We start from the raw sequence: 71,882 nt of genomic DNA, 5'->3' as shown, positions 1-71,882 counted from the left end.
TTTTCTCTATCCACTCTTCAGGTGAGGGACATCTAGGTTGCTTCCAAGTTCTGGCAATTACAAATAAAGTTGCTATGAACATAGTGGAACAGACATCTTTGTTGTATGAATGGGCATCTTTTGGATATATGCCTAAGAGTGGAGTTGCTGGGTCTTGTGGTAGGTTTATTCCCATTTTTCTGAGGAATCTCCATACTGATTTCCAAAGTGGCTGAACCAGTTGGCACTCCCACCAGCAATGGAGGAGTGTCCCCCTTTCACCACATCCTCTCCAGCATAAATTGTCATTGGTGTTTTTGATTTTAGCCATTCTGACAGGAGTGAGATGGTATCTCAGAGTTGTTTTGATTTGCATTTCCCGGATGGCTAAGGATGTTGAGCACTTTCTCAAGTGCCTCTCAGCCATTTTAGACTCCTCTATTGAAAACTCTCTATTTAGTTCTGCAGCCCACTTTTTAATAGGGTCCTTTGGTGTTTTGGAGACTTGCTTCTTGAGTTCTTTGTAAATTTTGGAGATCAACCCTCTGTCAGATGTGGGATTAGTGAATATTTTTTCCCATTCTGTGGGCTGCCTTTTGGTCTTGCTGACTGTGTCCTTTGCTTTACAGAAGCTTCTCAGTTTCATTAGGTCCCATTTATTAATTGTTGATCTCACTGTCTGTGCTACTGGTGTTATATTCAGGAAGCTGTCTCCTGTACCAATTCGTTCAAGGGTACCACCCACTTTCTCTTCTAAGAGGTTCAGTGTGGCTGGATTTATGTTGAGGTCTTTGATCCATTTGGACTTAAGTTTTGTGCATGGCGATAAACATGGATCGATCTGCATTCTTCTACATGCCAGTCTCCAATTATGCCAGCACCATTTGTTGAAGATGCTTTCTTTATTCCATTGTATATTTTTAGCTTCTTTGTCAAAGATCAGATGTTCGTACGTGTGTGGGTTAATACCCGGGTTTTCAATTCGATTCCATTGGTCTACCTGTCTATTTTTGTGCCAATACCAAGCTGTTTTCAGGACTATAGCTCTATAATAGAGCTTGAGATCAGGGATGGTGATGCCTCCGGACATTGCCTTGTTGAACAGGGTTGTTTTGGCTATCCTGGGTCTTTTGTTTTTCCATACAAAATTGATTATTGTTCTTTCAAGGTCTGTGAAGAATTGTGCTAGGATTTTAATGGGGATTGCATTGAATCTGTAGATTGCTTTTGGCAGGATTGCCATTTTTACTACATTGATCCTACCTATCCAAGAGCCCATTTTCTGAGGGCTTCTTTAATTTCTTTCTTTAAAGATTCAAAGTTCTTACGATACAGGTCTTTCACTTGTTCGGTTAGCGTTACCCCAAGGTATTTTATGTTGTTTGTGGCAATTGTAAAGGGTGATGTTTCTCTGATTTCTCTTTCAGCCCTTTTATCATCTGTATATAGTAGGGCTACTGATTTTCTTGAGTTGATCTTGTAGCCTGCCACTTTGCTGAAGGTGTTAATCAGCTGTAAGAGTTCCCTGGTAGAGTTCTTTGGGTCATTGATGTAAACTATCATATCGTCTGCAAACAGTGAAAGTTTGACCTCTTCCTTCCCAATTTGTATCCCCTTGATCCCCCTTTGTTGTCGTATGGCAATAGCTAGAACTTCAAGTACCATGTTGAAAAGGTATGGAGAGAGTGGACAGCCTTGTTTTGTTCCTGATTTTAGAGGAATTGCGTTGAGTTTCTGTCCATTTAGTTTGATGTTGGCTGTTGGTTTACTGTATATAGCTTTTATTATGTTTAAGTATGTCCCTGTTATCCCAGATCTCTCCAAGACCTTTATCATGAAGGGGTGTTGGATTTTGTCAAAGGCTTTTTCAGCATCTAGTGAGATGATCATGTGATTTTTATTTTTCAGCTTGTTTATATGGTGGATTACGTTGATGGATTTTCGTATGTTGAACCATCCCTGCATCCCTGGGATGAAACCTACTTGATCGTGGTGAATGATTGTTTTGATGTGTTCTTGGATCCGATTTGCCAGTATTTTATTGAGTATTTTTGCATCAATGTTCATGAGGGATATTGGTCTGAAGTTCTCTTTCTTAGTTGTATCTTTGTGTGGCTTGGGGATCAAGGTTATTGAAGCCTCATAGAAAGAGTTTGGCAAAGACCCTTCTGCTTCTATTGTGTGGAACACTTTGAGAAGAATTGGTATAAGCTGTTCTTTGAATTTCTGGTAGAATTCTGCAGTGAGGCCATCTGGACCTGGGCTTTTTTTGGTTGGGAGACTTTTGATGACAGCTTCTCTTTCCATAGGGGTTATAGGTCTATTTAAATTGCTTATCTGTTCTTGATTTAATTTTGGCAATTGATAGCTGTCCAGGAAGTCATCCATTTCCTTTAAATTTTCGAATTTTGTGGAGTACAGGTTTTCAAAGTATGACCTAATGATTCTCTGGATTTCCTCAGAGTCTGTTGTTATGTCCCCCTTTTCATTTCTAATTTTGTTAATTTGCATGTTCACTCTCTGCTGTTTGGTAAGTTTGGACAAAGGTTTGTCTATCTTGTTGATTTTCTCAAAGAACCAACTCTTCGTTGCATTGATTCTTTGTATTGTTTTCCTGGTTTCTACTTTATTGATTTCAGCCCTCAATTTGATTATTTCCTGGCGTCTACTCGTCCTGGGGGAGTGTGCTTCTTTGTGTTCTAGAGCTTTCAGCTGTGATGTTAATTCTCTGGTATAACTGTTCTCCTGTTTCTTCATGTGAGCACTTAGCGCTATGAACTTCCCCCATAGCACTGCTTTCAAAGTGTCCCATAGGTTTGGGTATGTTGTGTCTTCATTCTCATTGAATTCGAGGAAGTCTTTAATTTCTTTTTTTATTTCCTCTTTGACCCATGGATGGTGCAGTTGAGCATTATTCAATTTCCATGAGTTTGTATGTTTTCTGCAATTTGTGTTGTTGTTGAATTCTAATTTTAAAGCATGGTGGTCTGATAAGATGCATGGAGTTATTCCAATTTTTTGTAGCTGCTGAGGTTTGATATGTTGCCAAGTATGTGGTCGATTTTTGAGAAGGTTCCATGTGGTGGTGAGAAGAAGGTATATTCTTTTTTATGTGGATGAAATGTTCTATAGATGTCTGTTAATCCCAGTTGGGTCATTACTTCTATTAGACCTTTTGCTTCTTTGTTGAGTTTCTGTTTGGTATTCCTGTCTAGTGGTGAGAGTGGTGTGTTGAAATCTCCCACTATAACTGTGTGGGGCTTTAGATGAGATTTAAGTTCTAATAATGTTTCTTTAACGAATGTGGATGCCTTTGTATTTGGGGCATAGATGTTCAGGATAGACACTTCATCTTGGTGGGTTTCACCTGTGATGAGTATGTAATGACCTCCTTCATCTCTTTTGATTGATTTTATTTTAAAGTCTAGTTTGTTAGATATTAGGATTGCTACCCCGGCTTGTTTCTTGGGTCCATTCGATTGAAAAAATTTTTCCCAACCTTTAATTCTCAGGTAATGTCTGTCTTTAAGGGTGAGGTGTGTTTCCTGTATGCAGCAAAAGGAAGGGTTCTGTCTTCGAATCCAATCTGCTAGTCTGTGTCTTTTTATGGGTGAGTTAAGGCCATTAACATTGAGGGATATTAATGACCAATGATTGCTCATCCTTCTTCGATTTGCGATGGTTGTTGTTGGTGGAATTATGTGTGGAATTTCACACCTTTGTTCTTTTGGCTGTTGGTAGAGAGGGATTCTCTAATGCTTATGTTTTTCTGGTTGTAGTTAGCTTCCTTGGGTTGGAGTTTTCCTTCCAAAATTTTCTGTAGGGCTGGGTTAGTGGACACATATTGCTTGAATCTAGTTTTGTCATGGAATATCTTGTTTTCTCCGTCTATAGTGATTGAGAGCTTTGCCGGGTATAGTAGTCTGGGCTGGCATCCATGGTCTCTTAGTGCAGGTAGAATATCTATCCAGGACCTTCTGGCTTTCAGAGTTTCCATGGAGAAATCAGGTGTAATTCTGATAGGTCTGCCTTTATATGTTACTTGACCTTTTTCCTTAGCTGCTCTTAATATTCTTTCTTTATTCTGTATGTTTGGGGTCTTGATTATTATGTGGCAAGGGGATTTTTTTTGTGGTCCACTCTATTTGGTGTTCTGTAGGCTTCTTGTACCTTCATTGGCATGTCTTTCTTAAGGTTGGGGAAGTTTTCTTCTATGATTTCGTTGAATATGCCTTCTGCCCCTTTGAGGTGGATTTCTTCTCCTTCTTCTATACCTATTAATCTTAGGTTTGGTCTTTTCATGGTGTCCCATATTTCCTGGATGTTTTGTATTAAGGATTTGTTGGATTTAAGGTTTTCTTTGGTTGATAAATCCATTTCTCCTAGCGTATCTTCAACACTTGAGATTCTCTCGTCCATCTCTTCTATTCTGTTGGTAATGCTTGTATTGGTAGTGCCTGACTGTTTGTCCAGCTTTTCTATTTTCTGCCTTTCTTCAGATTGTATTTTTTAATGACTCTATTTCAGTTTTCAACCCTTGCAGTGTTTGCATTGCTTCTTGCAATTTTCTGTTTATCTGTTCGTCCGTTTGTTGCCTTTCATGAATTTTTTGGTTTGTTCTTTCTTCCATTTCTTGCATTTTTTGGTTTGTTTTTTGTTCCATTTCTCGCATTTTGTGCTTTGTTTCTTCTTCCATTTCCTGCCTTTTTTGGTTTGTTTCTTCTTCCATTTTTTTCATTTTTTGCTTTGTTTTTTCTACCATTTCTTGCATTTTTTGCTTTGTTTCTTCTTCCATTTCCTGCCTTTTTTGGTATGATTCTTCTTCCAATTCTTGCATTTTTTGCTTTGTTTTTTCTTCCATTTCTTGCATTTTTTGCTTCATTTCTTCTTCCATTTCCTGCCTTTTTTGGTTTGTTTTTTCTTCCAATTCTTGCATTTTTTGGTTTGTTTTTTCTTCCATTTCTTGCATTTTTTGGTTTGTTTTTTCTTCCATTTCTTTGAGGGATATTCCAATATCCTCTTTTAGGGCCTCTATCATTTTCATGAAAGTGCTTTTAAGGTCGTTCTCTTCTGCTTCGTCCGCATTGGAATGTTGGGGTCTTGCTGGTGTGGAGTCTCTAGAATCTGGCGGTGTCATATTTGTTTTTCGGTTGCTGACTGTGTATTTGTATTGCCTCTTTCCCATCTCTTCTTCTAGTGGGTGCAGAAAGAGCCCCTTACTGGTCTAGGGACCAGAATTCCCTTTTGGTGGGTGCTAGCAAGTCCAATAATCTGGTGGTTCTTCTATTCCTTGTCCGAATGCTGGTCCTGGTCTCCCTGGGTCCTCTGGTTTCCTGGTCTCGTTGGTGGGAGAGAAGACTTGGGGTCTGGGTGCTTGGCTCCCGCCGGGATTGGGAGCTCTGTGCAGGTCCCAGGCGATCTGCAGGCACTGGAGCACAGGCCGGGAAGCCAGCCTGTTTACCTGATGCTGCCCGAGGAACAGCTGCTTCCCTGGACTCCCAGCCTCCTCTCCTTTCCTGGTCTCGTTGGTGGGAGCAAAGATCTGGAGTCTGGGGTGCTTGGCTCCCGCCGGGATTGGGAGCTCTGTGCAGGTCCCAGGCGATCTGCAGGCACTGGAGCACAGGCCGGGAAGCCGGCCTGTTTACCTGATGCTGCCCGAGGAACAGCTGCTTCCGAGATTCATGCTCTTATGTTACATAGATTCCAGAGAAGTGCAACAGAATCAAAATCAGGGGACATCTCTTCTTGACTTTAATCCATGACGTGCAAAGCACCTTTAATATAGGTATCAATCACATCAATCAAATGATATCCAAGGATGATAGAAATATTATGTGTTAAAATAGTCCAATCAGTTCCATTAGAAAACTTAGAAGCAAGCACTCACAAATAATAATTGTGCATGGAGAAATCTCTCACCTTCTTTGGAAATATAGTAATACCCGATAGTTTAAAAAATATTTAGTTTCATTATGCAAAATGGTTTTATAGTGTTCATTTATATAACACAAGCATTTTAGAAGTGTTCAAGTTCATTGTGATATTTGTCTGTCCGTGCCTTTTCTGTTGTGTGAAATCTCTGGGGTAAATGGACTATTTTTATTAATTTATTTTTTACATTCCAATACTAGTTTGCTTCCCTTCTCTCCTCCCTCTCCCACACTTCCCCCATCTCCCATCTGCTCCTCAGAGAGGGTGAGGCCTCCCCTAGGAAGTCTACTAACTCTGTCCTGTTGGGGAAGTCTTTTGTCAATAAAGCACTGTTGAGCCAATAGGAACCTAGATAGGTGGGACTAGGAGTCCAGGAGGATTCTGGGAAGGAGAAACACAGGAGTTCGAGATGTAACCGCCATGGGGTAGGAAGCCCGGAACTATTCTCCGGTAAGAGAAATACTTAGATTAACAATTATGGGGTAATTACTTAAGTCAGAGCTAGCCAGTAAGAAACAAGCAAGGCCAACAGCTTCATAATTCATATAGCCTCCTGTGTATTTATTTGGGACTGATGCGGCTCTAGAACCAGGCTGGCGAGAAGACTCCTCTCAAGGAAAAAGCCTCCCTTAACACTGTCCCAACATCTCACTGAGGCAGGACCAGGCACCTCTCCACCCCCCCCCACTCCTGTCTCTAGAGTGAGGAAGGTATCTCTCCACATAGAATGGGCTCTACCAGGTCAGTTTGTGCATTAGAGTTAGGTCTTGGACCCACTGCCAGTGGTCTCATATATTGTACCAATCACCCCATTGTCACCTATATTAAGGGAGTCTACTTTGGTCTTATGCAGGTTCCCCATTTGTCAAACCTGGGTCCATGATCTCTCACTAGTTTGGGTCAGCTGATTCTGTGGGTTTCCCCATGATAGTCTTGACTCCTTTATTCATATTATCACTCCTCCCTCATTTCAATTGTATTCCAGGAGCTTGACCCAATGGTTAGTTGTGGATTTTAGATGAACTTTTGTACTGAAAATTTTCTTACCCTTGAAAGTATTGTATTACCTTTGAAATACAGCTATATATTCAGTTAAAACAGATTCCTCCTTGCATCCCGTAAGTTTTTGAAAAAAACAATCTAAACACTGTATTGCCCAGTTTTAGTGCATTTGTAAGCCCTCAGAGTCGCATGTTGTTGATGTTTTAATACTACTGAAGTGGCGTTACCTGCCAGGGGAAGAATACCATGTCTTTTCCTTTTCCACGAGTTTGCAATTGTGCTTGACTGAGAGACATCTCATGCAGACTGTGGGCCACAACATACACAGCACTGTACACATTGTAACTCTCCTCACTCATGGCCATGTCAAATATCTTCCCTGGCAAGAACTCCAAGGAGGCATTAGGCAGACAGTTATCCACAATTTTACAATCTTTCCTCAAAAAGCGAGCAATTGAAGAATGAGTGCCACAATACATGAAGATATATGTCTTCTGGGTATTTGGAAGGATTGGCTGTCTGCATAAAATCTGTGGAATTAAAAATCTCCTCCTTATGGTGTGAAAAAATAAGGGTTCCATGCAATGCATCTAACAGGAAATAGTGATCGAAGCTGGAATAGTTCCAGTGTGAGTTCAAGACCCAGACTTTCCACATAAGTAATTTCACCTTTATATTTACTATTAGGCTCAATAGTGAATCGGCATCCCCATAAATGATAATCACATTTGCTGATGATTCCAGGATCTGCACCTGATTTTTCCAAGATGTGGTGAGAAATGAACCCCGACTGACTAGGATCATTTCCACAAATGCTATGCAGACTCCACTTTCCTCCAGCTCGCTTCTCAAATCTGACAGGATATGGGCCCCCTTGTGGTCATCTATGATGAAGAGTCCCACCCAGGTCCAATGGAAATGAGCCATCAAAGATACAATGCCAATTGTCAAAGATGTGTCCTTGGGGGCCACCTGGTACAGGGAAGAGAACCGTCTTCGTTTGCTCAGGATACTGTCAAAAGGCCCACCTGTAAGCTGTAGGGAAAAACAATCAGAAGCAAAAACATTGTCATATAATTCAACTCAGTTCTCCAGCAATGGTTTGAAGCCTTGAGGATGGTCCCACTTTGAAGGTCAGACCTGTCTCCCTATGGGTTTATCAGGAGAGTACACTGATGAATTTCTACTGCCTTAGCAGATGCACCTGAATCTGCTGATATTTATATTACTGCCTGCAACCCCCCCCCAGGCCCACAGTTAGCACCTCAACAGCCACCCAGGTTGCAGCCTGGAGAACGTCAGTTCCCAAGGTCCGGCTCTGCTGTGGCTGCTTTATATAGGTTTAGTTCTGCTTACCAACAAAGACTCGGAAGTCAGATGTTTGGATGAAAACCTGGTAGATCAGAGAGGCCAAGAAACAAGCAGCTGACCTTCCCTTTTTATCCCCAGACATGCCTGGGGATAAAGACATGTAGCAAGAGACATGTCTCTTCCCTCATGCCAAACCAGAAAGAAAGCACCAAACTCCAGGTTCTGCCCTACTCCTTCCTGTGCATCTCTCTCTGTATTCCTGAATCATCCGGAATCTCTATGGCTAATTCCAGTCAACTAGTTGCAATCTCCACCCCCTGAACCAAGGTTGATTTTATTTAGCTAGTGCAAACAGAAACTTAAGGTTCACAGTGTGATCGAATACCCATCTACAGAAAATATTCAGAGCTTTAATAGTGTGTTGTGTGTGCTTCACTCTTCCCCTTCTATCTATTCTAAGCCACAAAAATATAAATGCATCATCAATGAAGTCTGCATTATTTCCCTATCCATGAAGAGTTACTCAAGTCCCCCCCTTTTCCTCACAGACAGCTGAGAAATCACCAAGCAGAGCTGACATCATGTCCGATCTCATCACCCTCCCTCACCTGTGGAAATCTGTAAAGATCCAGCAGCGTCCCTGTGTTCAGATAGAGCCCATGATGGGCCCGTTAGTACGGCAGCTGGCATGCTCTCTCTCACACATCGATAGTTACTGATGCCGTAACCAGTGCCTGAAAGTGAGACAAAAAGGTTGGCCAGAGCGTGCCTTTGACCATGGGGGACATTGTGGACCTCGAATCCCAGGGACGCCTTGGGTAAAAGATATGGATTGCTGTTGATCTCCTCAATGGCAAACATCATGGCCAAAATACATTGGTAATTCCTCAGTTTGTACCTGCACAGAAGGTAGAGAAATATTTAGGAAGAAAACTCGCAGCACATGACACGTGTGCAAGACTTTCACAGTTTGGATGTTTCTACTTCCAAAAGTCCTCATTTATACGTCTTCCCAGCACTTGCTGGAATTGGAATATAAATATTCTTTTTCTCATTTTAAAAATTGAAAGTAGATTTTTTTTCCGTGCCGTATATTCTAATTACCTTTTCCCTTCCACCAACTCCTTCCAGGTTCTCCCCACCTCTGCTCCCACCAAGTCCACTCCGGCTGTTTCTCCCTCTTATTAGAGAACAAACAGGTATCTAAAAAAAATAGTAAATTAAAATAAAAGCCAAGAAGACAGAACTAGACAAAACAAACATACAAACTAACAAAGAACCAAAAGAAAAAAGTACAAGGAGCACATAGATGTAGACAGTCGTGTTTCCCGTACACAGAAAACCATAAAAATAAAAACTCAGAAACCACTTGGCTTCACTGGCCGCTCGGCACCGCCGCCCCCAACTGTCTCCGGGTGGCAGGAGCCTGGAGCCGCGCTCTTTCCACGGCCCGACTCCCCGGCGGCGGGGTGGTGGTGGCGGCCGGGTCCCCACGGTGGCGGCGGGAGCAGCGGCAGCAGGAGCCGGGCTCTAGGATGTGAAGTTCAAGGCCAACCAGACGCGGTTGCACACGGCCGCGAAGGCTTTAAAGGAAGCAGGCGACCTGCCTGTGCTTCCGCTGCGAGTAGGAGGACTAGGTGCTGCTGGTGAGCAGCCGTTGGTACCCAGACCAGTGGATTGTTCCAGGAGGAGGGATGGAGCCGGAGGAGGAGCCTGGCGGCGCTGCAGTGAGAGAAGTATATGAAGAGGCTGGAGTCAAAGGAAAATTGAGCAGACTCCTGGGAATATTCGAGAATCAAGACCGGAAGCACAGAACGTATGTTCAGACAGTGACTGACATATTGGAAGACTGGGAGGATCTCTGTCAATATCGGAAGGAAGAGAGAGTGGTTCAAAGTAGAAGATGCAAACAAAGTTCTTCAGTGTCATAAGCCTGTCTACGCAGAGCATCTGGAAAAACTAAGGCTGGAGTGCCCTCCAACCAATGGGAATTCCACGGTCCCTTCTCTCCCAGATAACAATGCCTTGTTTGTGACTGCTGCACAGCCTTCTGGGGTGCCATCCGGTACAAGATAGAGAGCTGGGACCCTCCCCCTACCGTGTCACGTCACAGATGTCACAGGGAGGGGCTCTTTTTTTTTTTAACTTTTCCTCTGACACATCTGCCTGCCGCTAGCAAACTCTGAATTTGCTATGTGCGGGAGTTTCAAGTAACTTGCATGAGTTTCAGATGCTTTCAAATCTTTTAAACAACAAGTAGCATAACGATTTTAAGATGCCAAAGCCATGTGGATTATTGTAAGCCTTCCACCGCATTACTTTGGTTTTTTTTCATTTTTTAAATAATATTCCCCCCCCACTTTTGTCCACCATACATCATTCTGTGGTTTACTTTGCCATGTCAAATAAGTTGTAGGGTATATATTTTCACATGCTTCCTCTCCCTCCCCCGTTTTTTCTTACAGTATCAAATAGTCACCAGATCTTTGTTGGGAATTAATGAAAAGACTCTCAGTATTTAAAGACATATATTTACCCCAGAACTTGTGTAAGAGGATCGTAATCTCCACTGTAAACTGCACATTTGGGCTGGTTTCTTTGGTATGGTCCTGTAGCCTTTGACAAAGTACTTCAGTTCACTATTTCCAAGGATTTGTTTCAGTGTTCACAGCCAGTATTATGTCACTGTCACCCTACTAGGACTGTTTCCCCTCTAACGCAGTAGTGATTCAATATAAAATACAGAGAGCTCGTCACTCTAGGGAAACACTATCAGCAACTTGCATGTGGTTGAGTGCATCTCATAATGAAAACTCTATAGGAATTTATCAGTTGCCAGTTCCCCTTATAATCCTTTTAACACAGACTATAGGAAGGCCACATTTCACGCGATGGAGACTGCTCTTAAAATGCATCTTCAGTTTCTGATTTAGTGACACGTGTTCAGTTAAACAATCGGTTTTCTGCAGGATTAGAATCTAGCCTTCAGTTCAGTCAGTGCTGACTGCGTCACAGCTAAAGAGAGTGGCCATTGCTGTTCAGCTGTTCCAGGCCTAAGGCAGAGGGCACGTTTGAATATCTGTGGTTTCCTGAGTGTCAGTGAGTGGTTTGTCACTAAAGTCAGCTGTGGGGGAACTGGACCGTGAGTGGCTATTGCTCCTTATCGGCCATCCTGTGAAAAGGGCCTGGTCTGAGACTCTCATACTTCACGAGGTCAGAAGCTAAGGGGGAGGGGAAAGCCTTCTGCAGATGTGGGATAAGGAAGAGGAAGAGATTGGTCTTTATGTAGCCATTGTTAACCTTTTGGAAATACTCTAACTGGCTGGCATAAAACAGGAAGTACCTTGAGACATGTGCTCTGTAACTTAACCTTTAAAATGTAACCGCTGCTGAAAGTGGTCCTTGGATGTAAGGAAAACTGGTTTGAAAAATGAGATCTTCTGCCACAAATGCAGTGGAACTCAACAGAAACCTCAGTTTACAAATTAATGCTGTCACAGTAATGAGTAAAGTAGAAAAACTCAAACAGTAGCATTCATTCTGAATTATGTAGTGTAATCGCACGATTGTTCAGACCTTTTAGTTTTCTTTGTGCAGAGGTCGTGTATTCTGGTCTTTTGTTTTTTTAAAGGAAACATTTTAAAAGCCCAGAGACTGACATTTTCTAGCAGTTGCTAAGACTTTTTTTCCCCTCAAGAATCTCTGCTATTTCTCTATGTACTAAACACAACAGAGAAACTGGACTGTTTTATATAGAATATTGCTTCCAGCTAACAAACCGTTGTCAAGTGAGGAAAAGTTTTAAGTGGCATATGAAGGAAGTAATAATCTGCAGATACAAAATTGGTCAGTAAGGACATCTCTGAAAGTTTCTTTGGCTTCAGGCCAAAGTCAAAGAAAGGCTTTTCCACAAAAGATCGTCACTTGCAAGGAATTTGCTATGGTTTATTTAGCCTCATGGCATAAATGTACATCTCAGTTTCTGCATCCTCAACCACAGAATTGTAATATGCCAGTGTCAAACAACACAGAACAAAGTGTAGGTAAGTTTGTCCCCAAGCATTTGATTTGTGTAAATTCATTTGATGTGCCCAGACCATGCAAATATCTGTCATATATTTTGTCTCCTGGAAATGTCAATACTTTTTCTTCCTAACTATAATAGAACAGCAGTATAATGCAGTAAAAAAAAATAGGAACATCCAAAATTTCACGTGAAAACAATATATGGTAACAGTAAAGGATATTATGCATGTGGAGTCCCGGAATATAGACTGCTTATTTGTTAATGTCTTAGTTGGTTTTTATTTATTGCTGTGAAAAGACACCATGACCACAGCAACTCTTACAGTTTCTGAGCTTCAGTCCATTATCATCATGGTGGAGAACAGGGCAGCATGCAGGCTGATGTGGTGCTGAAGGAGTAACAGAGTCCTGCATCTTGTGGGCAACAGGAAGTGGACTGATTGTCACACTGAGGGAAGCTTGAACAAAGGAACCCTCAAAGCCCACCCCCATAGTGACACACTTCCTCCAGCGAGGCCATACCCACTCCAACAAAACCACTCCTCCTAATAGTGCCACGCCCTGTGAGCTTAAGTGGGCCAATTACATTCAAACTACTGTAGTCCTGTCTGATACTTCTGTTACACAGTGTGAATAGATAACAGAGAATTGATCCCTTAGTCTGGGTTATTATTGCTGGGATGAAACCTCACAGCCAAATGCAACTCGGGAAGGAAAGTATTTATTTGGTTTATGCTTCATCATCTCTGCTCATAATTGAAGAACTTAGGACAGGAACTCAAACACATCAAGAACTGGAAGGCTGGAGCTGCTGAAGAGGCCATGGGAGAGTGCTGTTTACTGGCTTGTTTCTCAATGGCTTGCTCATTCTGCGTTATTCTAGAACCTGGAACCGCCAAGGAGAGGGCCCTCCTACTGTGTGCTGGGGCCTCCCACATCAGTCACTAAGAAAATGCTCTATAGGTTTCCCTACAGCCCAATGTTAAAAAAGCATTTTCTCAATTCAAGCTCCCTCCTCCCCAATGACTCTAACTTGTGTCAAGTTGACATAAAACAAGCCAATTGTACAATTGTACAATTGTAGTGGGTAATTCCATTTATGTTCCATGCCTGGAATCCTAGTATGTGGCAGGGAGTGGAGGCGTGGATTTGAAGGTCCACTCTCAGTCACGCAGTCACTAAGGCCCAGGCTACCCAAGTTTTTGTCTCAACAACAACAAAAGAAGAGAGACTGTAACATTAACGATAAAAACCCAGAGACATATATTGGGGTTTAAGCTGAAGATCAGAAAAACAAAGCAGCCAACTACTAGAACGTTCTTACCTCTACCAAGGCTGAGGTGATCCTGTCTTCAGCATGGCCCTGAGACCCTGTTCCTGTCTTATATACCTCTCTAGTGCTGGGATTAAAGGCGTGGGGTCCCAAATGCTGAGATCTCCTTTGTATGAGCTGATTCTCTTGCAGCCCAGGGTGGCCTTGAACTCACAGAGATCTGTCTACCTCTGTCTCCTGAGTCCTGGGATCAAAAGTGTGTGCCACCACTGCCTGGCCTCTATGGCTAACTGACCTCTGGCTGTGGCTAGCTTTGCATTCTGTTCTCCAGGCAAGCTTTACTAGATCATAAACAATACATTACCACAAGAGATATTAGTCTATATTTCTGGAAGGAAAAGCAAAGTATATGACAGCTATATACCTTTTGTGAGTCCTAGACATTATGAATATATAAGCCATTTCTTACAAATCACCTTACGTATTTGTACTGGAAGAGTTTACATATGGAAATATTACTTTAGCCTGGTGTTCCATTCATCCTTAATAAACAGAGGACCAAGTACAGCCTGGATGTAAAAAAAAATGAAAGAAATTTCAACCATATTCTTTTGGGTGAAGGCAGTATATCTTATGTGCAGTTCTGGAGGTAGCAAGGTTTTCAGGTTAATTCATTCCTAAATTGACAAAAGAGAAGAGAATTGCATACAGCCCAATTTAGCTTCCCACAGACAGAAAAAAAAAAGTCTCCATTCTGTGTCTCCAGTGGCAAGGTCTGGGGGCACAGAAGGGAACTCTATGTTGTACAAAGAGTTGCTCTTCATATGGATTACAGAGATTCTCCTGGGTTTGTTTGCAAGATCTCATCATTTTGTTTGTTTGTTTATTCTCCTTTGTTTCATTTTAGTGAGAACAGTGCTAACTCAGTTTGATCAGAATAGGTATCTGGTAACTGTCAGTGTTGCCACTGTCCTCATCCTGAGCTGACATCTGATTTCACAGAACTGGTTTCAACTCAAACCAGAGCCCCCCAGTCCTTCTTTGTCTTAGTCATTTTCTTTATCTGACCGGTCACCCCCAAACCTGCTCCTTGACTGTGAGCGTGGACATTCAGAGTTGCATGCATTCTTCATTCTGGGAACCTTGCTGTGGTTTCCATGCCCGCAATGAAGCTCCTCTTGAACAGTCTTTATCACCCCAGCACCCCAGGGGGGACAATAATTGTCACTCAGAATTTCCCCATCACTCACTAGGAGTTTGAGATCAGAATCTCTGCACAACAATGGTAACAATATGCAAATGTGTTTACAGAAAATTCCTAAAAGAGAGGTGACTGTGGTGTAAATGTCAGAGTGAAATACTTGAAAATAGCAGAGACACACATCTTCAATCAGGTTAAAAGTGACCCGGTTACCAACCTTATATCCCTACTGTGCAATGTTGGCACCTACAACAGGCAGCACTAGGCACCCTCTGTGAAATGTTGGCACATGTGGCAAGTAGCATCTCTCATTTTTTGTGTGAAATGTACATCATCATCATTATTATGGCATCATTGTGATATTATTTTATAATTGTTGTCCACTGGAGATGTCACTCATCTGCCCCCAGTTCCTTTCTCTCCAAATGGCTTTACTCCCTTGGAAAAGTCTAGGGACATTATCTTCCTCAGGGCTCTGCATTTTCAGGTGGAAAATACCAGCTCTGAGGTCATCTCAGCCTCAGATGCAATGATGTTACTCACATACCCACACATTAAGGCTCCTGGGAGGAAGCCATGTTGGACATATTTGATCACAAGCTATTTGCCTGAACCACATTAGAAGTGCTGTTAGTGGTGTGTCTCAGAAGATCCACATGTAGATGTGAAGGAGAGGTTCTTGAAGGACCCATGGCAGTCAGAACTCGTGTGTATACTCTGCATGTTCCATTTCAAAGTCCGAGACAGAGAGAAGCAGTCTCATTTTCAGAGCATCCATCATGCAGAAAGAATGAACAGTCACAAATACAGAATAGTCAACCAGGGCCTGTACTATGCACTGAGTGAAGAACTAATGATCAGACAAAATCCAGCAATCCCCTGACTCATGCTGAATCCGTTAGCATCCACTTCATCATTTACCATGACAAACTATTATTTGGGTTACAAAACATGATTTCCTTCCCTGACTCTTATTTACTACAGATCAATACCCTCCAAGGATCCATTCATCTACATCATTGATTTTCCCTTTGTTTATGCTCATCCTAAGAAGCTAGTGTCTGGGAAACAGGCCTATGTTTAATACTTGCATGCAACACAATAGTATCAGGAAAAATCTCTTAATTTGTTAACTCTTATTATATTTCCAGGTAAGACTTTTTTGTCTAATTTCATTACAGTTTATCCGTGTGCAAATCTTGTGCATGTATTCACATCTCCTCTGAGTTCATGTGCAACAATGGCTCAGTTTACAGCTGATGATGCTTCTCTGCAGAACCCATTATCTCTGTGACAGCCTCTCTAACAAATGGTATTGGTAAAAGTGAATAACTGAGCCATCTGTGGTAGTTTGCACCTTTAGATGCAACATTCACGAGACAGATGCAGGTGGATCTCTGTGAAGTCAAGACCATCCTGATCTACATGTGAAGTTCATGTCCAACTAGGGCTGTGCAGTGAGATCCTGTCTCAAAGAGGGGGTGTGGAGCTAGAGAGATGTTCAAAGATTAAAAGCATTTGTTGCTCTTGAAGAAGACCCACGTTTGATTTTCAAGACCCACAGAGCCAGGGGATCTGACTCCCCCTTCTGTCTTCTGTGGGCACTATGCACTGACATGGTGCGTATACATGCATACAAGCAAAACACACAAACACTTAAAATAAAATAGATAAAACTAAAATGCATATGGCCAGAGAGCCATATGCATAAGAATTAAATTAGATGTTCATCAACTCTGAGGCCACCAAAGACCTTCACTGAAGAGCTGAAAACAGTAACCTGCTAAAGGAAAACACAGGGAACTAGGGTAACATTGCTTCTGCTGAAGACCTGGAGTCAGTTCTCAGCACCCACATGGTGGCTTCCAACCACCTATACATTCAATCGCAGGGCAATTTATGCTCTCTTTCGAACTTTACGGACATCAGCCATGCATGTAATGCCATAAGACATTTAAACAACACATTCATAAAGAATGAATAAAGAAAAACAATTTAATATAGGCACAGAGGAAGACTTTCTCAACAGGACTCCAGTTGTTTCCGCGATAAGGCCAACCATTGTCAATTAAGACTGACAAAATTAAAAGGCTCCTGCATAGCAAATAAAAGCACACAAAATGGTGGTGCACGCCTTTAATCCCAGCACTCGGGAGGCAGAGGCAGGTAGATCTCTGTGAGTTCAAGGCCAGCCTGGTCTACAGAGCGAGTTCCAGGACAGCCTCCAAAACAATACAGAGAAACCGTCTCGAAAAACCAAAACCAAAAAAAAAAAAAAAAACAAACAAACAAAAGCAAAACAAACAAAACAAAACAAAACAAAAAACCCACAAAAATTGCAGGGTGGTGGTGGCACACACCTTTAATCCCAACACTTGAGTTTGAGAACAGCCTGGTCTACAAGAGCTAGTTCCAGGACAGCCTCCAAAGCCACAGAGAAACCCTGTCTACACACACACACACACACACACACACACACACACACACACACACACAAAACCAATTGAGTCAATAAGCATCCCACAGAATGGAAGAAATTCTTTGCACACTGTACATCTGACAAAGAACTAATGCCTACAATTTATAAAGAACTCAGAAGATGAAACAACAAAAATCAGTTCAGTTACTAAGTAAGCTAATAAACTACTAGTTCTCCAAAGATGAAATGCAAATGGTCAATACACATGGAAAATATGTTCAAGTTCAATTACCTTTGGAAAACTGCAAGACATCTAGTTTCCAGAATATCCCAGTCAGAAGGACAACCAAAAGATCCAGAATGCTAGAGTCTGTGGGTGTGTATCTGCCCAGACTCAGAACGCCTTGGGTGGGCTGGGAAGGTAATGATCCCGGGAGGGTGGGTTGATGAGATTAGAGAATGGTATTGTGTGAGAGATCCTTGTGGAGGAATGGGTGAGAATTAGGATGTCTCAAGAATTAGGGGAGGTACTTTAGGTCAGATTTCACCCAGGAATGTGTGAGGGTTAAGTTCCAGGGGCCTTTGGTCTATGCTTATCTGAGGCTCCTGGGTGGGGTTAACTGAGTGAGATGGGGAGAATGGAACGTGACAGGCAGAGGTGTCCTACGGAAGCTTTATTCCCACACCCCTCTGCACCCTGTCCTGAATCAAGAGCACTTGTGGAGCACTATATTGGGACCTTGTTCCTCATACTGCTCACGCTGGATCCAGCGGGACTGGAAGGCATACAGAGAGGCCAGAATGGATCCCCCAATCCACACCGAGAGGTTCCTGTTGGGGTGAGCGGCCACAACCACTTGGGCTTGTGGACTAAGACATTGCAGCAGCTCAGTCTTGAAGCGGCCTTCGAAGCCCGGGAAGAGAGAGGAACCTCCGCATAGCAGCACATTCTGTTCCATGTCGGCCCGCAGCTCCTGGGGCACTGTGCAGAGGCTGCGTTCCACCATGCCGGGGAGGCCCAAAGATGAATGTCCCGAGGTCTCCGGGGGATGGAATAGTAGTTCAGGGCACTGGAAGAGCTCCTTCCCGACTGTGACCATCTGTCCATCTGGCAGCTTCAGGCACCGCCGGAATTTGTCATCAGGGCGACCTTGCTCCTTCTGGAAGTCCGAGGCCACATAGCAGTATTGATGCTTGATGCTCTCCATGTTGTCCGTGTCTTCCTTCTTCAGCGGCAAGCTGGACCGCAAGATTTTCTCTGCCAAGAAGGTGGTCAAGTAGTGGCCAGCCAGGTTCAGGCGCTGGATGCCATTGGGCAGGTTGTAGCCTTGGAAGACTGGCACTGTGTAGCTGACCCCGTGGCCAGTGTCTACCACCAGCCCGTTGACGCGCCCATTGGCATAGACTGACAGCACAGACTGGGATGCCACATACATGGCAGGGGAGTGCAGAGACTCGAAGACAACTTCCACCAGCTTCTCACGGTTTCTGGCAGGGTTGAAGGGTGGTTCCGTGAAGAGCAGAGGATGGTCCTGGGTGGCCACTCGGAGGTCACTCTCCAGAATGTGGCGCCAGATGAGCTCAGCTGCTTCCCAGTCCACCACAAGGCCATTACGAACTGGCTGCGTCAGGGTTAACTCCGGGCAAGCGTGGGCAGCGTCACCAACGTAAGTCTCCACCTTGAAGTGCCCCATGGTGGTTTGTTTCCTGGGTTGGCAGCCCACAACATTGGCTACGATGTAGGTGGGCCGAGTCTGTCCTGCAAAGCCCATCTTACACGTGCCAGAACCCATGTCGATGACCACAGCACTCAGCTTTGCTGGCAGCTTGTTACCAACCACACCACAGGATTCTTTCAGCCGATTCTTGTTTACTGGGGTTGATGGAGGGTTCAGAGCAAGCGACCTGTGGGGCTCCCAGCGCTTGGAACCATTTACATCCATCGTTGCAAGTGGATTGGGTGAGGCTGATTGACAAAGTTGAGACCTTGCTTTACTCTGGGGTGCAGGAAGAAAAGGCCCAGCTAGGACCAGGGTGAGCAGGATGGGAGAGAGGTGCACCGCGGTATCTATGAGATCACTGTACCTGCCTTGGCTTCACAATGCCTGGGCAGGGTGTGGTCAGAAGCGGTGCACCTTGCCTGTCTCAGGGTCCAAAGCTGATTAAGACCACAAAGCCAAAGATGGAGAGAGAGAGGTCTGGCCTCCGCCCAACTCTATGATCCCAAATCCTTTCCCCAACGATTGACATCTGCTACTCATCATAGACAGCCATACGCTCACTGATAATAGGAATCAGAAGGTGACAAACCAACTTGGGTTTCTGATTTTTTTTCTTTGCATATGCATGCATGGGCATAGTGTGCATTCATATGCGTATATAGGTTCACCTGTATATGGGTATGGTTTATTTGTGGGGGGGGGGGCGTACTGGGGGTGGTCATATCTTCCTGTGTGGGTAGAAGCCAAATATTGTTCGTTCTTATTGTTCATGCTTTGACACAGGCTCTGTCTTGGTTACTTTTAATTGCCATGACTAGACACCCCGACAAAGTCAACTATATGAGAAAGCATTTAATTTGAGGGCTCAGAGTTCCACAGCGGTAGATTCTGTGACCATCACGTTAGGGAACATGGCAGCAGGCGGGTATATGTGGTGCTGTGGCTGTAGCTGAGAGCTAACTTCTGATCCATAGGCACAAGGCAGAGAGAGCTAGCTGGGAATGGTGTGGACTTTTGAAACCTCAATGCTCCTCCTTAGTGACATACCTCCAACGAGGTCACACCTCCTAATCCTTCCAAGACAGTTTCCCCTTCTGGGAACCAAACATTCAGTTATATATGGGAGCATTACAGCTCAGATGGGAAGGTATCTTGGCAGTTGGGCGCCAAGGGATACCACGAAGTCATTGTAGACATAGCATTGTACAGCCCTGCTCCAGGGAAAGTTTCCTCAACGCAAAGGTTTCCTCAACGCAAGTGTAACAACTGGAGGGCTTCCCAGCCAAGTTGTCACAGCTCTGCTCTGGTCAGGTGAAGTGACACAGCTCTGCTCTGCTAGGGGAAAATTCCCCCAGTGAAAGTGTTACAGCTCAGTTCCACTCAGGTGAAAGCATCACACCACACAACAAACTCACTCAAGTGACTTGTTGGGAAGGAAGAATTCAGGACTGTGGCTGTCTCGAGGGTGAGAAGCAGCAGTAAGCTGAATAGGGCACAGAGCTTATATAGAGTGTCTTGGGGTAGCAGATCTTTCCAGGCAAGCTTGAGATTTGGAGGATTTTAGTAGCCTGATCTGGAGACAAACTCAGGAATTGGTGGGATTTCAAGCCTTGGACCTGGGGTCAAATTATGGTCAAGGTGTTTTACCTTGGCCCAGCCAGGTCTTAGGTATAGTCAGAGGCTCTCCTGGCCCTTTTCACCCACAATGTGAGCCTACAGGGAGGCTGCATTCTCATTCAGAATGGCACAGGATCTCTAAATGAAACCAGAGCTTGCTGAAGCAGGTAGTCTTGCAATTAAGTTTGTTCTGGGATCCCCTTTTTCTGAATTCCCAGGTGTAATTACAGGCAAGCTACTGTGCCTACATGGATTGTTGGATGCTTATTCCAGATCTACTTGAGTTTCTTAATCATGGAGCCATCTCTTAGGCCCCAGCTTTCTGATTTTTTTTTAAGGCAATAAGAGGTCAGTATGGAAGGAAGAGAATAGGAGATGGGAATAAGTAGGTTTGACTGTCTCAAATTCCTCGACCTTTCTGTTACTGCAGTTTCCTAAAAAATTCACACGATTCCCTTCTCTTTTCAAAAAACTGTTGTGTGTGTGTGTGTGTGTGTGTTATGTCTGTCTGTCTGTCTCTCTGTCTGTCTGTCTGTCTGTCTGTGTGCCTAGAGGCCAGAAGAGGGCGATGGACCCATGGAACTGGAATTATAGGACGCTCTTAGGACCCACTGTGTGGGTGCTTGGAATTGAACCCGAGTCCCTGGAAGGACAATGAGTGCTCTTAACCACCTAGATAAATCTCCCAACTCCCAAACTCCACCCCCCTCCCTTCTGGCAGGATAGAAACTTGCCTCCTCAAATCTCAACTCCTCCTAGAAGCTTAACCTCCCTGTAGCCTCACTATATGGGGATTATAAAGGAAAAGGTTGCCTGCCTACTTTTTCTGTCTTCTCTCTTCTCCTGATCGCAGTGAGCCTCTTGTCCGGTGCTTAAACTGTAAATACTGTGCTGCTGGACTTAAGAGTGTGTGCCGGGCTTCTGTGGCTTGTGACTGACTTTGCTTCTCTGACTCCTCAGTCAAGCTTTAATAAATCATGAATAATATGTCACCACAAATGGCTTTATGTATCTATGGAGAATATTTTGTCACATAAATGAAAGAAACCCGGTATTATTTGTCTGCCTGCATGTGACCTATTTTATTCAGCATGACAGTGATGCCCCTCAATTTCTTTCCTTCTGGGCTCTCTTCAGAGTCATTTGGAGGCTGGTTTGTTTCCGGGGAAACCACTTTTGTACTGCTTGTAATATAATGCATATCGAGCATGCTATGACAATGAAGAAGCTGTTTCATTTGGGGCATTTACTGTGAGCCAGGCAGTCTGGGCGTGTTTGAGCAATCTCTCAGGTTCTGTGGAGCCATTGGTGACATAGGGGAAAAGACACTGAGGGGATCTCTCATTTACATCATGGATACATTACCTTAATCCTAACCAAGGAGAGACTCAGCTAGCTGCTTTCTAACAAGCTAAATACTGTTTCTTGGACAGTATTGGAGCAAATCCAACCACTACTCTTGGAGCTTTTAAAGACACCAAGAAAGAAATCTGAGGCCAGGGCTGGCAAGGTGACTCAGTAAGGGCAGCTGCTACTAAGCCTAACAACTTGAGTTCAATCCCCAGAACCTATATGGTGGAAGAAGAAAACAGACTACCAGGAATTTGTCCTCTGATCTCTTCTCATGCGCCATGTGCTACACATATACATAAACATACACCAATAAAATAAATATAGTGTATTTATATATAAATTATATATATATATATTCTGTGAGTTCAAGGCCAGCTTACAAAGTACCAAGACAGCCAGAGGTTCACAGAGAAACCCTGTCTCAGAACAACAACAAAAAAGTATATATGTGTGTATATGTATATATTACTATATGAAAAGGTGTATATAGTATATATACTTTATTTTATATATAATATAAACTTATATGTAATATATATATATGTAACCCCTCATTCTTTTTAATTTTTTAAAATTTAAATTAGAAACAAGGTTGCTTCACATGTCCCCCAAGTGTCCGGGCTGAGAGAGCATCCCTCATTGCAGGATGGGCACCCAAAGTTCATTTGTGTGCCAGGGATAGATACTGATCTACTACTCAAAGCCCCATAGATTGCCTTAGGCCTCCTCACTGATGCCCACATTCAGGGGATCTGCATCAGTCCCATGCTGGCCTCTCAGCCATTAGTCTGGTGTCCAAGATGTCCCCCTTGTTCAGGACAGCTGTTTCTCTGGGTTTCACCAGCCCAGTCTTGACCCCTTTACTCATCAGTCCTCCCTCTCTGTCACTGGGTTCCAGGGTTCAGTTCAGTGTTTAGCTGTGGTGTCGGCCTCTGCTTCCATCAGTCACTGGATAGAGGTTCTAGGATGGTATATAAGGTAGTCGTCAAACTCATTATCAGAGAAGGGCATTTAAGGTAGCCTCTCCACTCTTGCTTAGTTTGCCAGTTGGTGTCACCTTGTACATCTCTGGAGTTCTCACCAGTGCCAGATCTCCCCTCAAATGTACAATGATTCCCTCTATTATGGTATCTCTCATCCTGTTCTTCTCTATTCTTCCCCAGACTCAGCCTTCCTGCTCCCCCATGTCCTCCTCTCCCCTTTTCTTCTTCCCCACTCTTTTTCCTGGCTTCTTCTCCCTTTACCCCCAGGCTCCCAATCTGCTCAGGAGATCTTGACTCATTCCTCATCTCTGGAGTACCATGCATATCTCTCTTAGGGTACTTCCTGTTTTCCAGAATCTCTGGCAGTGGGATTGTAGGCTGGCACTCCCCTGATCCATGTCTAAAATCCATATATGAGTGAGTACATACCATGTGTAGTGACCAGCCTCCCCGTTTTAGCAGCCATGACAGGTTACCATGTGCTTACATGACCTTGAGGCTCCTGTCCAGGTCAGTAGGATGTCAGATGCACTTCTCATGACAAGGAACCAATCAGAAGTTAGCTGGTGGGGCTGTGCTTTATGGCTCTGGGTGTGCTTTACAGACAAGTGCACAACAGTGATGTGCAGAACATAGCAACCACTCTGGGAGGGCCTATGGGCCATAGCAACCAATTGACCAATCAACACAGGGCAGGTCGTCTGAACCTGGAAACACACCAATCCTGAGACTGTTCATACCCCTAGACACTCCCCTTACACTGCCCTTTAAGATCCCTGCCTCGAGGTTGCTCGGGGTCCTTTCTCCAGCCCTCTGCCATGGTGGTGGGGTGAAGGGCCCGAGCTAGTGGGGTTAACTCGTTAAATAACTTTAATAACAGATTCTTTGCTTTTGCATAGAAATGGGCCTCTTGGTGATTTTGGGCTTCAGAATTTGGGCACAACACGTTTGTCTGTGACTGATAACCCTCATTCTTACTAATAAATATAACAAATCTCTGGCCATTTTGTTTGTTTGTTTGTTCGTTTTCTTTCCTGAGACAGGATTTCTTTTTGTGTTCCTGGCTGTCGTGGGACTCACTCTGTAGACAAGGCTGGTCTTGATCTCACAGAGATGTGCCTGCCTCTACCTTCCGAGTGCTGGGATTAAGGGGTGTGCCACCACCGCCTAGCCTGGCTAATAATTTTTGCATTTGTTTTAAAAATTCATTATTATTTTTTTTACTTAAATTAGAAACAAGCTTGCTTTACATGTCAATCCCAACTCCCCATCACATCCACCCCTCAGCTCCCTAGGGTGGGTGAGGCCTTCCATAGGGAATCTTCAAAGTCTGTCATATCATCCCAGGCAGGGCTAGGCCCTCCCTCATGTGTCCAGGTTGAGAGAGAATCTCTCCATGTGGAACGGGCTCACAAAGTCCATTTGTATGCTAGGGATAAATACTGATCTACCACCTGAGGCCCCATAGATTGCCAAGGCCTCCTCACTTACACCCACGTTCAGGGGTCTAGATCAGTCCCATGCTGGCCTCTCAGCCATCAGTCTGGGGTCCGGGTCTGTGAGCTCCCCCTTGTTCAGGTCAGCTGCCTCTGTGGGTTTCATCAGCACGGTCTTGACTCCTTTGCTCATCACTCCTCCCTCTCTGCAACTAGGTTTCAGGAGTTCAGTTCAGTGAAAATTCATTATTATACTGAAGATTATGTCTGACATGCCTTTAAAAAGAGATGTGTGAGTGTGTGCATGGATGAACTTCGAGTGTTTTGGTGTCACTTGGACTGTATAAGAGCTATTGTTTTTGCATCTGGCTTTTTTCCTAGTGGCCTGGGTTAACTAATAGAAATGTTAATTCTGAATTCCTTGCCTGCAGAATGCTTGAGCCTGCTGCTTTCAAATGTTAATTCCTGAAACTTCAGCAGAGCAAGAAAAATGTATGTTGGAATTTACAAAACTAAAATTTTTAACTTCCAAAAGTCTTATGTTGATTAAAAAAATGCCTCTAAAAAGCATGCATTAAACTTGTGTTCATTGTTGTGGTGTTTCATCATAAATATATAATTTCTGTGGAGGGGGTGATATATTTATGCGGTTTGCCAGATCTTTACGTTAAAGTTCCCCTTTTTAAACAAACATTACAGGGAATGTTTGTTTAAAAAGTTTAACCAGCAGTAACCATAGTATACTCTGTGGGTGATAAAGAGGCCTGAATCAGGTCCGGAGAGAATGTTAGGAATATGGCTTGAGGTGGGGCGGCATTAGATCCTGTGTAGGTGAATAAACATGCCATCAGGCTGAACTTACATGGGAAGGGAGTTTTATTGGGGAAAGGAAGGGAGTGGGGGGGGGGAGACAAGAAAGAGTGAGAAAGACAGAGAGAGAGAAATAAAAAGAGACAGAGACGGAGATCTGTCTGCCTCAGAGAAATAGCGGAAAAAAGCGAGCAGAAGCGGGCAGAGTTTGCCTCTTTGAAAGGACCTCCATGCCTGCATGCTGAGTCAGGGAGAGACACACTGTGTCAGGTTCCCATGGAGCGGAGCTGGGTTTGCCTGGATTATTAACAGAGACGGCTCAGCATTTAAGAACACTCCCTGCTCTGACAGAGGACCCAGATTGTTGAATTGTGAGTCACACGGAATGACCAAAGGCAGGGGTCACTCCAGGATGAAATAAGGCCTTGCAGGCAGCAGAGAGGAACAGTCAGGCAGGAGCATTGTTGAATTGTCACACGGGTTTGTTTTCAGAGTCAGACAAATTCCTCTCAGTAAAGCCAGACCTAATGTAGGTGTTTCTTGAAGAAACGCCTCATCCTTGCAATCTCTGTCCTTCCTGTGAACTGCCTGAAGGACCCAATACTACAGGACATTGACGTTGGCAAGGACTGTCTTGTGACTACAGTCCCGCAAGAGCTGTCAAGCTCCTTTAGGAAAACATCTGTATAAATCACTGAAAACGATCACCGTTTTCTACAAGGAATTCTTCAAGGTCTTCCAAAAAACAACCACTTCATTGTAAAAACAGGCACTTCATTCCGATGGTTACCCTACAGTTACTCTATTTGATGTCCTACTACACAGGTTCGGTCTCAGCGCTCACAACCGTCTGTAACTCCAGTTACAGGGAATTCAATGATCTCTGGACCGCTGAGAGCATGTGGTGCCTTCTCATGTATACAGTCAAAACACTCATACACATAAAAAATAATGTAAAGTGTCTTTACTGCCTTTTGAAAAAGCAATAACCTGGTATTTTACATTTAAAGGGTGAGTCAATTATTAAGATATACTTGTAGCCCGGTGGTGGTGGCGCACACCTTTAATCCCAGCACTCTGGAGGCAGAGGCAAGTGGATCTCTGTTAGTTCGAGGCCAGCCTAGTTTTCAAAGAGAGTTCCAGCACAGTCTCCAAACCTACAGAGAAACCTTTTCTCAAAAAACCAAAAAAAAAAAATCATTATAAAAGATATACTTCTATTAGATGATATTAAATCTCTAAACTGCTTTTTGCTGTGCAAATTTTACATTATAAGATAAGCCTGTTTGCAGAGACCCTTTTTCATATCTAGGTCTTGTTCTAATTAAAATATGCATAGCTTGTAAATGAAGCAGCATGCTGATTTTATTAATTTTGATTTAAACTGTTCTCAGAAACTATTTTTGGCAGCAATATCTTTGTTTTTGAGTTTTGAGACAGGGTTTCTCCTTAGCTGTCCTGGAACTAGCTCTGTAGACCAGGCTAGCTTCTAACTCACAGAGATTCGCCTGCCCCTGCCTCCCAAGTGCTGGGATAAATGGTTTATGCCACCAGTGTCCAGATCTTCATTTCTTTTGAAAGAACTATTTCTTTTTCTTTTTGGGATTATACTATAACGAAATCATCTTGCTGCAAACCTTCTTGCTATACCCTATACCTCTTCTTACTTCCTTTGAAATCCATGGCCTCTCTTTTCATTAAACATTGTTACACACGTATATGCATATGGATGTAGAATGCATTAGTGATTAAGTCCCAGTCACCAATAATGCATCAGCGTGAAGGAAAGAAATAAAAGCAGTTCCCACTGGAGTCATTTAACCCAGACTGACTGTAGATTTCGCTCTCTGCTTCATGCCTGCTGTGTTTTCTGTCCTGTCTGTTGCGTGAGTCTCAATCTGTTCCTACCTGAAGGTTGTCTTATGAATCTGGCCCTGTGTGTGTGGCTGTCTGTGTTCTCTGTGTCTGTCTGCCCCTAACAGGACACTAGAAGCATGAAATAGAGACTTGTTCTTTTTTTTTTTTTTTTTTTGGTTTTTCGAGACAGGGTTTCTCTGTGGCTTTGGAGGCTGTACTGGAACTAGCTCTTGTAGACCAGGCTGGCCTCGAACTCACAGAGATCCACCTGCCTCTGCCTCCCAAGTGCTGGGATTAAAGGCGTGCACCACCAACGCCCGGCCTAGAGACTTGTTCTTAAGAGCTCCGGACTCTCTCTCAGTTAAATGACTCCAAAGGGAAATGCTTTCGCTTTTTCCCATGACTCAACACATATGCAGAATCTGTTAGCTGGTGCTATCATTACTTTTGTTTGTATTTGCATGTTCTGGAAAACAATAAACTTACGGCAATGCGAAACACATAGCCCTATCATCCGACAGGTGCCCATGGGCTCGGAGCCCTGCACTTTAGGGAGGACCGCTAAGTTCTAGGTTTGTATTTCTGTGCTCTCATGTCCCTGCAGAGCTGGGATGCCATTTTACCTGTCATGATCACACCAGCTTCAGCTTGGACCTCAGAACATGCCAGATAGACCTGGTCCTCATTATAGCCATGACAAATCTATTTCTCAGGTAGAATCTCTAAAGAACCTTGTGTGAGTCCTTCCTCAGCTCCGAGAGATGGACATGGGTGGACACTGAGACCTGGAGGCAACAATCAGGAGACACTCTATGAAGAAATGACCAAACAGTGTAGTGTACATGGTAATTTCATTTCTAGTTTTTTGAGAAAATGTAGACTGTTTTCCAAAGTGGCTCCTCTAGTTTTCGCTCCCACAGAGTCCCTTTCCTAACATTCATGTCAGAATTTGTCATTTATCCCAGTGATGGCCATTCTGACTGGGGCAAGATGGATTTTTTTTTGTTTGTTTGTTTTTTTGAGACAGGGTTTCTCTGTGGCTTTGGAGGCTGTCCTGGAACTAGCTCTTGTAGACCAGGCTGGTCTCGAACTCACAGAGATCCGCCTGCCTCTGCCTCCTGAGTGTTGGGATTAAAGGCGTGCCCCACCAACGCCCGGCAAGATGGATTCTTAAAAGAGATTTAGTCCACATCTCAGCATCTCCCTGACAGCTGTGTATACAGGACTTTTTGTCAACGCGACTTGAGAAGTCCCCAAGCTGACTGCATAGCCTAATCAGTAGACACGAGTGGACGAGCATGTGTGATGCCTACTGACTTTGAAGACCTCTAGGCAACTATATTGAGAACTCCGAAAGAAATGGGAAAATATCCTGAATCATATTGCACGCCAAAATTACAGCAACGTGAACTAAATAACTGGATAGGCAGCAGCGACGGTGAAGCAGTGCAAAATGCACCGCCCCCCACTCAAAAGAAATGCAGCAGGTGGATTCACCTCCAAATCCTGTGAAAACTTCAGAGAATAACTGACACTGGAGCGAGTAAAGTGATCCTTATGTAAAAGGAAGCAAGGTTTCCCAGACTCTTAATGAAGCCAGTATTGTCTAATCCCAATCCAGATAAAGACACAAAAGTGAAATTACAACTGATGCCATTCTTCTTCTTCTTCTTCTTCTTCTTCTTCTTCTTCTTCTTCTTCTTCTTCTTCTTCTTCTTCTTCTTCTTCTTCTTCTTCTTTTTTTTGAGACAGGGTTTCTCTGTGGCTTTGGAGGCTGTCCTGGAACTCACTTTGTAGACCAGGCTGGCCTCGAACTCACAGAGATCTGCCTGCCTCTGCCTCCCGAGTGCTGGGATTAAAGGCGTGCACCACCAAGGCCCGGCGATGCCATTCTTCTTATTTTTTTTCTCTTTCACATGATATACCTTGCTTCCCAGGCTTCCTACAAATCCTGGACCATTCTTGTAATAATGTCTGTCTGTCTGTCTGTCTGTCTCTCTGTGCTTCCCTAACTCTCACTGTAGTTTATTTCTGTTCATTTTGTGTTTGACCCACCAGGGCCATCTGTGAGACTGTGGGTTTGGAGTCATGTGTTGGAGCCTGGTAGGCTCAGCAGAGGAGACACCACTAGAGACAGGGATTCCCCTTCACCTAAACTCTATCAGCGATCACAGCTGAGAGGCAGAGGGTGGGGCCCGGTGAGCTTCTCCCCTCCCTAGACTGATTTTGTCCAGGGCTGGTCTTGACAGAGCCCAGTGCAGGTGACTACAGTTGCTCTGTTACTGATTACAACAGCTCTGTGGAATCAGGAGAGTGACATGGCATGGCTTTCCATCCCTCACCGGTCTTGTTTCCTTCCCACCCCTCTTCCTCAATAATACCAGAGCCACAGAGACGGGATGGGCTATTTAAGGCTGTGCTACACACCGATTATTTTTTGAATCCGGGACAGGCATGAGTCTCCGCATTCACCACTGTGTTCTTTTTGAAAAGAAGTTTTATGTTTTATCAAAAAGCACCTTTAAAATGATTTCTGGACGACAAAGTCCCTTGAGAGAAACATAGCAATGCCACTACATAGCGATGTCAAGAGTAAGCAGGATTAATGCTGGGCTGGGCTGTCAATGGGCTGACTGAATGAAGACAGGAAATGGAAAGGAAAGGAAAAGAAAAGGCTGCTCCTAGGTATGGAGGAGGAGAAGGTTTACCACAGACAAAAAACCAAAAAAAAAAAAAAAAAGAACTAAAGTCATGAGGATGTGTGATGCTCTCATAGTAAGACATGACTTAGAATAGGGACCCTGGTATGAGGAAATACTTTCTGTAACAATCACCAAACCTCCTTTGCATGGCTGTTCCTGGTTCAGTCTACCAGAGAGGCTGGACCTTCCTGCTGCCACACAGTTCGTCTTTGAGGGCCTTCTTTCTTCAACCAACCTGCACCACCCCATGCACCGGTGGCAGTATTCTGTGGGTGGAACCTGGCGGCTGGAGGTCCTGGGGGAGGGGCCTGGCCACTCTCCTGACTCGAGGGGCTTATGGTACCCTACATTGTCCTCATTTCCTTCTGTCATTGCCTTGTGTTTCTCATCTATCAGTCATTTGCTCCTACTCCCTTTGAGTTCGTTCACGTGTTTCACATGCTTTGGCCTCCTTTTTTCTTTTTTGGTTTTATGAGACAGGGTTTCTCTGTTTTGGAGACTGTCGGTCCAGCCTGGCCTCGAACTCACAGAGATCCGCCTGCCTCTGCCTCCCAAGTGCTGGGATTAAAGGCGTGTGCCACCACAGCCCGGCGCTTTGGCCTCCTTAAAATGGTATTTTACATGCTTTGTCCTCCTTGGGCATGGCAGTTTTTGAGTTCTGTATATAGATATCATTTAACTTGCTCTCCTTAGGGGACACAGCTACAGCTTGTGATTGGAGTCAATGGAATTTTGTCTTAGTGTTTGAAGGGGCTCTAGCGAACCTCAGCATGGCAAACACAGTTCTGGCCGGCCTTGCCCTTCCCCATTAAATTTCAGTTTTAAAGCTAGCCACCATGGTCCACTCCTTTATTTGGCCATTTCCTCTTCCATAGGTTGACTACAAAGGTCTAGCTATTAAGTGGTTAAGTCCAGTAATCAAAAGACGCCTTTGCCTTTAATCCCAGCACTGGGAGGCAGAGGCAGGCAGATCTCTGTGAGTTTGAGGCCAGCCTGGTCTACAGAGCTAATTCCAGGACAGCCTCCAAAACAATACAGAGAAACCCTGTCTCGAAAAACAAAAAACAAACAAAACAAAACAAACAACAAAAAAAAGAGACGCCTTTGGCTAATCTACTTAATATATCCAATTAAACCATACCACTGCTTCCCAGTCCATTGTAACACAGACCTCCACCTTTTTCTTCTTAAAAAAAAAAAAAAACACACCTTCAAGGTCATTTACTGCTGCTTTTCTGCCTGAGTCATAAATCAGCCACCTTAGCCCCTCCATCCTCCCATTTAATAAAGATCTCTCTGTGAAGATAGGTGTTTGGGTGTTTGTGCCTAATCCGGGGTCAGGAAGGGAGCACCCTGCCGTGGGCGGGTCTCTTTAGTTTTAATATTGTGTTTTGGGAATGGAACACAAACAAATCAGATTTTAGGGTGTTTGTTGTCTTTCGCTGTGCGGTTTTTTTCTAGGCCAGAAGGCTATTCCAAGAAGAGCAGTTAGGATGACTTGTTATCTAAAGGGGTCAGAACTCAGTGTGGGGTCAGAACCCCGGGGTGCAGCGTCCTCCCGGATGCAGCTCTGGTCTAGGCTGCAGAAAGCGTGTGTGGAATCTGTGCAGAGCGGGTCCAGGGCAGCCTGACAGCAGCAGCCATGGGGAAGGCGGGGGAGACCGAGTGGGAGGGGCGGGTCCCCGATGGGGCGGGGACAATCGCCAGGGAGACGGTGATGAGGAAAAGGAAAGAGCTGAGCGGACTTGGAAAACTCAGGCAGGGAAAGCTCCTGGCGAGGGCGGGGTTAGGAGAGGCACGGTGAGCAGATCCGGGTTGCGGTGGGCGGGGCCGGGGAAATGAGCTCTAAGGAGCCAGTGCAGATTGGCAGGAAAATGCACCATTCACTGCGGGAGCTCGTGGAGCTCCGCAGTTCAGAATCCGGGGCGGAGGATGCTGGCTCCTGGAGGAGGAGGTGACAACTCCGGGTGGCTACAGGTTCCACGTCCGGTGTCCTGGGAAAGTCGGCAGCAGCAGCAGCAGCAGCAGCGCAGTGGCGGGAACCGCAGCCCGGCGGCCCTGGAACCTCCCAGGTCAGAGGAGCCGCGGGGCTGGGACCCGGGAAGGAGGGGACGGGGCTGTGCCCGCTGAGGATGCTCAGGAGGACAGGGCTTTCAAAATTCTGTCTGGGTATCGTTCCGTGGTCGGTAGGTTTGAGCTCCTATGAACTGGGGCTTATCGTGATTTAAAAAAAAAAATTATCCCGTGGTTGCCAGAATATTTTCTCGAAACAACCTGGTAGAGCGTTTGGAGTGGATGCTCTCTGCAAACACGGTTCTCTTTGCTGTTACTGTGCAGTCACAAAGCTCCTGGAATTTAAATTCATCCGTGCTTTCTTAACTTCCCCGGTCTACCACATTCCTGCTCAGGAAAGAGTGGCCTTTGCCCCTGGAGTGAGAGCTCAGTAGGTAGCAGTCACAGGATGAACCCGTGCGGATTTGATCGAAATCAGAAACTATACCTTGACAGGACAAGACAGGGTCCCTCCATCTTGTACTCTTGCCGAGGCCGTTTCCAGGGTGAACTAGAATCTGATTTCCTTGATGGAGGGTCCCCATGGAAAACTACCCAACTCAACTCCAGGAACCAGGGGTCGGGTTGTCCTAGCTAACCTGCCTTGCTCAGCCTCTGTTAAAACTGCGTGTTTACGGAGAACATCCTCCAGACTAACCTTCATCCTAGTTGCCTGTGTTTGCCGGAACCCCCTCAGGCAGGCTAACGTTCCATCTTGGTTTCTGTCAAAAAACTGCTTGCTTATGATGCAAAACTTCCCTGCAACTCCCAAGCTAGACTCCTGGGCCCAGGTCTCTGCCCTTAAAAACTCCATGTTCTGGATACTTGGAGTCTCCCTTAGGTCCCCAAACACTTGGATGTGGTCCCAGCATGTGTTCATATGCTAAGTTCTTAATGTGACCTCCTAGGTCCCGACAAGTGTAATGTAAGAGGATATCAGGCCACAAGGTTTCTCTGTATTGTTTTGGAGGCTGTCCTGGAACTCGTGCTGTAGACCAGGCTGGCCTTGAACTCACAGAGATCTGCCTGCCTCTGCCTCCCAGTGCTGGGACTAAAGGCGTGCGCCACAATATTTTTATAGTTAGAAAACTTTAAATAGATTAAAAGAAAATTAGAAAGCACTGTTTGAATAATTATGATCACTCACCCACATCACAAAACAAATGTCTGCTTGGCTCTAGAATAGTACTCTGCCCATGACATGTGGGCAAACTTGCTGTTTTTTTTTTTTTTTTTTTGGTCATCTCAGGGTTGGTTGATATTCAGTGTTTTTATGTGGGTTACTTTCTTGTAGCGGGAGTGGGAATGCCTAGACCCTGCTCACATGGCTCTTTATAGAGATCTCCTGTTTAAGAACTGCAGCAGTGTGGATTTCTGAGAGTGAGAATAGTTTTCTCGCTGTCTCCCTTGCTCCTCCTCAGGGTTCCTGGGACAACTCCTCTGCATGTGTGTGGCCTGTGTGTGGAGGAGTCCCACATCTCACAGAGTAAAGTGAAATCCTCAGAGACAGACAGACATTCATCCTGGTGTTTTCTCTCTCCTGCCTGTGTATCCTTTTGGTTTTGTGTGTTTTACTTTTGTTCCGTGAGAAGTTGCTGGTGTTTTACTACTAAGCATCTCTTTCTCCTATGCAGTCAGTCATGCTCACCTGTGATTCAGAGCAAAGAGCCCCGGATGGAGGAGAGAGAGGAGACAGCAACAAAGGATCCAGGTATGTTAGAGGGATTGAGGAAGGGGCAGGGAGGAAGGAGTAGGGAGGCGTCAGGTGTTTTGTGCTGTTCAGGTCAGTCGAAAACAAAGGTCACTTCAAGATGAATTTTAGGCCCCTATTGAATGTTACACACAAGGTGGTTTTTGGGCAAAACAAGTTTCTCATACCATAGCCTTGATCTAATCTATGTTTTCTGAAGGAAGATATCACACCCTCGTAGCATGAACAGTAAAAGACCCGGAGATAGATACTGGGGTTCAGACTTCAAGTTGAAGGTCAGAGAAGCAAACCGGCCAAGTTAGTAATCTTACCTCTACCAAGCTGAAATGACAGTCCTTACTCCAGGAATCCTCAGAGGCAAAACTCTCAGTGCCAGTGTCTTCCTGCCTTTTTTTCCTTTCTCCACCCAGCCATGTCACTCCTGTCTCCACCCCCCTCGTGCTGGGATTAAAGGCGCGTGATCCCAGGTGCTGAAATCACCTTTGTGTAAGATGTTTCTCTTAGGACTAGCTAGATCAGTTTTTGTAGTCAGTGTGGACTTGAACTAACAGAGCTCCATCTATCTCTTAATCCCGAGTCCTGGGATTAAAGGTGCATATCACTACTTCGTAACCTCTACGTCTTGTGGCTGGCTTTGCTTTCTGAATCCTCAGGCAAGCTTTAATAAACCATAAATAATACGTCACCACACACCCCTGCCACTTTAGTCTTTATCGTGTACTGTTTGTAGAACCCAATAATTCAAGATATCCAGGTGTGCCTTGGACTTGTGACCAAAGTCATGCAAAGGCTCCAAAGCTGCTTCAGAAAAACAACTCTATAAATCACAGAAAACAATCACTGTCTTTCACAGTGATTTCTTCAAGGTCTTAGTACATTTAGAAAACAACTATTCATTCTAATGTTTACCTTCAACACAGTGACTCTGTTAAGATTCCCACAATGGGGAGGGCCTCAAGTGACAGTTTACACAGGATATGAAATTGAGTTTGCCACCTTCTGTTTCATTAGAAATTATTCTAGAGAATTCCCCCTTGAGAATAAACTCAGGATTGTCCAGTTGTGGGCATTAGAAGACTCTCTATGTAAGAATTAATACTCTCAATAATTTTTTTTAATCTGTCTTTCCATGTGAGTGATATTGTCTCTCACATTGCTGGTTGTGTCTTCATGTGAAGATTAAATGGTTTTCATTATTTTAATTTTAATATAGTGTTTGTTTAGAACAATTCCTTCAGATTCTGTATCTTTTAAGGTTAATCTCTCAATTTCTAAAATAATGCCCCAGATTTTGGTAAGGTTTGGTTAATATCTCTCTTAATATCTAAATAGTCTTAAGCAATAAACACCATCTGTCCTCATTGTCTTTGCTTTGATGTCCTCTGTGTTCATGTCAACACTCAGTGGTTTGCATTGCTTCAATTTTAATATCTTTTGAAATCACCTCTGGGTTTGATCCTGTCTCATGATTTTTGAGTTCTTTTATGGTTTCTCAAAATTTTATAAGTTTTAGGGAGATTCTCTCTGTCTCTGTCTATGTCTCTCTCTCTCTCTCTCTCTCTCTCTCTCTCTCTCTCTCTATATATATATATATATATATATAGTGCCTGTACAATCTTGGTACAAATTACATAGAATCCTTACAGAAGACAAACACCCTCTTTTCTTCAGATGTTTGGATGAGAACATGTTATCAATGAATCGGTATTCACATGTGTTTATATATTTTTCTGTTTTCTGTCTACTGTTGCTGTCAGCATTCCAGGTTCTTGCAGAAGACACCCCATTTTTTTTCTTCTTTTTTTTGAGACAGAGTTTCTCTGTATTACTTTGGAGGCTGTCCTGGAACCAGCTCTTGTAGACGTAGCTGGCCTCGAACTCATAGAGATCCACCTGCCTCTGCCTCCCGAGTGCTGGGATTAAAGGCATACGGCACCATTGCCCAGCCTTCTTCATTTTTTGAGACAGGATTTCTCTTTGTAGTCCTGGCTGTCCTGGGACTCACTCTGTGGACCACGGTGGCCTTGAATCCATAATGATCTGTGTGCCTTTACCTCCCTAGTGCTGAGATTAAGAGTGTGCGCCACCACCACCCAGAGAAGACACTTTGCAAACCTTGATCTTTACTAGGTTTGAAGACTTGTTCTACTTCTAAGACACAGTATAGCATGCTGATTGCAGTTTGAGAAGTCCGGGCATCTTCTGCTCTTGTGTGGATGACTCCCTGGAGGCCTTGTAGGCATTATTGGTTTTCTGTGCCGTTCACGGTCTTTGTCACTAATGTTCTGCCAGGATTTCCAGCATCACTGAGTGTAGCATGTTGAAGCTTACCTGCATCACTGTCTTACTTGCTTCCTACAATTCTGTCATTGATTGCTTCATGTGTCTAGAAACTCTTTTGTGAAATGCATTCCTACTGATCACATAACTTTCCGACAGATGGACTATTCTTTCTTTTGTATGTTGATAGATTTGGCATTTTTTTCTTCCCTACCATAATTATGACCAACCCTCGTCACAGCGTATCTTAATAAAAAACTTTCTTCACTCTTAGCATTTTGTATCTGTATATTTGAAGTAAAAATATTTTTGTAGACTTTATATATGTACATATATGGATTTCTTTTTGAAGACGTATCCTATTTTCATGTTTGATTTGGAGAATAATATCTACTTAACATTTCAAGAAAGCACTGAAGGGAAATATAAACTCACACCATTTTGTTAACTCTTTTCTGTTTGTTATGTGTCTTTTCCTCTTTCTGAGTTCCTTTCTATTTTGTTGATATTTTGCAGTACACTTCAGTTCTTTATAAACTTGAGTAGTATCTTCTCTGAGTTCTCTCTTTGCTTGTTTGGCTGTCCAGGAAGCCGCACGCTGACTTGCCTGGTGGCCGCAGTGAGTTGGATTCCCACTGACACTGTGTCTCTGCTCTTCCTCCTGCGTTGTGTCTGTGTTTGTTATTGCTTAGGACCTGAGTGTAGACACTGAGTGGGCAGAGAGGAGGTCTCTGTGTAACATTAGATGAACATTTCCTCATGACTAAACATGCGGAGCATGCGCTGTTTATGTTTTGCTTGTTTCAACTCCTCTTGAGCATTTTTTTCCTTTTTCCTATTTCTTTTTCTTTTTTTTTTTGTGTTTTGCTTTGTGTGCTTTTCAAATTTATCCATTCTGTAGGCCGTTTCTTCATCCTTTCAGTAATTGCCATTTCCACCCATGTTTTTAATTGCACACAATTCTTTTTGCTGCTGCTTGTTCTTGTGTCCTGCCATTCAGAAACTGGGTCCCCGTGTCTCTCTATGGACTTATTGGCCGTGTGTTACTCTGCAGTCTTCACACTTCATTGAGTTGGACCGGTTTCATTCTCTCGTAAGGGGACATTTACTTTTTCCAGCACCATCATTTGACGAGGCTGTCTATTTCCATAACATACATTTTTGGCATTGCGATGAAAGTCAGCGGCGTGGCCTAGTTCTAGATCTGCTTCTCTGACTGCTTTGCGTGTCTTCTCTTCGGGTCACTTGCCGCTGCTCGTGTTCCTGTGGTGCTGCAGTGTCATCTGAAATCACAGCAGCTCTGCTGCTCTGTGTGCCTGGGGTTGCTCTGAAATCTCAGAGTCTTTGCGCTTCCGTGGAGATTTGCAGTTTCTCTTTGTGACATCAATCACGGGGACGTTTGGACTCTCTGATGGCAGCACAGCGTTCGGTTCGTAGTATGAGAAACTGCTATGCAGACGGGGCGGAGGGCGTAGTTATCAATGGCCGTACCCAGGTTTGGATCCTGTGTGCTATAAACCCAGTCTGCCAGGCAAGACTGGGATTGAGTTAATCTTACAAATCATTTAACTCTGATATTTTTACAATATGTCCTATTCCGTGTACATGCAAGGTTTTCCCATCTTCCTCTGTCATTCTCGATTCCTTTTGGCACATTCATGTTTTCATTTTAGAAGTCTCTTCTGCGTGGTTAGTTTTTTCCCTCTGTTTTCTTTCATTAGAAAAGCAAAAACAAAAGCAAAGCAAAACAAAACAAAAAAACTGTTGCGGGCCGGGGAGATGACTCAGCAGTTAAGAGCACTGGCTGCTTTTCCAGAGGACCCAGGTTCAATTCCCAGCACCCACAGGGTGGCTCACAACTGTCTGTAATTTAATTCCAGGGTACCTGATACCCTCTTCTGGCCTCCCTGGACACCAGGCACATAGTGCACAGATGCTCATACAGGCAAAATACATACATACATATATATAGCATATATATATGTATTTATGTATATATATTAAAGTAATAAAATTAATTAAAAAACTGTTTAATTTCATTAAATAAATAGAAGCAATGACAGGTAATATAAAGCTTTTGTAATTGGTTGGTTATATAGGTGATAAAAAAGTTCTGCCTCCAAATAGGTACTGATATCCCCTCTTAAATTCTCTTGGTTTATATTTAAATTTTATAATTAGTGGATATTGATATTTAACCATTGCGTAGGTTTAATTACTCACCACGACCCCCCTCATTACTCTCTCTGCTATCCCTGGCTAGACATGTTTTCTTCATGTGTGATTTTGGCAGGTTTGGGCCAAGTAGCCAGACTATCATGTGTTCATAATTCCCACTGCCATGCTACATGGCAAGAGAGATTTTATACATCCACTCCCCATCCTCCAGTTCTTTTTTTTTTTTTTTTTGGTTTTTCAAGACAGGGTTTCCCTGTGGCTTTGGAGGCTGTCCTGGAACTCGCTCGGTAGACCAGGCTGGTCTCGAACTCACAGAGATCCGCCTGCCTCTGCCTCCTGAGTGCTGGGATTAAAGGCGTGCGCCACCAACGCCCGGCCCATCCTCCAGTTCTTACCACCTTTGACTTTCTCTTCTGTGATGTTCCCTGCAATTGAGATGTGGGAGTATGGAATTCCCATCAGTCTGTGCTCTAAGCAGCCAGTTGTTTTCAGTATTTGATGAGTTAGGAGTCTCTGAGGTAACTGTTGTCCATGTAAACCAAAGTTTTTAAACTCTTGCTGAAAACAACACCAGGCTATGGGTTTGCAAACAGAACCATTTAAAGGCAGCTTAAGTATTTGTACATGTATCAAAATGTCAGTATTTGATTCCTTCCCAGGCCCTGTGACATTCCCCATCATTGGCTTTGAGCCAGGTTTCCATCCGTATGTTTTCGTCCATGGAACTGGCCTTAATTTCAACCAGAAAGCTCTTACCCACAGAATCATCTTGCCCTATGGCATCAATGGGCATACCTTGCCTGGCAGGTTGGGATTATAGCACACAGGATCCAAGTCTGGGTATGGCCATCGATAACTCCATCCCCTGCCCCAGCCTGCGTAGCAGTTTCTGACATTATGAATGCTACTACCAAAGAGTCCAAGATATTTTTAGACACTGTGAGTGGTCTGCTGACTTCTCAGCGTCTTGTTGGTATGTACAAAAACCAAGAGATGCTGTGTATAGACTATACAGCTTATTAAGAGGGCTACCAGATCCAAGCTTTCTCAAGAGTGTTTATTATGGCTTTTGGATTGCAGAGTTCTGTTTCTTCTGTAGGGGGTTCTTTTACTTTCTGACTCTCCTATATTTTCTCCTTTAAAATTTTCTCTGTCCTTCTTAAACTGTGTACCTAGTGATGCATGGTGCTGAGTTAGTTTGAAGGGAGGCACACTCTTCTCTGTCATGATTACAGTGGACCGACTCCATTGATTGTCCTTCTATGGTAGTGTTAGGGTTAGGTTTGGCGCACTGTCTTTATTATGCTGAGGTACGCTCCTTCTGGTCTCAGATTCTTCAGAGCTTTTCTACTGAGCAAATGTGACATTTTGCCGGGGGTCTTTCATGGATCTATTTACGAGGTCATGTTTGTCTTCTCACAGAGTCTACATATGTGGTGTCTTGCAGATGTTGAAACGGTCTTGTATCCTTGGCATCAAATCAGCTTGCATTCTGTTTCTCATGTAATTTAGAGACAGTCTCTGTGTCTGTGGCAATCCTGGCATCTGGTTTGTGATTTTTCTTTACATGTATTTGTTTGGGCTCACCTGCTTTGGGTGTCAAGTTAAGGCCAGCTTTGTATGGTCACGTCTAGAGTTCCTTTTCTGTGTGTTGTGTTCAATTTTCTTCTTTTGGCATTAATACCAGGTTTGAATAAAGGAAAAGAGAGTTCCATGCTGAATCTGTCCAGTCCTGAGACACTGTTAGAGGAACCTCTGACTGCTTAATGCCTTTTCTAGTTTTATGACACAAAAATGTTAAATTTGTTCAGTTGTTTCTAGGTACTTATCCTTTTCTTTTTGAAATCTGATTTATTTACGTATGACTTTCTATACCACTCTATAAGGTATCTCTGATGTCATTGGCATACACTGCAATGCCCCGTTTCAACTCTGGTCCTAGGATCTGGGGATTCGCTCTTTTAGTTTGGATAAGGGGAAAATTGCTTTGTCAGTACTTTCATCTTTTCACAGAAACAAGGCTATCCCATTGACTCATCGTATTGTCTTCAAGTTTCTTTTCATTAGTTTGTACACAACCTTTCTACCTACTATTTCAGACAGACTTGTTCTTATTCTTAGAAGCCGTCAGCCACATAGTTGTGGACAGATGCCTTTCACAAGCAGCGCCTCTTACTTTCAATACTTCTGAAGCATCTTTTTCACCCGATTCAGTGTGACTGCCTTTTATGAACCTCGTACTCACCTGGACACTGTAAGAAAGTGTCCTCAGGCCGGGCGTTGGTGGCGCACACCTTTAATCCCAGCACTAGGGAGGCAGAGGCAGGCATATCTCTGTGAGTTCGAGGCCAGCCTGGTCTACAAGAGCTACTTCCAAGACAGCCTCCAAAACAATACAGAGAAACCCTGTCTCGAAAAACCAAAAAAAAAAAAAAAAGTGTCCTCAGTGCTCCATGAATTCTGGACCCTTTTCCCTTGATTTAAGTGTCCAAAGTAGCTAATCAAGAAATAGTAACAAGGGACCTGAGAGGTGACCCAGCAGTTAAGAGCATCGCTGCCGCCAAAGCAAGGGTCTCTAAGGATGCCGTTGTTACAGGCCTCAGCCACAATGCTTTACAGCTTCATGGGAGAGGGCCTGTTGTACCAAAGAAATTGTGACCACTTTGGAGGATGGAGTCGAATGACGTAGGTCTGAGAGGAAGTCCAACATGTAGGGTCTCTGATGACAGACAGTTGCTGTGCGCTTCCTGTCCACTGCTTTTCTTCTGGAGCAGGGATGAGTCTGAAATGGAATTCTTCTTAGCACTTTTGCTGGGCCTCCAACCGAGGGGGCAGCTTCTGCTGCTTACAAAGCACCTACTGATCCGGTGCTCTGGGCCTCATGGCTGTGTCCATGGTGACGTCAAGGGGCAGCTCTGGGCTGGGAAGTGTGCCTGGACTGTTGGGAAGCACGGCTCCCATGAACTCCGGTGGCAGATCTGTCGGCTACAGGGTTCTAGGTCTGCCCAACTCCTGGCATTTGGTGTGAGTATCTCCGAGCTCCCCCTACTGGTCAGGGACAGTAGAATCCCTGCATGGTTGAGATTCCATCCCATCCTCAGGCCGTTTGCTCATGAGGACCCAGGCCAGGGAGACCTTGCAAAAGAACGCCTAATGTGTGCTCCTGTAGGGCCAGCTTCTCCTCAGAACATGACAGTGAAGCTCTTATAGAGAAAAAAGTCTTTATAGCTGCAACAGTCGTGGTAGGAGCTTTAAGGACACCTATCTTGGGCTGTTTGTGTAATTACCACTGAATGCATCGGACAGGATGGGACTGCTCTTCACACATCACATTGCAGGAAGACTTAATTCCAGTGCCTTCTTTGGTGGTGCAGACTTCGACAACTCGAATCTATCCGTTCAGCCCCCTGAGTGGATCTGAGATGAAGACCTTTTAAAAAGCTGATCTGTATTTAAGACAGTTTTGATTGGGGTCTTTATGACTGCACATCAAAATCTGTGTTGTCCCAACTTGAATGTCATCTGAGCCCCCAAATCCCAGGTTCCCATGGAAAGACAGATCTGTTTTGTTTCTTTAGAGTCGATGCAGGTGGGCTGCAGGGGAGCTCCTCAGTCCTCTGTGTCTGAGAGCCCTGGGGTTCCAAGCCACAGGTAGACATTCCACTCTGTCCCAGAAACAGCTGACCTGAACAAGGGGTAGGTAGCTCTTGAATCCCAGACTGATGACTGGGATTCCAGCATGGGATTGATCAAGACTCCCTGAATGTGGGTGTCAGTGAGGAGGCCTTGAGCCTTGGGAAGTAGATTAGTGATTATCCCAGGTATACAAATGGACTTTGGGTGCCCATCCAACAATGTGAAGTGCACTCTCACCCTGGACTCTTGGGGGGAGGGTCTAGACCCTGCCCTGGATGAAATGACAGACTATGGACATCCCCATGGAGAGACTCACCCTCCCTGGGGAAATGAGGGAACATTGGGTTGGTTGATGTGAGGGTACAGGAGGAGGGGAGGGAAAGGGAGAGGGACCTGGAATTGACTTGTGAAGCAACCTTGTTTCTAATTTAAATTAAAGAAAAAAGAAAAAAGAAATCTCTCAGGCAGAGCCACAAGGCAGGTCTCTCTCAAGCATCTGCCACAGAGAACAGGTCTGGGGTACTGGTGCTGTCTGGACGGCCAGCGTCTGGGTGGACTTAGGGGGATGTGCAGAGGGTCTGGAGAGCGGACAGGACAGAGATAGTGACCACAGAGTAGCACACTCACCCCGTGGCTACTTCGTGTGGACTGGGAGGGCCCTTGCCACAGTGGGTCTGGCTGACTGCCCAGCCAGACAATATTTGGGAAGGTGATCAGCACTCAGTGCCCACCCAGGGTGAATCTGGTGTCCTTTCGGTTCCTGCCTCAAGGGGGTGGAGCTCAGTAGCTCTCTGTCCCTGTGGAGGTGGCCGCCTTTCCACCTCATTGGCAGCAAGACCTTTGTTGTTTCTTTGGTCTGTGTCCTGATTCTGTTTGTATGGAAGAACCAATTGTTTTCACATTGGGTCCCGTGGATTCCTTACCCTTTTATTACGTGTCCTTTTTGCAACCTGGATTTCCAGCTTGTTTCCCTAATAGTCTTAGGGAATAGCAAAAAGAGCCAAAGGAGAGGTTTGTATAGCTGAGCCCTAAGCCGAGGGAGGCTGCCTGCAAAGCTGAGCAGTGGGAACCCTCGGGGCTCTTCTGCCCGTCAAACAGTGGGGCCCGGCGCCCCACCCTTTCGGTGCTCCGTTCTCCCCATGTGTCAGCGCGAGTGCACCTGGAACAGGACGCCCTCATCTATCGGAATCTAACGCGATGCCTCTTGCCCCAGGGAGCTGTATCTTTGATGGGGAGTTTATGAGATTTCTTTTCCTTGTCTATGCTTTATTTGCGGTAATGAAAGAGTGAGTGATTTCAGCAGCCGTGGCCAGGGAGACCCGCAGCCCGGCTACAGCAGAGCGCTCAGTGTTTCCTGGGTGGGTGTAAGGCTCTGAGCACTTAACCAGGCATGGCCGTTTCTTAGGTGTGAGAGGGGCTGTGGCTTTTGTGCAGCAACTGTGTTGGTATTGGAGGTGGGTGAGAATTGCTAATCTTGTATAAAGCAACACAATGAATTATAGGTTTTCAAAAAAAGAAAGACAGACAGACAAGAAGGAAGGAAGGGAGGGAGGGAGGGAGGGAGGGAGGGAGGGAGGGAGGAAGGAAGGAAGGAAGGAAGGAAGGAAGGAAGGAAGGAAAGAAAGAAAAGAACATTGTTGCCCTTGTAGTTTCCAGGTTCCCTTCCCTTTAGCTGCTCTTCTACCTCGCTCTTCTACCTCAGGTTCCAGAGGATCTGTTGCCCTCTTCTGGCCACTGAAGGCACTGCACGTGCAGGCAAAGACTCCTACACATAAAATTAAAACTAAGAAATAAATCTTAAAAAAAAGAAGAAGCGGTGAATCAATCATCTGCGGGTACTGAATAAGGATTCAGGATAACAGTACAAGAGAGAACTTGGAGGCGTCACTGCTAATGCGATAGTAAGTGTGGACCCTCACGTCGGCTTTGGAAGAGTTAAGGATGGTCTTCATGAGTAAGAAATAAAGTTGTTTGTGTTCATGGAGCCCAGAGCTGGAGAACATCCTGCACCCATTTTAATGTGGCCATAGAAGTATCACATAATATACACACACATATATGTGTGTGTGTGTGCGCGTGTGTATCATATTTATATAAACTAAAAAGAAAAACGATACCCAGATGTGCAGAATTAAGGCTTACTTTGTGACAAAGGATTAACATAGTATGTAAGCATCGTTGAATAACCCAGGAGTCTGGGCACATGCCAGCCAGTCCTAGTTTCACATGGAGCTACAAAGTTGATTTGCACAGAGGGATTTGGTAGCATCTGGACACTGAAGCTTCTCAGGGTTGTCTCAGTAAATATTGATTGTCAACTTGAGTGTATTAAGAACTGCCTGAGCACTGGGGAGAGAGCTCAGAGGTTGAGTGCGGGGGAACCCTGCACACACCACAGCTGGAGTATTTGGGTGAAGTCTGGCTCTGTAGATAGATAACAAAGGTCACCCACCAGGTCATTAACAACATCTGGGACCAGCCTTCTGAGCGGAAAACAAGTACTCATTTCCTTCTCGGAGGAGACAGCCCTGTGAGATTTTTTTTTTTTTTTTTTTGGTTTTTCGAGACAGGGTTTCTCTGTGGCTTTGGAGGCTGTCCTGGCACTAGCTCATGTAGACCAGGCTGGCCTCGAATTCACAGAGATCCGCCTGCCTCTGCCTCCCAAGTGCTGGGATTACAGGCGTGCGCCGCCAACGCTCGGCTAGCCCTGTGAGATTAATGTTCCTGTTTTCCCTACTGATCTGGTACATTGACCTTTGTGCTTCCAACATCTCCTCCCTTCTAATTTTTTTTAAAGAAAAGATACTGTAGTAGGTGCCAAGGTTGAATACACTGCCTCTGTGGCTAGTCTAATTGATACAGCCAAGCATATTGGGATCTAGGGCACCACTAGATTCGTTATCTAAGGGTTGTTGAAGCCAGATTTGATTGCAAAAGCTGATAAGTTCAGGGGCCAAATGGAAAGGTTGGAAGTTTTCTAAGAGGCAACCCCATGCGCGAGGCGGACGGGATGAATGACACCATTCCCATGCTTGAGGCAGAGAGGAAGGTCCCTTTTTGAATACTAATTTTTCCGTTTTCAGAATTCCCTCAGTTTGTGTTTTGTCTATTGATTTCCATTTCCACTTTCAGGCCTTGAAGAGTTTTATTCATTTCCTCATACTATTCCTGTTTCCCTGAATGTTTTTAAGGGATTTGTTAACTTCCTCTTGAAGGACCTCTATCATCTTCATACAGTTGATTTTAAGGTCTTTTTCTTGTGCTTCAGTTTTACTGAAATATTCAGGGCGTGCTGTGGTCCCTGGCAGTTACTGGTTGTGTTTTGAGGCTGGCATCTAGGCATCTGGGGCTGCGTTAACTATAGGCCTACATATGGTATCTGGAATTGTCTTTGCTGGGTGGGCATTTTGTTCCTTGGCTTTTATTTCCTCTGTCCATTTTGGGAGAGTGTGACGCCTGTGTGTTAACCTGAGAGAGAATTTTCTTTAGACCTAGTAGTTGTGGCTACTGGGTTTCCAGGTAAAATGTGTTTCTGGTATTGGGAGCGGACACTTAGGAATGTGGACAGCCTATGATCCCGAGGGGCTCCCCGAGAGACACTAGAACAGTGTTCAACAGGGTATGCTTATTTCGTCTGCTGGGAATGGAGGGAGACAGTGAAGAGAGAGGTCACCCCGGAGGGTTTGCTGTAGTGCTGGGCATGAGACTGCTGGATTGGACCTAGGGGAACAGGGAACAGGGGGAGATCTACAGGGAGCCCACCTACTTTCTTGGCAGGAGTGGTCAGTGAGTTAGAAGGAGTGTCTGCTGGAGTTGGGGGCTGGGATAAAGGAACAAGTATGGAATGAAGGTTAGGGGAAAGTCTGTGGGATCCACAGGAGATGTGGGCAGAGCGGAAAGGAAGGCTACAGCATGTGTTCTGTTGTGGACCTGGATTTCTGGTTAGCAGGGGATGTCTGCTGGTATTGGGGGGGCGGCTGGGATAAAGCCATGAGTGGGGGTAGGGATGTTTGGATGGCAGGATCTGTGGAGCAGGGGAGCAGGGAAGACTGTCACGTGTACTCTTTCTTTTCTTTAAATGAGAAACAAGCTGGTTTTACATGTCCATCGCAGTTCCCTCTCTCTCCCCTCCTCCCCTACTCCACACCAACCCTACCACATCCCCTTTCTGCTCCCCAGGGAGGGTGAAGCCTTACATGGGGAATCTTCGAAGTCTGTCATATCATTTGGAGCAGGGTCTAGGACATCCCCCTTGTGTCTAGGCTGAGAGAGTACCCCTCTATGTGGAATGGGCTCCCAAAGTCCATTCACATACTAGGGATAAATACTGATCCACTGTAGGAGGAAAACAATGCCGCCATTAACCATGTGACTTACTAGAGGCGCATACAGATGAGGTAATAAAAGGGTAGTTTACCACACCGCTAACCACACCCACTTTAGGCATGACTAAAGACGTATACGGACAGACGTAAAGACGTATATGGACGTAGGCGGTGAACTACATCACTAGCCAGGCCCACTTTTGGGCATGGCTAGGGGCGTTACGGGGGGGAAGGCATAAAAGACTGAACAACGGAAGTCTCGGTCTCTTTTTCCGGCTTTCGGCTTCCAGTTCGGCTGCGGAAAACTACTCGGCTCATCTGGGTTACTTGTTTGGTATCTTGTGAGTAATTTCTACAATAAATACTTATTTTTACTTTCAGTAAGTGTGCCGTTTATCGTTGCAGCATCAACCCACTAGTAGAGACCCCGTAGATTGCCCAGGCCTCCTAACTGACACCCACGTTCAGGGGTTCTGGGTTGGTTCTGTGGTGTTTCCCAGCTGTCAGTCTGGGGTCCATGAGCTCCCCTTGTTTAGGTCAGGTGTTTCTGTGGGTTTCTCCAGCTTGGTCTTGGCCCCTTTGCTCATCACTCCTAACTCTCTGCAACTGGATTCCAGGAGTTCAGCTCAGTATTTAGCTATGGGTATCTGCTTCTGCTTCCATCAGCTACTGGGTGAAGGCTCCGTAATAGAGGGAGCCATTATAGGTTTAAAGAAAAATCTGGCACTACCAAATGTCCAGAGATCTACAAGGATGACCCCAACTAACAATCTAAGCAGTAGTGGAGAGGTTACCTTATATGCCCTTCCCCGATAATGAGATTGATGACTACATTATATACCTTTTATTTTTAAGGCAGATGAACTCAGCTGAAGTAGTGCACTAATTAAGCCTTTTATCCATTTCTGTCGTAGAACTACTCATGACCCATCTCTTCCAACTTTCTAATAACTACGCCATCCTTGATGTGATGACCCCATTCCAAATGTTTACTTCCATGATACCTTTTCTGCATTCACAGTCCTGCAGTATTCATTTTCTCTCAAGTTGGGTCTGTTTCCATTCTCATTGTGTCTCCGTCCTTCACGTTCTAATTTATATATGATCGATACCCGTCTCAGGTAAGGATGTGCAAACTGAGGTTTCAAAGCTATCCAAGGTGACTGGATGATGCTGATTCCTCCTTAGTCCACCCAAGAAACTGTCATTCTAATTTAAATAAACAACAGAATCAGTTAAAGTATTTAATGGTTGCTCCAAACTTCAGTAAAACACCTAATAAAATTTGATTAAATGTACCAAGTTCAGACCGATGAGATGAGCTGTACAACTGTGAGAGGTCCAATGTGTGTGTGTGTGTGTGTCACATGGATTTTGGATATAGAACATGTGCTTCCTGTGTTTTTGAAGAGCCATCTGTAAAAGCATTAAAGGTAGTCTCTGTGGAGTTTTTTTAAATGTAATTTTAGGCAATGCCCATAGTGTATCTTCAAAAATATTAAAAGGGGAGCTTTTGGATCGTGATTATCTTATTGAACACAAGTAACATGCTACCGCAGCCTGCCACTTATTTTCAGTGTGGGGCACATTATCAACCTGTATTTTATTCAGTGGCATGATGACTTCTGTGGGCTCTTCACCAGGAAATTCTTTAAGATGTGTTCTCCCACCGTTGTTCAGTTTGTAATTTCTTGTAAATGAGGAGTTATACAGAATTATGACATGAATGAATTTCTATAATGCCCTTACCTTGTTGATGTGTATTTCCAGCAGGAGATGAAGATGAAGGAAGGATAAGTAATTGATAAGGAAGTAAGGGATTGATTCTGAGTTACTGCTTCAGTAGCAGCCCTTATTTAATAAGCTAGTAATCCACTCAGCTTCAGGTGTTACGTGTCTTACAGAATGTAACCAGGAGTCTCCAACAGGCAGCTTAAAGAGGAGCGCTAAATCCTTAGTGTTGATAGGCAGATAAGAGTTTACCCAGTTGACACGACCCAAATTTTAAATTTTGCTCTTTAGTTTATTACCATGGAATTCAAGCACTCATTTAAGTCTTGATTAGATGAGCAAGAGAAGAGCATGCCATCCATGTAATTAATCACCAATACCTCAGGAAATCTAAGCAACACTTAGATGTCCCAGTTACAATTGTTCCTGTAGTAGAGGTTGGGCCTGTTTTAATTTCTCCCCATGAAGCGACCATTAATCAATCTATACCGAGTTTCTTCCAAAGTGAGGGAAAATCAAACAAACTAAAAACCTAAGTTCTGAGGCAGCCAAGCTAGCATGTGTGGCAGCAGCAGAGCCCTGCTCACCGTTCCATGGAATTCAGGTGTTGCCTTGGATGCCTCTGTGTGCTCTAAGCTAAGCCAGACCCCTGCCCTGGAAAAGGCAGTGGGGCTGGAGGACTTGAGTTCCAGTCCCCAATCACACATGGCTCACATGGAGGTTGAGTGGCTGTGGTCTTCATTTGGCCAGGCCTGCCAAGATGTGTCCTTACATTAGTTCCTGTGTATATAAAGTTGCAGAGCTAGAGCTCTGAATATTTTGTTTTTCTGGATCTTGACAAACATTTCAGTAACTGTACAAAATGCTTTGTTGCAAAGCTGTGAGAAGAACCCTTGCTAATTCCACTCTCTCACTTGTGGTTGAGAACACTTGGGCAAGAGGCTGAGTTTCCCAAACCCCTAGTTTCTACTTAAAGGAAACATTTCTTATCTTCTCTGAGGACTGTGCTCCTCTCATTGATACTTGTGATTTTCCCGTGACTATGGGACTGTATCCATGTCTACTTTTGTGGAAAATGTCAGTAGTTTGCTTATGGGAATTGCATCGATTCTGCTGGTTGCTGTTAGCAATATAATCATTTACATCATGTCATGTGTCAGTCAGAGTGTGTGTCAGTCCATTTCTTTGTGTACTTTTAATTTTTCCAATTTTTTCTTTAGTGCCTTAAAAATTCCCTCATGGAAGTAAAGTCATCGTAATTTTGACTTATTCTTGAACCTTTCTGAGGTCAACCTGAATGGGTTAAATTTCTAATTTACTTCTCAAATTGTCATAGATTTATAGGAAAACTGGTCATTTTGTGTGTTAATTTTCATTAACAGCTGAAACGCTTGTCAAGTCTGAGAGCTTCCCATGGTGTCTGGGGGGAGTTTTGGGTGTGACTGTCATCATTAAAGAGGAGTTTGGTGGTTATCTTTCCTACCCGAGTCTCCCTTTATCTTTGGACTTATTCCTATTTCTCAGTCTCACTCTTGTGCCCCTGGAGTAAAGGAGACTGGAGAATGCATGAATCGTTCTTCTGTTTACCGTTTTCTTCATAATGCTCTTCATTTTATCTCTGCACAGTACTGTTGGCCCATGTGTGACACACAGGCCCTTTACTCTGTTGAACCATGTTCCTTTAGGAGTTAATCACAAACTCTTACTGAACATTGACTGTAATAGGTAATTTCATTTCTACTGAGATTTTCTTTTCTTTTTTCTCTTTTTAAAATTTAAATTAGAAACAAGCTTGCTTTCCATGTCCATCCTAGTGCCCTCTCCCTCCTGTCCTCCCCTACTCCAAACCAACCCCCATCCTATCCCCTTTCTGCTCCCCAAGGAGGATGAGGCCTTCCACGGGGGATCTTCAAAGTCCGTTATATCATTTGTAGCAGGGCCTAGGCCTTCACCTGTGTGTGTCTAGGCTGAGAGAGTATCTCTGTGTGGAATGGGCTCCCAAAGACCATTTGTGTGGTAGGGATAAATACTGATCCATTCCCAGAGGCCCCATAGACTGCCCAGGCCTCCTCACTGACATCCACATTCAGGGGGTGTGGATCAGTCCTATGCTAGTTTCCCAGCTATCAGTCTGGGGTCCTTGTTCAGGTCAGCTGTTTCTGTGGGTTTCTCCAGCCTGATCTTGACCCCTTTGCTCATCACTCCTCCCTCTCTGCAACTGGATTCCAGGAGTTCAGCTCAGTGCTTAGCTGTGGGTGTCTGCCTCTGCTTCCATCAGCTACTGGATAAAGGCTTTAGGATGGCATTTAAGGTAGTCACCAATCTCATTACTGGGGAAGGGCATTTAAGGTAGCCTCTCCACTATTGTTTAGATAGTTTTTGTCATCCCTATAGATCTCTGGACATTTCCCTAGTGCCAGATTACGCTTTTTTTTTTTCGAGACAGTGTTTCTCTGTGGCTTTGGAGGCTGTCCTGGCACTCGCTCTGTAGTCCAGGCTGGCCTCGAACTCACAGAGATCCGCCTGCCTCTGCCTCGCAAGTGCTGGGATTAAAGGCGTGGGCCACCAACGCCCGGCGCCAGATTACTCTTTAAACCTACAATGGCTCCCTCTATTATGCAATCTCTTTTCTTGCTCTCCTCTATTCTTCCCTGACTCAAACTTCCTGCTCCCTCCTTTCCTCACCTCCCCTTCTTTTTCTCCTAACTCCCTCTCCCCTCCCCCCATGCTCCCAATTTGCTCAGGAGATCTTGCCCCTTTCCTCTTCTCTGGGGGACCTTGTATGTCTCTCTTAGGGTCCTCCTTGTTTACCAGCTACTCTGGTGGTGTGGATTATTGGCTGGCAATCCTTTGCTGTATGTTTAAAATCCATACATGGGTGAGTACATACCATGTTTGTCTTTTTGTGACTGGGTTACCTCACTCAGGATGGTTTCTTCTAGTGCCATCCATTTGCCTGCAAATTTCAAGATTCCATTGTTTTTTCCCACTGAGTAGTACTCCATTGTGAAAATGTACCACGTTTTCTTTATCCATTCTTCTGTTGAGTTGGCATTTAGGTTGCTTCCAGGTTCTGGCTATTACAAATAATGCTGCAATGGACAGAGTTGAACAGATGTCCTTGTTGTATGAATGTGCATCTTTTGGGTATATGTCTAAGTGTAATTGCTGGATCTTGTGGTAGACTGATTCCCATTTTCCTGAGGATCTGCCATACTGATTTCCAAAGTACATGTTTGCATTCCAACCAGCAGTGAAGGAGTGTTCCCCTTTCTCCTATCCTCTCCAGCATAAACTGTCATTGGAGCTTTTGATTTTAGCCATTCTGACAGGAGTAAGATGGTATCTCAGAGTTGTTTTGATTTGCATTTCCCTGATGGCCAAGGATGTTGAATATTTCTTTAAGTGTCTTTTAGCCATTTTAGATTCCTCCATTGAGAATTCTCTATTTAGTTCTGCACCCCCACTTTTTAATTGGATCCTTTGGTGTTTTGGAGACTGGCTTCTTGAGTTCTTTGTATATTTTGGAAATCAGCCCTCTGTCAGATGTGGTGTTGGTGAATATCTTTTCCCAATCGGTGGGCTGCCTTTTTGTATAATTGTCTGTGTCCATTGCCTTATAGAAGCTTCTCAGTTTCAAGAGTTCCGAATTCTTCTACATGCCAGGGTCCAGTTATGCCAGCACCATTTATTGAAGATGGTTTTTTTTCCCTATTATATAATTTTAACTTTTGTCAAAAGTCAAGTGTTCGTAGGTGTTTGGGTCCATATCAGGGTTTTCAATTCAATTCCACTCATCTACCTGTGTATTTTTGTGCCAGTACCAAGCTGTTTTCAGGACTATAGCTCTATAATAGAGCTTGAAGTCAGGGATGGTGATGCCTTCAGAAGTTCCTTTACTGTACAGAGTTGTTTTGGCTCTCCTGGGTCTTTTATTTTTCTATATAAAGTTGAGTATTATTTTTTCAAGGTCTGTGAAGAATTGTGCTGGTATTTTGATTGGGATTGCATTGAATCTGTAGATTGCATTTGATAAGATTGCCATTTTTGCTGTGTTGATCCTACCTATCCAAGGTAATTTTATCCTTGTAGAGTTTGGCAATGACCCTTCTGCTTCTATTGTGTGGAACAGTTTGAGGAGTACTGGTATTAGTTCTTTTGAATTTCTGGTAGAATTCTGCACTAAGACCATTTGGTCCTGGAGTTTTTTTTTTTTTTTTTTTTTTTTTTTTTGGTTGGGAGACTTCATGACTGCTTCTATTTCATTAGGCATTATAGGTCTGTGTAAATTGCTTGTCTGCGCTCGATTGAAGTTTAATAACTGATATCTATCCAGAAAATTGTCCATTTCCTTTAAATATTCAAATTTTGTGGACTACAACTTTTTACAGTATGACCTGAAGATTCTCTGGATGTCTTCATTGTCCATTGTTGTGTCTCCTTTTTCATTTCTGATTTTGTTTATTTGCATGTGCTGTCTCTCTCTCTTTCTGCCTTTTGATTAGTTTGGATAATGGTTTGTTTATCTTGTTGATTTTCTCCACGAACCAACCCTTTGTTAACTTAATTCTTTGTATTATTCTCTTTATTTCTACTTTATTGAATTCAGCCCTCAATTTGATTATATCTTGGCATCTACTCCTCCTGAATGAGTTTGCTTTTTTTTTTCCCTAGAGCTATCAGTTGGGCTGTTAATTCTCTAGTGTGACTATTCTCCAGTTTCTTCATTTGGATACTTAGTACTATGAACTTTCCTGATTTCAAAGTGTCCCATGAGTTTGGTAAGTTGTGCCTTCATTTTCATTGAATTCTAGGAAGTCTTTAATTTCTTTCTTTATTTCCTCCTTGATGCAGGAATGGTGCAGTTTCACATTGTTCAATTTCCATGAGTTTGTAGGGTTTCTGCAATTTGTGTTGTCGTAGAATTGTACGACATGGTGGTCTGATAAGCTACAAGGGGTTATTCCAGTTTTTTATATCTGGTGAGGTTTGCTATGTTGCCGAGTATGTGGTCGATTTTAGAGAAAGTCCCATGTGGCTCTGAGAGGAAGGTATATTCTTTTGTATTTGAATGGAATGCTTTACAGATGTCTATTAAAGCCAATTGGATCATAACTTCTGTTACTTCCTTTATTTGTCTGTTAAGTTTCTGTCTTGTAGTCCTGTCTAGTGGTGAGAGTGGGGTGTTGAATTCTTCCACTATAAGTTTGTGAGGTTTTATGTGTGCTTTAAGTTTTTGTAATGTTTCTTTTACATTGTGGATGCCTTTGTATTTGGGGCATAGATGTTCAGAATTGAGACTTCTTCCTGATGGTTTTTTTCCTGTGATGAGTATGAAATGACCTTCTTCATCGTCTCTTTTGATTTTGATTTGAAGTGTAATTTGTTAGATATTAGGATTGCTGCCCCTGCTTGTTTCTTGGGTCCATTTGATTGGAAAAATTTTATCTCAACCCTTTACTCTGAGGTAATGTCTGTATTTGAAGTTGAGGTGTGTTTCTTGTATGCAGCAGAAAGATGGATTCTGTCTTTGAATCCATTCTGTTAGCCTGAGTCTTTTTATAGGTGAGCTAAGACCATTAATATTGAGGGAAATTTACAGTCATTAAGTTTTAATTCTTGGTTGTTTGGGATTTTTTCTAAAGCTATTATGTGTGGCTTTATCCCTCCTTTTCTTTTGGCTTTTGGTAAAGTGGGATTATCTACTGCCTATGTTTTTGTGAGTGTAGTTAATTTCCTTTGGTTGGAGTTTTCCTTCCAGTACTTTTTGTAGGGCTGGATTAGTGAGTATGTATTGTTTAAATCTGTTTTGTTTTTCATGGAATATCTTGTTTTCTCCATGTATAGTAACTGAAAGCTTTGCTGGGTATAATATTCTGGACTGTCATTCATGGTCTCTTGGTGTTTATAAATTCTATCCAGGACCTTCTGGCTTTTAGAGTTTCCATGGAGAAGTAAGGTATAATTCTGACAGGTTTGCCTTTATATGTTACTTGGCCTTTTTCCTTTGTTGCTCTTAATATTCTTTCTTTATTCTGTATGTTTGGTGTTTTGATTATTACGTGGCAAGGGGACGTTTTTTGGTCCATTTTATTTGGTGTTCTGTAAGCTTCTTGTACTTTCATTGGTATGTCTTTAGGTTGGGAAATTTTTCTTCTATAATTTTGTTGAATATGTTTTCTGTACCTTTGAGTTGGGTTTCTTCACCTTCTTCTATACCTGTTATTCTTAGGTTTGGCTTTTACACTGTGTCCCAAATTTCCTTGGTATTTTGCGTTAGGGATTTGTTGGACTTGAGATTTTCTTTGGTCGATGAATCTATTTCTCCTAGTGTATCTTCAGTGCCTGAGATTCTCTCTTCTGTCTCTTGTATTCTGTTGGTTATGCTTGCTTCTGTAGTTCTTGATCATTTACCCAGTTTTTCTATTGCCTGTGTTCCCTCAGTTTGTATTTTTATTGTCTCTGTTTCAGGTCTTGAACTGTTTGGATTATTTCCTTCATTTGTTTGAATGTTTTCTCTTAGCTTTCTTTAAGAGATTTGTTGATGACTTGAATTTTTTGGTTCTTTTGTCCATTTCTGTAAGGGATTTTCTCATATCATCTTTGAGGGACTCTATCATTTTCATGAAGTTGTTTTTAAGGTCATTTTCTTCTGCTTCATCTTCGTTGGGATGTTCAGGTCTTGCTGGTGTAGGGTTCCTAGACTCTGGTGGTGTCATATTGGTTTTCTTATTGTTGAATGTGTTTTTATATTGTTGTCTTCTCCTCCCTTTTTCCAGTGGGTGCAGGTGGAGTCTCTTCTTCTCCTGGTGGTATGGGTACAAGGTTCTCTTGGTGGGTTCAAGCAGGTCCAATACTCAGATGGGTCTCAGGATTGTGCAGGTGGGTCTGAGACTCTTTCTTGGTGAGTGGAGGTGGGACCAGCACTGTGGTGTCAGCAGACTCTGGATTGCAGCACCACTGTGGTGAGTCATCCTGCTAGCAGCCCCCAGGCCAGGATATCCCAAAGAGGGCAAGCAGAAGTTGGGCCTGAAACAGGGGCCTTCTGTCACCTCTCTCCTGAGTGGACGCAAGACTAGCACAGTGATGTCAGCAGACTGTGATTGCTTGGATTTCTGGGGGCGAGTTGTCCTGCCAGCAGTATATCCCATAGAGGGCAGACAAAAGGAAGTTGGGCCTGAGATAGTTGGACTCTATTGAGATTTCCATATCACATAGCTTCTATTCCTTAGCATTTTAAAAAATATTCTGGTTGGTAAAATTACTGGTAGTATTTTCATCCCTCCAGTTAGAAATAGTGGCTCATGTGAGATAGACATGGTGTGTAACTTTCAGCTCTTCCTCTATTCACCTACTCGTTATGTAAAATGTCTTTTTTTCCCAATTTTCATGGTTCATTTCTCTATATTTCCGGGTACAATGATAATATTCATAGTTATTTTTTCCTTACACAAAATATGTTTTCCCATGCTCTACTGTCTATAGAAATGTTGATAATGCCTGTGGTATCATTTTTCATTTTGGGGTTTGGTTATATGTTTTAGCATTGTCTGTAACAGGATTGTATTAATTTTAACTTTTTATTTTGACATCTTGGTGTGAAATGTCAAGAAGAGTTCCAGTCTTTGTTCCTAAGACAGAAACTCAGAGAAAAACAACAGTGATGATGGCTGCTTCTCCAATAAATGCTCCCCAGGTGGGTTTCATGTCCATAATTCTTTTAAAAATCTTTTTTAGTCTTATCAAAGCCATGCAGGCTTTTAATTCCCTGCCTCTGGTAAGCCTATTTAAAGTGTTTATTCCCTATCATTTTTTTCTTTTTCTTCTCTGATAATTAAGATTAAATCTTTAAGCTCAGTTTTATCCCACAGTATCCTCCCTTGATTATTAGTAAGGATGTGTATTTTCCATGCACTTAAGACCTGCAGTTCTGAAAGATTCCATTGTGAATGATGATCAAAGAAATATATTGATGTCCAGTTCTTACGGAGGATGGACTTGGGTCTTTTGGTAAGGAGTGAAGGTCTCATGGGCCACATATCATCCATTTCAGGAATGATAAGGTTTCCAGAAACACATGGGCCTTTTGGCCTATATCACAGAGCCCTTTATGGAAAAGTAGAACTAGAAGACACTCAGCGTGCTGAACCCTAGTAGTACATATTTCAGCATCCTGGAGAGTAGAGCTGATGGATGGAATTTATGCCATAAAACTGACTTTTCCGAGAGGAGATGCAGATTGCAGTATAGTGGATTTTTTATAGCTATTAGCTATCACACAGAGATGATGGGTGTGTTGACACCTGAAATCTAGTTGTCTCAGGAGAGGTGCTGTTCAGGTCAGTTTCCTGATAACAAGATCACGCTCAGTGCGAAGTTCTCACCAGACATATCAGTGCTTTCTTTGTCTTTTGTTTTAGTTTTCAGACAAGGTGTAAGCAGTCCTGTCTCCAATTATATATTATATTAGTGAGAATTTTCTAGAGGTAGTGACTTGGTGCTGTACGTAAGCCATCTATTTTCAAGCACAAACAAATGTCCTTCTTAATGACTTTGCTCTCTTCTTTGGGCAGAGAAAGGCTCCCCCCGCTCCATATGTTTCCTTTTCCTGTAGCTATGTATTACATAGGCAGAGATTCTGTAAAGAGGTTGCAAGGGTCAGCTTCTTATTTCGTACATTAAAGAAGTCTTTATTAAGTATGTGACTTATAAAACATGATCATTTCCATATTTTTATGTGCACTGCAAGCATCCATTGATGTATATGGAACCCCGAGGTGGGCACCAAACCCTTGGTATGGGAGTAAAACACTGCAGTAAGCTACCATATATGTATTGAGAATTAAACTGTATTTTTCTGTAGGAAAAACAAGTTCCCTTTACCTCTGAGCCATCTTTTCATCCCTTGGGTTTACATTTTTGGTGTACATTCATGATGGAGCCAGGGTATAACCTTGTGTCTTCTATTATTTTTACAAATATGAAGGAAGAATCATAAATGATACTTATTTATGCAATGTAAAATCACGTTAGACTATTGAGTTCAAATAGAAAAGAAAAGAATAGAGTTGAAGCCTGGCAGGGGTGAAATATGTCTTTAATCCAAGTACTTAGGAGGCAGAGGCAGGCAGATCTGGGTGAGTTCGAGGCCAGCCTGGTTTACAGAGCAAGTTACAAGACAACTAGGGCTACATAGAGAAATCCTGCCTTGAAAAACCAAGAAAAAAAGAGTTGAGTTTATAAGATTCAAATTTTCAATTGAGATAATGACATGAGTAAAAATATTTCCAAAGTTAATGAAGAGATAGCATCATTCTCACACAACTTAATACAATCCGGTTGATCACAGAAAATCTACTTCCATCAGAATGCATTGTCATATAGGACATGCATTTATACATATTTTTCTAGTTATGTGTAGTGAACCCCAATAGGGGAATTTCTGAAACTGTATTTCATCTGTGTTGGTTTTGTCACTTTTAGAAAAATGTAGAAAATGTTGTTAATGCTGCCTAATGCTGATTTCTGTATTTACTTGATGATTGTGAAAATATTCTCATTACAATAACTTCATAAAGTATTTGAGTCTATGAGTTGTTTGGAGTGTTGGATGTCTGCACTGATATGACCCTCCTGACTGTTTACAGAAAACACTTTTTTAATTCATCCATGAATTCTACATTCCATATTCTACCTCTTTGCTCTAGAAAGGGTGCAGTATTGTATCTAGACCTCAGGATTTCCTCTGAGCATGTTAGAATAGAGTCAGAGTCAGGTGAGGCCCAGCTGTGGACAGGATTGGTACAGTGTCCATATTTAAGCAAGGTTGACAGTTGTATAATTTGGAAGCACAGTTTTGCACATAACTTATCCATTTATGATGAAGCAATGTGATCCTGTTTGACATCAACATAGCTTTCATAAAGATACATTCTGCACCTAGACCTCAAATGTGTATCACAGAGTCCCTCAGAGTTTGCTGGTCTATTATGCCATCCTGTTTTCATAGAGATAGAAAATATTTATTATGAATATTCTACAATGTATCTTTTGCTAAGACTAACTTTCTCTTTTATGTGTGTGTATATGATATATTTGCATGAATGTTTACAGGAGTAGTATTTGTACTTCTGTTCTTTAGAGCTCACAGACAGCCTTAAATTGAAATGGAGTTATAATCTATTATGTGGGTGCTGGGAACCAAACTTGGGTCCTCTGGAAGAGGCACCAGTGCTCTTAACTTCTGAACTATATCTGAAACATTTTTAGAAAACTTTCTCTTTGAATAATGTTATGCCTCATCTATATCATGAAAGTGTCTTTAATTGCTTAAGTCTCTTTTACCTAGGAACGCATTTTGTCCCCCAGTACATGGTAATTGGGTAATTTTCCATTGTAGGGTCTGCTGACATTCAAGAATGTGACTGTGGACTTTTCCCAGGAGGAGTGGGAATGTCTAGACTCTTCTCAAAGGGCTCTGTACATGGACGTCATGTGGGAGAATTATAGCAATCTAGTTTTTGTAGGTAAGAATGCTTTTCTTGTACAACTCCTGACTCTTCCTTGGTATGCCAACTCTCTGATCTGTCTAGAGACTGCCAGAAATAAGGGAAATTCTGATAATAATAGCCATAACTTTACATTTTCAGTGTTCTCTGCAAGAGCAACCAACGCTATTATACTGTCAATCTCTCCAACCCCCTTACCTACTGTTTAATCCTAACTTCAGAGTTCAAAGAAATTGAATGTTTAAAGCAAGGGAATGCATTGTGGTTCGTATAGTTGTTGGATATTTTGATTTTCACTATTGGACTAAGCGATTCCCTTATTTCTGATTTCAAAAAAAAAAAGATTTTAAAATAGAGAAAGAGCTGTTGATGGTGGCATGTTGTTTTGTTGTTTTGAGATATGGTCTCTAGTCCTGGCACAGCATGTTTTTAATCCTGTCACTAGAGAGGCTGAAACAAGTGGATCTGGTGAGTTCTAGGCCAACATGTGTTATATAGTGAGTTCCCAGTCAATGAAGGCTACAGAGTGTGATTCTCTCAAAAACACAAACAAGAAAAAAGAGACTCAGTCTACAAAAGATTATTAAGAGAGCCCCCTTCTCAAAGTACATTAGTTAGTGTTCTCTCACCTGTTTGTTCAAGCTTCTGCAAAGTATGAGGAATGGATATGAATGAAAAGACTATTCAGTAATAGTCTTGGTGGGTTGATGGAGATCAGAGTGGAGGTTCTTTTGAGCATCCATTTAATGATAGTGAAACACAAAAGGCCTCTGTGAGAGTTCTATTTCTATGATTTGCTAACTTATTTGTCCTAGAGAACTTCAGGATGCACCAGTTATTGAATCTGTTTAATCAAGCATCAATCCTTATTATCCCTAATTGTGCTAATTTTTCCAGAGAACCATTGTATTTGTGGTAAATACGAGATTGTCCTGAATCAAGGCTCAAAGCGTATTGTCCATGAGGATGTGAATACCCAAGAGAAGTCTCACAAATGTTATGAGCTTGGCAAAATGATTCATGAATCTTCCCAGTGTGTACCTTATAATACAAGTGGTGCTACAGAAGACTGCAAGAATTACAGAGGTGGTACCCACAAGGATACCTCTACCGAGTCATCAAACCGAAAGAGACACAGAAGTGGGAAGGCTGTAGGAGAACAATGCAAACATAAAGACTACAGGGAGCGTTTAAATGTGTGTTCCAACATTAGCCAGTCTCAACAAATCCACACTGGAAAGAAAGAACACAAAGATACAGACTATGATAAACTTTTTGACTCTAAGCATGAACTTACAATGAAACTAATCCAGAATGGAAAGAAACCGCACCAATGCAGGAAATGTGGAAAATGCTTCAGGACCTATTTGAGCCTCAGTAAACATCAGCGAACTCATCCTGGAGAGAGACCCTACAAGTTCGTAGACTGTGATAAGTCCTCTTTGCATTTGTCACACCACAAGGCACAGAAAACCCATTGTAGAGGAAAACCCTACAAATGCACAGAATGTGGCAAGTGCTTTTATCATTCATCAGGGTTTAAAAGACGTTGCAGAAACCACACTGGGGAGGAGACTTATAAATGTAAAAATTGTAGAAAATCCTTTATCTGTTGCTCTGGTCTTAGAAAACATCAGAAAATTCGTGGAAGCGAGAGGCCTTATAAATGTAAACAATGTAATAAGTCTTTCTATACATCTTCACACCTTGAATACCATTACAGAAGGCACAGTGGAGAGAAACTTTACAAATGTAATGAGTGTGGCAAGTCCCTTTCTACCTCTTCAGGTCTTAAAAAACACCAGAGAATTCATACGGGAGAGAAAATTTACAAATGTAGCGACTGTGGGAAATCCTTCACCTTTCGTACATCTCTTAGACTGCATCAAAGAATTCATACCGGAGAGAAACCTTACAAATGCAATGAATGTGGCAAATGCTTTATCCAGAAAGTGAACCTTAGAACACATCAGACTATTCATTCAGGAGAGAAACCTTTCAAATGTAGTGAATGTGGGAAATCCTTTACTGTTGGCTCCGGTCTTAGAAGACATCAGACAATTCATACTGGAGAGAAACCTTATAAATGTAGCAAATGTGGGAAATCCTTTCCCATTGTCTCAGACCTTAGAAATCACCAGAAAATTCACACTGGAGAGAAACCTCACAAATGCAGTGAGTGTGACAAATGCTTCATCTGGAAAGCTGATCTTAGAACTCACCAGAAAGTCCATACAGGAGAGAAACCTTACAAATGTGGTGAATGTGGGAAATCCTTTACCACTGGTTCAGGCCTTAGGAGACATGAGAGAATTCACACAGGAGAGAGGCCTTACAAATGCAGTGAGTGTGACAAATACTTTGTCCAGAAAACCAACCTTAGAAGACATCAGAGAATCCATACAGGAGAGAAACCTTACAACTGTAGTGAGTGTGGCAAATCCTTTAATACTGACTCGTATCTTAGAATACATCAGAAAATTCATACCGGAGAGAGACCATACAAATGTAGTGAGTGTGACAAATACTTTATCCAGAAAGCCAAGCTTAGAATACATCAGAAAATTCATACCGGAGAGAAACCTTACAACTGTAGTGAATGTGACAAATGCTTTGTCCAGAAAGGCAATCTGATAAGTCATCAGAGAATTCACACAGGAGAGAAACCTTACAAATGTAGTGGGTGTGACAAATCCTTTACCATTGGCTCAGTTCTTAGAAAACATGAGAAAATTCATACAGGAAGAAACACACTAATCCTTTATCCAGGAAGCCAGGTTTAGAACTCATCAATGTATGAATATAGGAGAGAACCTTATAAAATGTAGTGTACATAGCAAAGTCTTTACCACCTCTCAGGTCTAAGAAATCATGAGAAAATTCAAACTGGAGATCAAAGTTTCCAAAGCCTTTAAGTAATATTCAAATCTTAGAAAAAAAAAATCAAGACTTTATACCCAGGAAAAATTTTGGAAATGTGACATTGTAGGAAAATTTTCATTCAAACATTTTACGTCTTCACCCTCAAATACTTCATAATGAAAACAAAATGGAGAAGCATGAAGACTGTGAGTTGTGTAGCAGGTTTCTGGAGCCTGAAGCATTCCATCCTCTAGGGAAGCTGATTAAGACAGGAAATAAATCATTCAAAATAGCTTCAAGAATTTCCTGAAACTGACAGGATTCACTATGCTTACCACCACTGAAGAAGTTATATCAGTCTTGCTGCTTAGAAGAGGCTTTGTTGAATTGATCCAGTCAGGTATGATGCTCTTGAACACATAGATATGCCTGCAGGTGTGTATGCTGTGGGTGCCCAGTGTTCAAATGCTGTATTTCATGCCGACTTGGAGTTTCATGTTGGTAACGGTCTTTGAGTCACTTTTGTTCCTATAAGCAACTCCGGTCCCTATTTATGTAAGTAACCCCAATAAAGCTCATTGGTTCAACAAGATGGATTTCATTGGCAAGTGTGGTGAGATCTTGGCTGTACAAATAAAGTCGGCTTGGGGGTCAGAGAGTGGAGCTTGCCACTAACTAGCCATAGAGGTCTGGAGGTCTGTACAGACAGGCAGGAAGTGAGATAGCTGGACAGAAACAGGATGTAAGCAGGGAGACATAGGATGCTAAGGAGGTAAGATGTGCTGTGACTTGCTCCTTCTCTCTGATCTCTCAGCATTTCCCTCTATATCGGACTCTAGCTTTTTATTATTTAGACCAATTAAGAACTCCATTTACAGACAAGTATACTTGGTTCTGTTGTCAGTTCCCATTTTGCCTGAGTGGGTGCATATGAATGTTGTGTCGCCTCAGGAAAAGTGTCTCATGCAACATATGCTGAACCCGTTAATTGTTCCTCCAAACTTGTCCACCAGAAAATCAGTGTTAGAGATTAAGCATTTGAATCAACTAATGAAGGCAAGAGTGATTGTACTAACTGCTTCAGGCTTACTATTAGAGTAGTACATGGTCCCATGGAAAGGGCTGAAAACAGACAGAATGTAGAGGCTTACTGATCCTAAGAAAGAAGACTGCTGTCTTACATTCATGGAAGAGAGTGAGAGGGACAAATGAAACTATGGGTGTAAGTCTTTGTTACTAACAGACATCCTCCAAACTGGGCTTTGCCTGTGCATGGCTCTGAAATCATGTTTCGACTCCATGATTCAGTCGAACTGCAATGACACTCAGAACACTGATCTCCATGAGTAAAAACTGAATGCCATTGTGCTGTCCTCATGTCCTGTTGTACCTTAGAAATTCCAGTCTACAAGCCTCAACACGTGAATTAAATTCCTTTTGTGAAATCCTTTATACAGCGCTAATATGCAGACATCAGAAAATTCAACGTGAAATAAAACTAAAGAAAATGATTTAATAAAGACATGTATTTGCTTAATTTCATGTGTGAGTGCATCCATACAAACATTAAGAGACTATGAAGCTTTAGAGATGACCTGTGAGGGAGAAAATATGCACATGCTCATACACAGCTTAGAAATCTCCAAAGGTGTGCTGGGAGATCATTTTGAAGTACTGAAAACATGGGGAAGTGTTTAATTCAATTGCAAAGTACTATATTAGAATATTGATACTAAAAACTGCAAGACTCAAAAGTTTTAGACCATAGACAAGGTAACATGTTACAGTGAACAGAACCATACCATTGCATAAGTGTTTCATGGGTTTCAGTACAAAAGGACAGTTATATTCAACTAATGGAGAAATAGTGTTTGAGAACATTTGGTGTTCTCAGTATTGGAGTTTGTAGAACCATGGACTCAAATGGTTAGTGTAATCTTGAGTAAATTTAGGCTCTTGTTGGCAAATAATAATTTGTATCAGTTACTGCTGTGTATAGGCTGATTAATCAGAGAGGATACAATGGAAACTTAGGCTTCTGGACTGGTCCTTAGCAATCTGGTGAATGCAACCAGCTGGACAGACTCTTGGCATGCCAGTTTTAAATGTTCTGTGAATCCAGGCTTCTCTGCTTGGTGACATTAGGTGATTATCCTACCTACTTCATCACAGATTTCCAGTGGTAAATTTGTAAACTTGTGCACAAACGAAGATTCTCACGTTGCATCCCTCACGCAGTATTGTTTTCTGCATTCTGTGTTCGTTTATACGCACGGTTCTGGTGTATGATAGCGGCAAATGTGAAGCGGTGGGTAGAGTAGCCTGACAGCTGGAGCTACATAGAAGGCAGCCTGGATCGAGTCGGACAGATAGATACCGTTGTGGCTGGGACAATCACCTGATCTGAGGAGTGATGGGGAGATGAAGCAGAGGCTATGTGGTCTTGGAAAGTTCAGCAGCATTTGTGCAAGTGCATGGTGAAAGCTACCTTACAGGAGCCATGTTACCTGAACCATAGCGTGATGGTCTGGAAAACCCCCTATTCTCAGAGGGACCTCTGGGGGTTACATTGTTCAGAACCAAATAGAGAACACAGATGGCTTCTCTGTATCTTATATGGAGAGGAAACCTCCCCTCAGCTGCAGGACACCCGGCACAGCATCTGGGAGAGCTGTCAGCAGTGCACTGGGGGAAAACTGCTGCCCAGTGGAGCTTCAGGGCTGGGAAACAGGCACTGAGAACCTATTCAGGGGTTTGAGTAGTTTTTCTGCTGCTGGGCAGGACACTGGCTCTCACATTCTGTTGTGGGTATCTACCATTATCTGTGAAGTTTAGATTGTGTGAACTTGGGTTTATCAGAATTCTTTTCATTAATCCTATGTTTGCAAGCATAGTCACAGAAGAATAACCTGGTAGAGCATTTGCATTATCTCTTGTTTGCAAACAAGGTTCTCATGCTATTGTGACAATCACAATGCTCCTGGAATGAATATATTTCCCGTTTTCCATATTTTGTAGCTTCTTTGTTAAAAATTAGGTGTTCATAAGTGTGTGGATTAATATCGGCATCTTCGATTCAGTTCAATTGGTCCACCTGTCTGTATTGACGGCAATACCAAGCTGTTTTCATTGCTATAACTTTATGGTAGAGCTTGAAGTCTGGGACAGTGATGCCCCCAGATGATCCTTTATTGTACAGGATAGTTTTGGCTATCCTGGGTTTTTTGTTTCTCCATATGAAGTTGAGAACTGTTCTGTCAAGGTCTGTGAAGAATTGTGCTGGGATTTTGATGGGAATTGCATTTGAATCTGTGGATTACTTTTGGTAGGATTGACATTTTTACTATGTTGATCCTACCTAGCCAAGAGCGTGAGCGATCTTTCCATTTTCTGATATCTTCTTTAATTTCTTTCTTTAAAGACTTTAAGTTATTGTTACACGGGTGTTTTATTTGTTTAGTTAGTGTTACTCCAAGTTGTTTTATGTCATTTGTGGCTATTTTGAAGGGTGATGTTTGTCTTATTTCCTTCTCAGCCCATTTGTCATCTTTGCACAAGCGGGCTGCTGATTTTTTGGAGTTAATCTTGTATTCTGCTATATTACCGAAGGTGTTTATCAGTTGTAGGAGTTCTCTGGTAGAATTTATTGGGTCACTTATGTATACTATCATAGCATCAGCAAATAGTGACAATTTGACTTCCTTTCCAATTTGTATCCATTTGATATACTTTCATTGTCTTACTGCTACAGCTAGAACTTCAAGCACTCTGTTGAGTATACATAGAGAGAGTGGATAGCCTTGTCTTGTTCCTGATTTCAGTGGTATTTCTTTGAGAATCTTCCATTTAATTTGATGTTGGCTGTTGGCTTGCTGTATATTACGTTTGTCATGGTTAGTTATGTTTCTTGTATCCCTATTCTCTCTTAGACTTTTATCATGATTAGGTGTTGAATTTTGTCAAAGACTTTTTCAGCATCTAGTGCGATGATCATGTGGTATTTTCTTTCAGTTTTTTTTTTTTTTTGTATGGTGGATTACTTTGACAGATTTTGATATGTTGAACCATCCCTCCATCTCTGGGATGAATACTGCTTGATCATGGTGGATGATTTTTCTGATGTGTTTTTGAATTTGGTTTGCCAGTAATTTTTTTTTTTTGCCAGTAGTTTTTTTGAGGTATTTTTTGCATCTAAATTCATGGGGGAAATTGGTCTGTTATTCTCTTTCTTAGTTGTGTATTTGTGTGGTTTGGGTATCAGTGTAATTGTAGCCTCATAAAAAGTTTGGAAATATTCCTTTTGTTTCTGATGTGTGGAATAATTTGAGGAGTATTTGTATGAGCTCTTCCTTGAATTTCTGGTAGACTTCTGCACTGAATCTATCTGTGCCTGGGCTTCTTTTAGTTGGGGAAACTATTGGTAGCTGTTTTCTATTTCCTTAGTGGTTATAGGTGAATTTAAGGTGGTTATCTGTTCTTGATTTAATTTTGGTATGTGGTACTTATCTAGAAAATTGTCCATCTCCTTGAAGTTTTCCAATTTTGTGGAGTATAACTTATTGAAGTATGACCTGATGATTCTCTGGATATCCTCATGTCTGTTGTTATGTCCCCCCCTTTCATTTATGATTTTGTTAATTTGGATATTCTATCTCTACCTTTTGGCTAGTTTGGATACAGGTTTGTCTATTTTGTTGAATTTCTCAAAGAACCAACTCTTTGTTTCATTGATTCTTTGCCTTGCTTTCTTTGTCTCTATTTTATTTACGTAAGCCCTCAATTTGACTATTTTTTGCCATCTACTCCTGGGTGAGTTTGCTTCCTTTTGTTCTAGAGCTTTTAGTTGTTCTGTTAATTCAGTAGTGTGCAATTTTTCTACCTTCTTTATGTAGGCATTTAGTGCTATGAACTTTCCTGTCAGCACTGTTTTCATCGTGTCCCATAAGTTTGGGTGTGTTGTGTGGTCATTTTCATTAAATTTTAGGAAGTCTTTTTTTACTCAGTGGTTGTTCAGTTGATCATTGTTCAATTTCCATGTGTTTGTGGGCTTTCTGAAATTAATGCTGCTGTTGAATTCTAACTTAAGCTGTGGTGATCTGATAGGGTACAGGGGTTTATCCAATTTTTTTTTAAATCTGTTGAGGTTTGCTTTGTTACCAAGTATGTGGTCAGTTTTTAGAAGGTCCCATGAAGTGCTGAAAAGAAAGTATATTCTTTTGTCTTTGTGTGGAATGTTCTATAGATGTCTCTTAAGTCCATTTCAGTCATACTTCTGTTAATTCCATTATTTCTCTGTTAACCTTTGGTCTGGGAGATCTGTCCATTGGTGAGAGTGGGGTGTGGAAGTCTCCCACTATTAATGTGTGGGGCTTGATTTGTAATTTAAGCTTAGCTTTAGTAATGTTTCTTTTACAAATGCAGGATCCCTTATGTTTGTGGCATAGATGTTCAGAATTGAGATTTCCTCCTGATAGATTTTTCCTGTGATGAATATGAAATGACCTTCTTCAACTCTTGATTGACTTTAGTTTGAAGTCTATTTTGTTAGGTATTAGGATAGTTAAACCAGCTTGTTTCTCAGGTCCATTTCATTGGAAAAATTCTCAGAAATATAGTTTCTCTGTGTCTGAAGCTTCCCAACATAATTTAGCAGGACAATGACTTCAAAAAAAGGTAAATATATATCAATGACAGAGGTAGAACTGAAATGTCTTCACTAGAGGTAGAGCTGTATAGTGCAATATGATAAAATATCCTAAGATACATCAATATACAAAATATATATACATATAGTTTTATATTTATGTGCAAAACATTGTAAACAGAAAAAGACCCTATTTAGTCAACATACAAGAATCTAATAATTTGTCTATAGCTCATAGTTGCAAAAATTAGTTCACAAGAAGATATGCTAATCTACCTATATCCCATCCCAACCACACCCTTCCCATCCATACCCCTAAACTTCTATAAGAGATATCCAAGTCTAATGATCACCTTCCACACCCATCGCTACAACTTAAAATCAACCCTATGCAGGTGATACATATCTCTTTTTCTGCGATGAGAGAAAAAACCCCTATGCCAACTGTAGGGGAAGGGGGTGTTGTTTTTCTTAGAGTTACTTGCTGCTGAAATGGGGTGATGGTGACTCTATGGGATTCTGTAGGAAAAAAATAAGTCAACGGAAAATCTTGAGAGGACTAGCTATAACATTTGTACCTAGTCTCTGAGTGACAAGAGATGCTTGACTGAAGTTGTTATCTGAAGCTCTGGCCAGAGTGTTATAAGAAGGTGCACCATTTTAGCTAGCTGGTCTGGAATTGTTTATAGTCCTATTAGTCCTAAACTGGTCTTAGAGTGGTGTTTCCAGAGACTTCAGTGATTGCTGTTAGGAAATGTTATTGTTCATTGTGGAATACTTAAACATTAGTATCAACACAGAAAGTTCAACTTTTATAGGTATGCATATTGGGAAAGCTAACAATAAGGATGAGAATAAGTATGAGGGAAATTAGGATTTTAGAGATATAAGATAGCTTAGACAAATGATAGTTCCTAGATTTTGTTTTCTTCTGTCTTACACCAAATGGCTTCTTGATATAAGACAGAAACTCTGAATTTTACTTTAACAACATGCTTGAAGGAAAGCCAAATCCAACTCCAAAGCCAGCATTGGTTTTACATGAATTGGGATTAGCAGTGTACTAGGAGGTAAGAAGATAAAGACTCTGTATAGAAAGCATTCAACAAGAATAGGTATTGTTACCATTAGTCAGATTCTTCTTTGTTTGATGGTTCTTTCTAGATAGCTATCCTTTCTTCTTTAGGCATCTACATGTCCAATATCTTTTGGCTTCTTGAAGATGGGTGTTTTCTGTTTTCCTATAATGATAAGACCAGAACACTCCTTCTGCCTTTGTGATGTCTCCATACAACTATGGGACATAACTTGGTGGATGACCTACCATTTCCCTTCATCAAGAGGTTTCTCCTATTAAAATCAAATCTTTATCAACTTTGATGGTATGCAAAGCTTTTCTTCTCTTTTAGAAACAAAGGCAAAACGCCTGCCCCAATGTAACACATATCCTAGTTTCCATACTGAGGTCAATACATCCTTTCTGTTTACGATTGGCTGATTTAGCTCAGAAGTTTTTTTGTATTGTCCAATATCTTTCTGTGGTTGTTTTTCCTTTTTCATTAGCGTTAATAAAGTTCAAAGTTAGTAAAGCATTATGTAATCTGTTTTTGGGAGTCTTGTTCCCCCTGCCTGTTGATACAGCATTCCCTTTAAAGTGTTATTCAGTCTCTTAACAACTGGTTGTCCTGTAGGATTGTGTGGTATGCTAGTAGCATGCTTTATGTTATAATATTAAAAAAAACTGTTTCAGTTTACTGGAAACATATGCTGGAACATTGTCCGTTTTTATTTGTGCAGTTATACCCATAATAGCCATTACCTCTAATAGTTGTGTAATAACTGAATTAGCCCTTTCAGACATCAGAGCAGTGCCCAATGAAATCCTGAAAATGTGTCTATTGTATGGTGCACATATTTTAATTCTCCAAATTGTGCAAAGTGAAACACATCCATTTGCCATGTTTCATTTCTCTGTATACCTTTAGGGTTTCTACCTGCTGGTAAAGGAGTTTGATTATTGAAAGAACAAGTGGGACTTTTTTACTAGTTCCTTAATTTGTTGCCAAGTGATGGAAAAAATCCCTTTTTAAACCTTTGCTATTCACATGGTGATTTTTATGAAATTCTGAGGCCTCCAGCACACTTCCTATCAATAAACAATCATTTTCATCATTGCCTTGTGCTAGAGGACCTGGCAAACCTGTATGGGATGTGATTCTATTTCTTGTCAGTGTATAAACAATAAAATTAATTCTGTATCATCAGGAATAAATTCAGCAGTTTCAATGTGTAAGATGACTCTTTCTGCATATTGAGAGTCAATAACCATATTGAGGGGTTCTGTGAAATCCATAAGTACCATGAGAGTGGTATATAGTTCTGCCTTTTGTACAGTTATGAGGGCTTTGAACCATTTTACTTATTTCTCATGATTTATGTCCTGCCTTACCTGATTTGTTTGCATCATTGTCAAATGTAGGGATTCCAGAGATTGGTGTTTTCATTACAATGTGTGGAAGGAACCAAGTGGTTTTATTTATGAATTTAACTCTTGACTTGTTGAGAATTATTGTAATTAGGCACGGTGAAGGCACATTTTTCCTTATCCCTTTCTTGTAAAGGTATAGTGAAGAAACAATCTTTTAAATCAATAGTTATAATAGGCTATTCTTTAGGTATCAGAGAAGGTAAGGGCATTCTAGGCTGTAGAGAGCTTCTCAGTTAAATTACTTTATTGGTGACTCTCAGGTCTGTAAGCGTTCTCCATTTTTTTCATATTTCTTTATAATAACAAATACAGGAGAATTCCAAGAGCTTGTAGATTCTTCACAATGTCCAGCAGTTAGCTGTTCTTGAACCAGCTTTTCTAGAGCCTCTAGCTTCTCGGAGGTGATAGGCCATTGTCCCACCCAGACAGGTTCATCAGATAGCTACTTTAAGGGTAGGACTTTTGGTTCCTCTGTAAGTTTGACACTTGTATTCTGTTTGTGTACAGCCTGGATAGTTGGTGTCTGTTTTCTATAATGCCTTAAAACAATATTTTTTCCACAACCATGAATTTGTTTATGGTTCATATCTGATACTGGAGCAATGTTAATCTGAGTATTCCATTGCTGCCATAGATTATGCCTCATAGATTTATTGCTATCAGTCAAATATGGCCTTAGCCTTCCTCATTTCCTTCTGTCCCTATACATTCAACCCATCTCGTGTTCTGTTTTACCTGAGATAAGGGCTTCGGTCTCTAAGAAATGAATGTTTCCCTCCTGTAGAGGCCATCTTGGAGGCCAAGATTCTTGAGTTATAATAGTAACATCCACCCCTCCTGTGTGCATCAAGCCTATTATCATAATGTTATTTATTTGTACTCTTAATTTTGATCTTTTATCAGTTATAGAAGTCTGTCAAAGAATACATTTTTTGTTTCCTCCATGTATATTTGATTCATCATCCAATGCTAATTTGCCATCCAGAGTGGTATGATTTTTTTACACTAGGCATTAGGATTTTCTAATTGTTCTGGGGAGGATTGCCCTACACGGTGATTGGATATGACTGAACGACTTTTGACGTGGGAGCCTTTGAGAGGCCCTACCCCCCAAGGAGTTTCTCCATGGTAAAGGATTTCCTTTCTTATCCCTGGTCGTTCTACATTCATTGGTCTAGTATCAGCCTTTGCCACATCTACATAATCCAGAAGTTTGAGACCTTCTGTTTGAGTTATTCCCATCAGAAGCATTATTTCTAGTAATGCCTTGTCTTTCTCAGATGTCCTATTCTACCACAATTAAAGCATTTGGTATTTTTGTTTGTTTGTTTGTTTGTTTTCGAGATAGGGTTTCTCTGTATTGTTTTGAAGGCTGTTTTGGAACTCACTCTATAGACCAGGCTGCCCTAGAACTCAGAGATCTGCCTGCCTCTGCCTCCCAAGTGCTGGGATTAAAGGCGTGCGCCACCAACGCCCGGCAGCATTTGGTATTTTGATGTCTTGTTATACCTTTGGAGATAGCTTCTGCTACCCAAGCCTCTGTGTCATAATCATTAGACTCAATATTGCCTGTGTGCAAGATCCATTCATCCAGTCATGCTGATCTGATCTTTAAGGGCCAAAGCCCTTTTTTGCATTGTAATTAGCATTCTCATAAGCTAGAGATTCTATGAGTATTCTCCTAGCTTCTGGATCTTCTCACTCCTGTTTGAACCACCCTAGTCAGTCTTTGCAAAAAAGCACTTGTAACACTTCAGTATAGGATCAATTCTTTTTTCCCCTGTGTCTTGAATCCTATTTCAAGCATTTAGAGCTGCTCTATAGAATAAGATGTGTTCATCATATGCAGCTTGAGTTTCTGCATTAGCATAAAGACTCTCACTAAGAATTTTGTCTTGGGGAGCCGTATAATCTTGCTTTTTGCATTGAAGTTCAAGTGCTTTGACCTCTTCTCTCCATAAATCATGCCATTCAGCTTGAGATGCATGTTCAAGAACAGCTGATACTAATTGACCCCAATCCTTATTGTTGTTACCCATGACTCTACTAATTGCCTCACATTTGATGAATGCATGCCATAAGAGGCTACTTCCTTTATACATTTTAAACCTTTCGTATGTATTGGCTCCCAATGGCATTCAACAAATCCTTTTGGGTGTTTTTTAGTTCCTGTTTTTTCAATGGCCATAACGGGATAAACCATGGGCGATGATGTAACGACCATTGGTACGTCATCCCTGACTCTAAAAGATACTGGTAATGTTAAATCATTTTCATTCTCTATGATTTGTACCTCCGTTTTTGGTGTATCAGCCTGAAGGTGTTCTATGGCCTGTAATCTGTACACCATTGTTTCTCTGAGGGAATCTCCTGGACAGCATACATTTCTAGGGACTTCGTTAAATCAGTCAGTTTCTTGTTCTCTTCACTTATATATGATTCTAAAGATTTAATATTCTCATCCTTAGAGATTATCTGAATGGCATGTAAATTGCCTTCCCAAACAATGTACTACCTGCTAGCTTCTGATTAGTCTCAGACAGCAAACAGTTTTTTTTAATGTTAGTATTTCAGTCTTATGTTCCATTTTTTTTCATTCTGTTTATTGAATCATCAGACATGGAACAATTTTGTTCTGTTAGCTGGTCAGTTTTATGTCCCATATTTTGAATTCTGTTTGTTAAATCACCATTACTGTTCTGAATCATTTTTTCTAAGCTCTCATTATTAGTATGTAAAGTTGTATGGTTCCTTCAAGTTCCTTATTCTTAGCTCTATTGTCAAACTATTTCTTTAAGGATATTAATGGATTATAAAACAAATTGCTACCATGAATAATATATATA

The 71,882-nt window shown here is 42.4% G+C and overlaps 2 protein-coding genes and 2 pseudogenes across 2 annotated transcripts; 2 read left to right on the top strand and 2 right to left on the bottom strand.

The window, feature by feature from the left end:
* The window catches only part of LOC121135309, a 24,559-nt pseudogene extending 14,750 nt beyond the window's left edge, over nt 1–9,809 (bottom strand).
* On the top strand, nt 9,807–10,305 carry LOC106022322 (annotated as a pseudogene).
* Nucleotides 10,306–17,801: 7,496 nt separating this feature from the next.
* Nucleotides 17,802–19,177, bottom strand: LOC121135378 (actin-like protein 9). The gene has a single exon (XM_040734090.1). It carries the CDS (start codon nt 19,083–19,085, stop codon nt 17,850–17,852), a length of 1,236 nt encoding a protein of 411 aa, XP_040590024.1. The 5' UTR covers nt 19,086–19,177; the 3' UTR covers nt 17,802–17,849.
* Nucleotides 19,178–31,530: 12,353 nt separating this feature from the next.
* On the top strand, nt 31,531–61,494 carry LOC106022336 (zinc finger protein 883). Its single transcript, XM_040734089.1, is given in 6 exon segments — nt 31,531–31,693; nt 33,308–33,384; nt 55,146–55,230; nt 57,934–58,060; nt 58,940–60,664; nt 60,667–61,494. Coding segments are annotated over 5 exon segments (2,064 nt in total). The 5' UTR covers nt 31,531–31,693; nt 33,308–33,313; the 3' UTR covers nt 60,723–61,494.
* Nucleotides 61,495–71,882: the final 10,388 nt, after the last annotated feature.

Source organism: Mesocricetus auratus, unplaced genomic scaffold (genome assembly GCF_017639785.1).
Source record: "Mesocricetus auratus isolate SY011 unplaced genomic scaffold, BCM_Maur_2.0 Super-Scaffold_100037, whole genome shotgun sequence".
Lineage (NCBI taxonomy): Eukaryota > Metazoa > Chordata > Mammalia > Rodentia > Cricetidae > Mesocricetus > Mesocricetus auratus.
Note: the sequence above shows the minus strand (reverse complement) of the source record. Positions and strands in the feature narration are given on the sequence as shown.

Coding starts and splice junctions, on each gene's coding strand:
- LOC121135378 (XM_040734090.1), bottom strand. CDS start 19,085: ATGGATGTAAATGGTTCCAAGCGCTGGGAGCCCCACAGGTCGCTTGCT.